Genomic DNA, 72,089 nt, shown 5'->3' with positions numbered 1-72,089 from the left:
CCAATTCGCAACCTTAGTACAATTCTCTTGCTTGATCTGCAGCTTGGGCTTGGGTTTTGGGCTTTGAATTTAGGTTGACAATTCTCTTCAGGTTTTGGAAATATGTCAAACGGGCTTGGGCCTCAGTGATAAGAGCAACCAACGCCCAGCTCGCTTGATCTGCGCCTCCGCATATCTCCTGCACCAGATCAGACTGTTCTGAGTCCTGCTCTTGACTTCAGTTCGGCTTTTGCTTCAGATTCAACGATGGCTAATGCTTCTGCTTGTCACGCCGAGGCCACTCTTGCCAGTCGAGCAAAGCCATCGATCAAGAAGCCGTAGCTGTCACAGCGGCGTACGCTAGCAATGGCTCCTTCCCCTGTTTCTCGTGCAATAAGATCCATGGACGTTTTTCTTGAGCACGTCGCGAGATGGGGGGCTTCTGACATTGGGGCAAGTGCATTCGCTGCTGTGACTTCGCCTACGTTTTTGGCTACCCATCTTTCTGAGATTATGATTCTTCGCCAGAGCCGAGTCGATGAGTTGCTTGGGGGGTTCAGACTTCGAGCTCCGAACACGAGGTTGTTCTGCGCTTTCTAGATCTGCCATAGCAACAGAGCAAGGAGCTCGAAAGTGACTGAGGTGTGGTTGAACTTCACGAGCCACGCTTCGATTCTGGTCACACCTTGATTATAGACCCTACTCGACTTTACTTCTTCCAAATTATGTCAACTTGTGGGGCTTAGGCCATTTCTTAATCCTTCAATTATACTTTTACCACTTCTGTCGATCGATGCCGCAGCACAATGGGAACGGAAATGGAAATGGAAACCAAGCCTCACTTTCCTACCTGACCATTGCTCGTCGACCCTGTTCCAAACGGAGTTCTTCCAACTTCCTCGAATTGCATAACTCTGTGTTTTCCATCATCCAAGTCTTGCAAAATTACTTTAAAATGCGGTGTTTATCGTAAAGCCGCAAAAACTCATTAAATTTTGAGCACAACTTTTTTTTGTCAAGGATTTTCACACATTTTAAGAGAAAACTACGTAGAAATTAATTTTTGAGTTTTTCTTAATTTTTAGAGAAAATAAAAAGAATTAGGAAAATTTTTAATTTAAAAGTATATATATATTTTTTTTTAAATAATTTTTTCCTGAGAATACAGACCCGGGCCGGATCTACGGATCTGGTCCTGTCGAGACCCGACTCGGGTCTCACCGAGATGGGCCGAAACGAAGGCCAGGCTCTTATACTAAGCCTTAAAGCCCAACTATCCAATATTAAACCAAAGCCTTGCCCCCACGCTAATTCTAAAATGAAGCCCAGCTAAAACCCTAATTCGTCTGACCCAACCCACGAAAGTCAAGAAAAGACTTAACTCAGCCCACTGCCCGACCCGATTGACCCTACTCTCCCGACGTCCTGCATCGTGCCGCGACGGAGACGGTTGACGTGAGCAGCGTCGATCGCCTTCAGCCCGGTCGAGGGCGCATACTGGCGTCGCCTCAGTCGACTCGGGTCGAGCGCTCGACCCTCGATTGGCCAGTGATGCCCCAACAACAGCCACGGCGGGACGACCGTCGAGCGCCCAATCCCCCGGAACCAATGGCCTACGCGGATGACCACAACGGCAGCCACGGACCGGCCACCTCGCGTCCACCCCACCAGCAACATCCCCGCCTAGGTCGTTGCCTACCGGCCGACTTCAATCCTTTCGGCCAAGAACCGCACTCCTCGGCCAGGCACGCAAGATGTCAAAAAGGAAGGGGGTCAAGGCGAAACAACACTGCGGAGGACCCCAAGTCCCCGGCAAAGGCCGACTCACAACTAAGAAAACCAGATAAACAACGCACGGAGCTGGGATTCGGCTACGAACAAATAGCGAGGCAACAAATCCCATACGAGCATTTTAACGAACATGTGGTGTACGACGCTTACCGAGGGATCTCCCGCTCAACCAGGACCCGAACCTACGCCTGGACTCTAGACGAACGACCAGCCAAAACAGACAACGACGAAACACGAGGCGGATGGGGATGGGATTCACGTGAGGCGGACGGCGACGAATCCCGGCTGGCGCGTTTGAAATGGGACCGAAACAGGAAAAAAAAAAAAACTCAAAGGGTAAAAAGAGGGGGTCGGCGATGGCGCTTCCTAACCAGCTCGACCGCGGCGAACAGGGGCAACCTCGATAAACTGGACTATGTCCAGTTGCCTCATGCCAACAAGTCGGAATCCTCAGGAAATCGACAGGATTGAACCAAGGAAAAAAAAAAAAAAAAGCTCACCAGAAAACTCGAAATCGTGGAAAAGGGAGTCGCGGGCTTGGTGGTGCCTGCCGGCTAGGGGTAGGTTTGTATCGAAGATAACCGAGCAACGCTCAGCCGAGGTGGATTTTAGCTCTCTCCCCTCTCGGTCAGTCTTGGCCACTCTCTCGATTTCTCCCACTCTCCCCTTTAACCTCCTAGCAGCCATGACTCTCTCTCTCTCTCTCTTCTCTCTCTCTTCCTCATTCTCTGTCACTGTCGACCTAATCCCGACCAAAAAGCCCTCTCCACGCTGCCCAGTCCTCTGCCCTGCATCCTGTGCTTCTTTTCCGAACGAGAGTGATTTGCTGCTTGCAGAAGGCGTGAGAGGAAGCGGGGATGAAGAAAGTGGAAGGGGCTGCGATGGAAGAGACAAAAAGAAATGGGCTGGGCTGGCCTAGCTGGAAGAGTAGGGAAAGAGGAAAGGAGGCCAAGCTGGCCCATCCCCGGCCCGATTTCGCTCTCTATTTTCTTGTAATATATATTACATTATTTTTTTCAACTTTTTGATAAATTCTATTATTATTAATACAAATGCCTTAATATCTATATACTATGTAATTTAATGAGAAATATTTTTTTTCTAGGAGTTGAGTCAATCCCTAATTTTTTATGTCATCAAATTTTAGGTGTTAATAATTAGCGATTAGCTTGGGCTCACAAGTTTAGTTTATAATGAATTAGGCCAGAAGTTAACAGACTTAGGAATTAATGCTAGACCTAACCAGAATAAGTCCAACTAGAAAATAAGAGGTTAACTTGGACTTAGCATCACTTCATCAATGAAATGGGTAGCATAGTCTAGTTTAAAAAATTCATTAAATAAAATGAGTAGAATATTATGCTCACCTTAATCTAGTTTAGATTAGTCTAATCTCTAGCCTCTTAGTTCATGGGGATCAGCTAATGTGTGGATTGAGTGATTGCATGAAACAAAAAGATGAGGTTGACGATGAGGACCGGTGGCCGAGAGATAGGAGTGGTGGTCCTTGGTGGCAATTTGCTTGGGCCTCGCTAGTATAGCTTAGAATCGATTAGTCTAGTTTAGTTAATAAATTTAGGAATTAATTCTAGACCTAACCAAAATAAGTTCAACTAGAAAATAAAAAAATTCAACTTGGACTTAGAAAACTTCATCAATGAAATGGGTAGCATGGTCTATTCTAGAACTTTCATCAAATAAAAGGAGTAGAATACTATTGTCGCCTTAATTTAGTTGATTAGTCTAGTCTCTAGCCTCAAGCTCATGGGATCATGTCCTAGGCTTAAGAACAAAGCCATGTATATTTTTGCTCGACTTGGTATCGGGTCAAGCTCATGGGAATCATATCTTGGAGCTTAGAACAAAGCCATGTATATTCTTTATCCAAAGTATCAGGATTTCTTTCTTGTACTTTACTTAAACTTTTCAATACTTGGGTCTTAATTCCCGTACTTTTATTACATTGGTTGTTCTCTGGCTTTTTAGAAGGTCAGGACAAACCTTAGGATCATAATAAACCCCTAAAAAACAATTTCATGAACACTTACTCCAAGTGTAAGCTGGTTTACCCGTGTAGGAACCCTAAGGACAACTTCATCTCGCTATGGCACTTCACCAAGAAAATGATGCTCAAAGAGAACGGCGGCCAGACTCCTCTCCTTGAGTACCTCGACAAGTTTTGCCAAGGGTTGAGCATGTACGGACCTTACTAGGACCATGTGCTGGGCTACCACAAGATGAGCTTGGAGATGCCCGAGAAGGTGTTCTTCATGAAGTATGAGGAGATGAAAGAGGACCCATGTGTTCATGTGAGGAGATTGGTTGATTTCGTGGGGTGTCCATTCAATGAAGAAGAGCTGAGAGGCGGGACTGTGGAGGGAATACTAAGGAGGTGTAGCTTCGACAATTTGAGCTCATTGGAGGTGAACAAGAGCGGGAGCCGTTGGACTGGAGTAGAGAACAAGTCGTTCTTCAGGAGAGATGAGGTCGGAGATTGGGTGAATTACATGATTGCAGAGATGGGGGAAAAAATAGACGGTGGGTGTCATGGAAGAGAAGTTGCACGGCTCTGGGTTGAAGTTCTAGCACGTTGAAAACACTCATTCAATAATTACTGTCTGTCGTGTTTTATCTTTGAAGATGTTCCGTCTAATGAAGGAGAAGAATAAGTACAAATTGCTAAAAAAGTAAAAATAAATGCATCGATTTTCAGTGGCATTGTCAATCGTTGCTTTGTCTCCATAGCGAGACGCTACAGGGTTGTGATTCCAGTCTTCCTTTATGTTGTACTATTGACATTTGCAGATGTTGTTTGGCCCAATATTTAGTTTGCCAATAAAAAGCTGCCTTCCTAAATCAAAGATTTACTTAGAGTTTTGCTCCAAATTTCTTTGCCATTTCCAAATCTCGTTTAACTTTACCTGCGCATCTACCCCTAACACTAGATAATTTCGGACAAAATATGTATCGACACATGATGTTAAGGAGATGGTGGAATAAACCCCTTTGTCTCCTTAATATGAAATACTGACCGACTAGGCTAAGTTTAGTTTGCTCTAATCTCGTTGACCTTACAAGTGAAATGATGATCATCTTTAACCATAAGTTTTAATTGGTCTCTTTCCCGTTGTGTCCTCTTCTACATTTAGAAGAAAAAAAGTACATTTTATGTACGATTAAATAGTCTCAAACTCAATCATATATAATATATCATTATGGGATATACAGATTGTTGGGAATGACTGATCCCCATAATACAGATTCGACACTAAATCGAACCCCTAAATCAGTGCGGAAGTGAAGCCCAAGAAAACGACACGTATCACCGATCGTAAAGCACACCACGGATTCGAGCGTACCTTTAGCCATTGCCACAGATTAAACACCGACGTTGATGAAACACCGACGTTGATGGAGGAAGAGAAATCGAGCAATTCGATCCGATGAAGCCTTGAAGGGAGGAAGAACAAGCCGTATGCTTACTGTCTTTTCCTTTGTCTTTTGAGAGAGAATACGCGGGAGAGACGACGTGAATTCTGATTTCAACCAACGCTTCTCTCTCTCTCTCTCTCCCTTTTATACCTCCTTCTTTCCACGGGCCCTATTCCCGTGGGCCGGGCTTTCGGGCCCAACTTTGGCGGATGGGCCTTAAGCCCAAATCAAATAAAGCCTTCATCTCCCACTCGCACATGGTGGTCCAAAACCAACATGGGCGGACAGCCCTACTCGGCCCATCGAGAATAATCCATCATAGACTCTCTTAACATGGTGGGCCAAACAGATTCTTTTACCTCTCTTCAACATTCATACCGGTGAATAATCCGTGCGACCAAGCATACTTTGAGAGCTCGTTATATACATCTGTTAGGAATATATAGCAGCTCATAATGGGCGTCACACTCCGAGTAGATTTAGTATGCGTACCCTAGATCGATCGTCACATTTATATCTCTCTTAATCTCTTTTAAACAATGATATATATTGTATTCACAATTATAATTATCACAAAGACAATTATAATTGGTCGACCAGTGAATACAAAACTATAATGTGATTCTCCAAAATCGATCTTCCTCTTTTCTTCAAACTCTCAATTTCAGTTCAGCTTGCTTTTCTAGAAATGTCCCATTAGATCGAATCAAACACATGACCATTGGCAACATCCTAAGATATTAAACACTAAATAGAAATCTTGAGAATAAGTAAGAGTCATGAGGGGACAAAAATTGAGGAACTCTTTTCCTCAAGAGTCTCACACGTCATAAAAGTTGAGATCAAACTTTTTGCCACTCTTATTGGTCGTCTTATGCATACGTAGTATGAAATACGTATTACGGTATTAACTCCTTTCCCATGGAGCGTATGTCTACACTTTTCATACCGTACAGATGATAGTTCGGACATACCCAATGTCTAACTTGAGTTCACGTATCTACTCATTCACAAAATTCATCAGAACTCACATCTGGCATTTTAGACAGATAAAGTAAAATATGTGGGTTATTTTACTTTCGAAGTTATTTTACTTTCGAACATAGTAAGTATTATGTCCCCATCTTAACACTCAGTTAAGGCGACATGCGTGTTTTAAGCTTGAGCTCTCGATTATCACCTAGATAATAAGCTTTAAAACAGTCTCATCTCTATTTATCACACAATAAATAGAGGCGATTACCCGTGTGAGTGGGCTAATCTTATATCTGTCCGACATACTTCTCAACTTAAAATAATGCACTGAGCATTAAGATGCATAAAGATCATACAAAGATTCATAGGCATTAACGATGAAAACACAAATTCATCAAATTGTGAATACTTAGGGAAATTACAATATTTAGTACATCAGTCTCTACGCAGTCCTAGAGATTTCACATGGCCACAAAGCACATCTCTAGGTATTGGCTTTGTTATAGGATCTGCAACCATTCTATGCGTAGTATGTACTCTAAGTTCACATCCTTTCGTGCAACCATATCCTTGACAAAATTATACTTGGTATCTATATGTTTGGTCTTGCCATGATATTTGGATCTTTAGTGTATACTTTTGCTGCTTGATTATCATAGTTAACTAATAACAAATCTGCAGCACTTCCAATAACACCTAAATGATCCAATAATCTCTTAAGCCAAACATCTTCTTATACTTCAAGCTGCTGATAATGCCACGAACTCGGTTTCCATCGTGGACAAGGCTATACACTTTTGTTTCTTACTGCTCCAACATATGGTGCCATTATTCGGTAAGAGAACAAACCCAGAGGTAGATTTCCTTTTATTTAAATCTCCTCCCCAATCAATATCATAATAGCCTTAGAGTCGCAGATCCTTTCCATAATAACTCAGCGTATAATCAGCAGTCCCCTTTAGATACCTTAGTATTCTTTTAACGGCTTTCCAATGTGCTTGACCTGGATTGGATTGGTAACTATTCATCATTCCAACTGCAAAGCATATGTCGGGTGTTGTACACATCATAGCATACATCAAGCTCCCAACAACACTAGCATAAGGAACATATTTTGTTTGTTCCTTCTCTTGTGAGTCCTTGGACACATCTATGGCTCAATCCTTCACCTTTTGCAATAGGAGTGTTTATGGGTTTACAATCCCATATCATTCATCTCAAAGTTGGAAGACAACTGTCTCTTGACAGTATTAACCAACTCCATATTGCTTCCGGCAATTAGTATATCATCAACATATAATGATATGATTACAAATTGATCCTTGGATCTTTTGATATATATACAATGATCCTCATCTATCATTGTAAGATCATATGCTATTATGGCATTATGAAAACGTATATATCATTGTCTTGATGACTGCTTAAGGCCATATATCGACCCCCAAAGTCGACATACCTTTTCTTCTTGGCCTTTCACTATGAAACCGATAGGTTGTTCCATATTTATTTATTCTTCTAATTCTCCATTGAGGAAAGCAGTCTTTACATCCATTTGATGTAACTCAAGATCCAGACTAGCCACTATTGCCAGAATTATGCGAATCGAGGTAAATCTCAATATAGGAGAAAATGTATCTTCATAATCAATATCTTCCTGTTGATTATACCCTTCGCCACAAGGTGAGCCTTATGCCTTTCTATCGAGCCATCAGCCTTTCGCTTTATTTTGAGAACCCACTTGTTCCCAATGGCTTTGCATCCTTTTGGAAGATCAACCGGTTCCCGACTTGGTTTGACTTCATTGACTCCATTTCCTCTTCCATTGCATTAATCCATTTTTCCTTACTAGGGCAATTAAGAGCCTCATTAATATTTCTCGGCTCATCCTCATCTTGGAGCAACCATAAAAGTTTCCCTTTCAATGTCAAAACATCGACGGGAATACTTTGGCGACTTGTTCACCGTATGGGAAATTGTACACTTAGCACATGATTCCCAATTATGCTCCCACTTGGATTAGGTAATGATGATGTCGTCACATCATGTGGTTGCAATTGAGAATAAATTGAATTCAATTCATCACATCTCATATTACTCCCACTTGGATGAACTCCACTAATATCATTATCTTGATCCAAGGTTTCAAATAGGAAGTAATCTTCCCTATTTCGCCCCTCTAAAAATTCATCCACTAAGAATGTGACATCCCATGATTCAAAATTCAGTTATTCTCCCACTTTCCTACTCACCTATGAACACATACCCTTTCGAGTGTTCGGAGTATCTCATTAAAATACTCTACTTTTATCATTTGGGACTCAATTTCCCAAACTTGTGAGAGGACATATGAGTATAGGTAGCATAACCCCATGGCTTAAGTAAACTTAAGTCCGGTTTCTACCTATCCATAACTTATATGGAGTGGAAATAACTAATTTGGAAGGCACCCGGTTAAGTATGAAGGCAATAGATTAGCAACGCATCACTCCAAAAAGTGATGAGTAAGTTAGCATGCGCCATCATGGACCTAACCTTTTCCAAAGAGGGTTCTGTTTCTTCTCTCCGCAACACCATTTTGTTGAGGAGTATATAGAATAGATAATTGTCTTTCTATTCCTTTTTCATCACATAATTTTCTGAACTCATCAGATAAATATTCTTGACCTCGATCGGATCTCAATACTTTTATTTTCTTGTCTAATTGATTCTCTACCAGGTTCATAAACTTTTTGAAACAACTTATGCTTCAGATTTATGAGAAATCAAATAGACATATCCAAATCAAGTAGAATCATCTATAAAAGTGATGAAACAAACAGCCCCTTGCCTTCCTCTCATATTCATTGAACCACGACATCGAAATAGATTAAATGCAGAGGAAATTCAGCTCTTTTACCTTTTCCAAATGGTTTCCTTGTCGTTTTCCCTTCTAGGCAATGCTTACATATAAGCAAATCGACTTTTTCAATATTGCCCAACAAGCCCTCTTTGGCTAGTCTTTTCATATGTTGTTGGCCCATATGACCAAGTCTAGCATGCCACCATATTCACATCATTATCATCTAAAGTAGAAGACGTGAAACAAGGGAATAACATATTGACATCACCACAGTCAACATTTAGTACAATAAAACCATCCAGAAAGTGACCAAAAAATCATAGTAGTTTGTATCCAAATACAAATCTACACATCTATTATGGAAGTTCATACTAAAAACCAAGCTTAACCAATGCATCAAAACAGACACTTAAATTTCGACGAATCTCCGGAGCATATAGAACATCATGTAGGAACAAGTTTCGTCCACCACGCATGTTCAATTGGCAGGTGCCAATCCCTTTAATTTCAGCTCGGAGCTGTTTCCCCACATAGATCCACTTAGTTCCGGTTGGTATCGTCGGAATTCTACGAAGGATCCTTTATCCTTCGCTACATCGTCTGTTGCTCATGAATCTACAGTCCACAAAGGATTGGATTCAGCTAATAATGCAGAACTTGACACATAATCAAAGTTCTCAAATGTACAAGAGGTGTTTACCTTTTTCGGCTCACAACAATTGCGAGCATAGTGACATTCTTGTTACAATTGTAACACCTCACCCTTGACATTTTCTTCACTTGAGGACGTTTTCCTCTCTTGTGTTGGTTAACTCTTGATCTCTTGCAATAAGGACTTGATCCTTTGCTTTCCCACATATTGAACGAATCAATACGTTTGCGCTTAGAGCTCAAAGCCCTTTCTGAGCTAGAATCAACATAGCCTATGTCTATTTTCGGCTCAAATGCCGATAGCCGATCCTCTACTAGCTCAAGGTGGCGCACAACATCCTCTAGATCTTCCATAATATGGTCAAGAGCTTCTAATGCTTCTTGCTTTTCTAGCACATATTGAATCTTCATATTCAATATTTCACAATTGTTGCCGTTCATATCAGCAATAACGTTCTTAGTTGCTGAAAATATCGATCTGAACACATCAGACATACATGCACAAATTATTAATGCCTATCATTTATGCATCCCTATTTACATAGACCCATCATATTAATAAATAATTTCAAGTAAGGTTTCAGAATCAAAAGGTCACTATGTTTCTAATCATCCTCCAAAATCCTAACTTAAAACTATCATCAATATAATTGTCTTATGCAAAGTCAATTCTATGAAGCTACAAAAACTTCTAAAACTACCCATAGCTAATTACCCACAAAGAACCAGCAATAACGAGAAAGCAATATATAATAGAACATCTAATAAAAACAATAATGCTTTCAATTAACACAATTAGGTAGTAATCATTACATAATATGTCCACAAATCACACTTAACATATATCACCAATACAACTAACACCAAGTCAAAGACACGAACGGGAAAGATCCTCTTTTGTTCAATTTCTTGATCTTTTCCCTCGAAACAATACAATAATATTCATTTACAAAATCCATCACAATTTTCTTATAGGAAGCACTCCGTTGACATCCCATATGCGATTCAACACATCTTGCCATTCGGGTGGAAGAGTGTTTATGAAAAATCGCACCATCTCTCGACTTGTGATATAGGACGACCATTCCATATGACCTGTTGAATTTTCCCGTTGACTTCAAGGACATGATCAATTAAGTCACCACTCTCCCATCGATGATCATCGCTCGCTATCAACTTAGATAGCCTATCCTTTTGTTCATCTGAATCGCGCGAATAGGTGTGCGCAACCTCGGGGAGGCATTGTTCCCAACAAATGCAGAACAAATAAGGGATCACATTATAATCCATATAGACTTAATTGAAAAAGAAACACATTCTTTTCCCTCTTTTTTTTTTTTTTTTTTTTTCGGGTCAACGGTCAACGGTCAAAGTCAACGGTCGTCGGTCAACCGAGGTCAACGGTCAACGGAGGTCAACGGTCGTCGGCGGTCAACGGTCGTCACCGGTCAACGGTCGTCGGTCGTCGGACCGGACGGACCGGTCGGACCAGACTGACGGACGGACGGCCGGTCGGACCGTTCGGGCGACCGGCCGCACGTGCGCCGCGCGTGCGCGGGATGACGTCACGCAGACGTCATCCGCACTCCACACGCGTGCCATCGTCGGCCCGGTTGGGTCGGGTCGGTTCGCGGGTCGGGTCGCCCCGGCCAACCAACGTCATCGGCGACGTCATCGATGACGTCATCCCAGCGGTTCGACCGTTGGGTGACGCATGCCGACGGCCGCGTCCGGTCCGTGGACCGGCGCGTGCCGGTTCGCCGGCCGGCGGCGCGCACGCGCCGATTCGCCGACCGGCGCGTGTGACGCACGCGCACAGGCGATCGAGCGCTTCCGGCGCGTCGCGCCCACGCGTAGCGCCTTCCGGCCGCGCGTGTGGGCGCGTGCGGCGCTGCTCCGGCGCGCTCGAGACATCTCCGCACTCGTCTCCACGTCGCCTTTCTCCCAAAAATGTGCTTTCAGAATTTGTTTTTGACATTCTAAAACTCATGAAAATGGCCGAAGAAGTCTCGGGTGTCGGGATTTTCGCCCGGTTCCGTACGGCCGAAAGTTTCTTCGCGAAAACTCAATCAAAACATCAAATTGATCGGGAAAACGTGAAACCTGGCTCGATACCAATGTTGGGAATGACCGATCCCCATAAATCATGATTCGACACTAAATCGAACCCCTAAATCAGTGCGGAAGTGAAGCCCAAGAAAACGACACGTATCACCGATCGTAAAGCACACCACGGATTCGAGCGTACCTTTTAGCCACAGATTAAACACCGACGTTGATGAAACACCGACGTTGATGGAGGAAGAGAAACTGAGCAATTCGATCCGATGAAGCCTTGAAGGGAGGAAGAACAAGCCGTATGCTTACTGTCTTTTTCCTTTGTCTTTTGAGAGAGAATACGCGCGGGAGAGAGACGACGTGAATTCTGATTTCAACCAACGTCTTCTCTCTCTCTCTCTCTCCCTTTTATACCCCCTTCTTTCCACGGGCCCTATTCCCGTGGGCCGGGCTTTCTGGGCCCAACTTTGGCGGATGGGCCTTAAGCCCAAATCAAATAAAGCCTTCACAGACAATTTAAACGTGCACAGATTCTTGTGTAAAAAGATGAGAAGAGAAGTTCCCGTTTTTCAGGATATTTGCTCTCTTCTCTCCCCAAGTACCCCCCAAGTACCTTAATGAAATCTTTGATGACAAGGAGGATACTCTTGTAATTTAAGAATTCTTTGTAATCATTGTAACATTTTTTTTTCTCAGGGAGATACTTTCCTCTCCTCTTCCCTATTAAGAAAATATAAATTGTTGCCAAAAGGTCGTTTTTACATATTTTTCAAAAAAAACTAGAGCTTGTTCTTGCAGTTTAGATTACTCGTATATTGTACATCTTCTAAAATGGGATTAGTTTCTAGAAATCTATTTTTCCCAAAAAAAAAAAAAAGTAAAGCAAAGGGGACATAAAATCGTGAAACCGCCCGAGTAAAACAGAGAGCAGAGCATGCTGCCAACAAAACAAATGAGACCTGCAGCAGAAGAGATATGGGGTCTTCAGCCGACAAAAGACGACATGACTAGAATTCAGCTGCAATGTCATGTGGTCGACTTTCCTCAGCTCCAAAATTTGACCCCCAGAATCATTACCAAGAACCTTAATCGAGCATCACATGGGATCTGCCATGTGGTTCGAACCGGAAGATTGGAAAGAAAAGCCATGTGGTATTCCCCTGAAGACATCGAAGTTGAAATTCTCCTGAGGCACAAAATCGAGAGTCAAAAGCAAAACATGGAGGAAGTGAAAAATTACGTGCAAGGGTGAGGTTGTGGGCAGAGAGTGAATGAACAAAGAGAGAATACGTTAGCTGCATGTGTTGTCAAGGAAGTGAAGGTGCTCTTGGTGTGTGTTTAAACCGACTACTAAGCATGTCCCCGTTACTCAGGCCGCCAATAATATCATCTGATCATACTATGAGGTATTTACTAAGTCCTACGATCTGAACATGAATATGGATATATTCTCAATACACCAACTCGAAGGTTGCGTGTTGAACTCAGAGTCTTCGTCATTTCATTATGGGAGGGGCTTATGTGCGGCAATCATCCTAGTTATGCATCATTAGCAGACTCTCAAATGGTGGGTTTTCACACTTTGGAATATTCAACATCTTTCAGTTCTTATAAATCTGTATTCCACTTGATCTTGAGCTGCCACAGATGAAGTACCAAGCCATTTTTAGAAAAGGGAACTGAGAAAATGAACTGGATACTGATTTGCAGTTGGATATGCGGCACCTGCCTTATCTGTCTTGTTGGCTGTGTGAACTCTGGAATTCATCGATTGCAAGCCGTAGCTTTCTCCTGCAAATTTGTGGCTGTGAATGTTCATGGCCACCCGCCCTTGAGACCGATTGATAGGTGTCCAAGTTGCTATTTTTGAGATGTTATATCTCTCACGTAAGTTTAAGTCAATTTCATGGAAGCAGTTACTCATGTCATGCCTCAGGCTAGACTTTCCTACATATCATTTTCGAAACATTTCAATGCACATAATCCACCTGTCAGAAATACTAGAAATTTCCATGCGTAAGGGTTCCGGTGCATATTTTGGATGCCTAGGTTACATATGCACTAACATGCCTCATTAGAATCATAAAATCGATTAATCGATAGGTGCTTCTTGCATTGTGGGATTTGTTTAGTTTATTATACGTCTCATCTCATCATGGATATTAAGAAGTTCCCATTTATTAGATTAACACACGTTTACTTTTCACAAACCGCTCGCGAGTCCCATCCCGAGGCATAATAACGTGGCATCATCTGATTTTTTGCTTAATATGATCCTCATATTTTACTTTAATTGCTTTAATTATTGGTTGTTTATGTTTCATTGTTTGAGCATCCATGTATGATCGCGATGTACATAGAGGATTTGGGGAAATCATGGAGATTAAGAAGTTCACATTTGTTAGAGTAATGCAGATTTACTTCTCACAAACCGCTCACAAGGGTCCCGTTCCAGGGCATAATAACAAGGCATTGTCTAATTTTTTACCTAATACGATCCTCGTACTTTACTTTAATTGCTTCGGTTATTGGTTATTTATGATTCATTGTATGAGCATCCATGTATGATCGGTATGTACATAGAGGATTTAGGGAAAATAAAATTGACAAAATCACTATAACTTGTTTTCAAGAAAGAGCAAACCGTGTCACACTGGGCATTTGATAGACATTTAGCGTAATCAAATTCTCCATATTCAAATCTTTGATTTGCATAAATAAAATGTTATCCGACATTTTTTTTGGCCTCTAATAAACTAGTAATGACTCTAAAAGTAAATTTAATTTTCATAATTAATTGCGGAAAGCAAATTGAAATCGGAAAGACTTGGTAGAACTGGATCTAAGAGCTAGCGCCAACCGTTAGCACTTGCTTGGCAATCCACTGAACTCCCTCGGGATTTCTTCTTGGGAAGATTGCGACACTAATTAGCAAGACTCAACCTAAAATAGCATGTAAGCAAAAAAAAAATATTAATAACCACATTAAGTGCGTGTAAAAGCCTTGAACTACACATAACTTAATAGATAGTCTTAAGTTAAATATCAATTAATGTAGTATGTAAGGAAGCTCTCGCTCCATTAGTTCAGTGACGAAATGTTAATTGGAAATTACAATCTTACTAGTTAGTTATACTATCAAACCTTCCAATAATATTTACTATTCCATATTTAAGTGAAGAATCATTTAGTACGCAGTCCAATACAAACGTACCATTTACATTTGTAAGCTATACATATTTGGTCAATGTTAATGAGTAAACTAATTCGTAAATGCTTAAAAATATGCTTCTCCTTTTAAGTTAGTCCATCTGCAGAACGTGCCGATGTTGGCATTATGACAATTCATTTTCTCATTGCAGACACTATTGCTAGAGATCCAAGTCTCAATGAGTTGAAAAATCGTCTTCCAAAAATTGGTGGTGAATTACCAGATCAGAATCTAGGGGTGCATTTGATTTGGCTTTTAGATAAGATGGGAAATTAACATTTTCATTAAACTTGGCTGAGAGCATGCAAAAAAGTGTTACTTTTCAAAGCTTGTGTTTACCAATGTGTCAAGCTAAAACCCTTTAGAGAACTTTATAGTAGAGCCGTTAAACGGGTGGGTTGGGTTGGGTTTGGGTCGGGTCATTAATGGTCCGACCCAAATTGACCCATTAACCCATTTATGACCCATTAATGTTTAATGTAAATTTTTCGACCCAAACCCGACCCAACCCATACCCAACCCATACCCGACCCGACCCAACTCATATTAATAAAATATTTTCATATTTAACAAATTTAGAAAAACTTATTCCCATGTTTTTTTTAAAAATTATATTATTAAAATACTTCCAAGCTTTTATATATATATTATTTTTTTAAAAATTGTATTGCTAAAATAGTTTTATACAATATAAATTTAATGGACAATTTTTATAAATTTTAAAATAATTATTTAAAAATCGAAATTTAATTATTTTTTAAAAAAATTAAATTTTTAATTATTTTTTAAAAAAATTAAAATTTTAATTATTTTTATTTTTAAAATATAATTTTCTTTTTCTTTTTCTTCTCCTTCTTCTTCTTCTTTGGCCGGCCGCCGGCCACGACGACGGCCGGCGACCGGCCACAGGCGAGCCTCGAGCTCGAGCTCGCTGACGCCGGCGAGCTCGAGGCTCGCCAGATCAGCGAGGCTCGAGCCTCGCCCGACGCCGAGAGCTCGAGTCTCGCGGATCGGCGAGGCTCGAGCCTCGCCCGACGCCGAGAGCTCGAGTCTCGCCAGATCGGCGAGGCTCGAGCCTCGCCCGACGCCGGCGAGCTCGAGTCTCGCAGATCTGGCGAGCCTCGAGCTCGCCGACGCCGGCGAGGCCTCCGCCTCGCCGATCCGGCGAGCTCGAGCTCGCCCCTCGCCGAACCGGCGAGGCTCTAGCCTCGCCCGATGCCGGCGAGCTCGAGGCTTCGCCAGACGGCGAGGCTCGAGCCTCGCCCGACGCCAGCCGAGCTCGAGGCTCGCCGGATCGGCGAGGCTCGAGCCTTGCCGACGCCAAGGCTCGAGTCTCGCCAGATCGGCGAGGCTCGAGCCTCGCCGAGCGCCCGATCCGGCGAGCAGCTCGCCCGACGCCGGCGAGCTCGAGGCCTGCCTCGGCCGGTCGCCGGCCGTCGCCGTGCCGGCGACCGGAAGGAAGGAGGAAGGAGAAAGAAAAAAAAAGAAGAAAGAAAAAAAGGAAGAAAAAGAAAAGAGAAAATAAAAATAAAAAAATTATAATTTAGATTTTTATAAAGTGGAAGAGAGAATGGAGGAATTATAATGTTTTTATTAAAGATGAGTTTTCAACCCAACCCATTTAAAAACCCACTTAAGACCCACCTATCTTAAACCTATAATTGTGAAACCCATTTAACTATCTTTTGTTATAAACAAGTGACCCATTTTAACACCTCTACTTTATAGGTACAATTGCATCTTCCCAAAACTTTTCAAAATATTTGCCAATCACAATTTGCATTTACCCAATAACCTTGAGAGATCCAAAGGACTTTGTAAACGTGTTGCCCGACACACCCTAAATGAGTCTTGATCAAGAACCTGAATCTCATAGAGAGAAACATCATGCACTAGCCGCAGCATCAGCTTCCAATCCCACACTCTGCCACTTCCATGCTCGAGCTAAGCAACAACCCTCTGCTCTTAAAGCCATGGCCTCAGCTGCTTCCACATCCACAGCGCCGCTACTCTGCCAACTAATTCATTTTCAAAAACCGCTTTTCATTAACACCAGCAGGGGAAGGAGGCCTCTCTGTCCAACTCCTTCGAAACCCTTTCCCTGTTTTGGTGCAAATAAGCTCCTTAGGAGCTGGGTGTGGCCCACAAGGGGCCCACCATAGGGAAAAAAAAGGGGGGGAAACCCTTTTTTTTTCAACTGTGCTGTTTCCTTGTTTCCTCCGAACCCACCCTTTCCGGTCTCCCACGGCTTCTCACGGTTCTGGGCAATGTAAGGGCGTTGGTAATTTTTTTTCTCTCAATAATAGAAAAAAAATAAAAATAAGTTTGGTAACATACTCGAGAATAGAAAATCCGTTAAGGAATAGATTTGAAATAGAAATAAGAAATAGAAAAAGGTAATTTCTTATTCCCGAAAACAATTTATAAAAATAAGTCATTTTTTTTTCTTTTTTTTTTCTTCCTCTTCTAATCGATCAATGGAGACTTGCTGGCCGCTACCATCGCCGGCTAGAGGAGGAGAAAGAAGAGAGGAAATAAAGAAAAAAATATTAAAAGAAATTCTAAGGCATAAAAAAAAATTGTAATTCATACCAAATGTATCTCTATTCTTTGTTTATTCCGAAAATAAAAATTTTGTATAGTTAGCAAACATGTTGTTTTACTCAAATTATTTAAGGGAATAGAAATAAAAAAATATTTCTGAAAAGAAATTATTCTTTAAAACAGAAATATTATCAAAAGCACTCTAAAATACTTGCATGATTTTTTTTTTCTTTCCAGTTGATATTTGCTATGTCTTGTCCTTTACAATGTCCATGTTTCTTGGATCTGATTTGGTTCCTTCCATACAATTATAGGCGTGACTCCAGTATAGGCAAAAGATGACAAGAATAAACTAATTCGCAAATTATTAAAAATACGTGTTTCTTTGTGGTTAAATTAACTCCGTAAATTGCAGAATGTGCTGATGTTGGCATTACCAGGTGACAACTCATTTTCTTTGCAAAAAAGTTTCGAAGTTTTATACATACAAAGAGTCAAGAATGTGCATTCTCGACGATTAAGATCACTTGCTACGCCCTCTACTCATTCGGCACATGGCACCACTTTGCCCTCTTACTTTAATGTTTTCATCTTCTCTTCCATTTCTCCATCTCGTGGTTTACTTGGATTGCGAACGCTTACTAGTCCCCTAATGACTATTATCATGTGTCTTGCTTGAGGACCAGATTCAGTTCTCAAATTTGGTACTTTTGTCTTCCCACTGAAATTGTCAATCATATATCATCACAGACCCTATTGCCAGAGACCAAAATCTCAGTAAAGTGAATAATTGTCTTCCGGAAACTGGTGGTGAATTACAAGAGAGAAGAACCTCAATGAATTTCCACCACCGGTGTGGATCCAAAAAGTATGCGTTCCAAGGGGTGGAAGATCCGAAAAGCTAGCTTATTAGGAGAGGGAGCCATATTCATTATAATCCTCAATATATTTCCTAAGTTGCTCGACATGGGACTGTTGCCAATAAAAAAACCTCAATCTCATGGGACTTTTGCCAATCAAAAAACCTCAATCTCATAGAGAGAAACATCATACACGACTGCAGCTTCAGTTTCCAATTCCATACTCTGCCACTTCCTTGCTTGAGCTACCAACAATCCTACTCTTAAAGTCATGGCCTCAGCAGCTTCAGCAACCACAACGGCAACGACTCTGCCAACAAATTAATTTCAATTTTTTTTTTTTTTTTTTTTATCGACAACACTAAAACTCTCTCTCTTACTCTCAGCCGCACTTCTTCATTGCCGATTTTGGCTGGCCGCCAGTGCCCCCACGGCGGACCACCACTGCTCCACACGCCTCAGACCCTCCCCCACCCAGTCGCAAGTCAAGCCGCACCAGCACACTGCTGGCCGACCTCAAGCTGGCTGGTTCTTCCTCTTGGGCCTAACAACAGCTCACACGCCGGTCCTGGTTCTAGTAGCTCCCGACGATGATTTGGTCGCCCGCTGGCAATTCCTCAGTGATCTGACTCTTGCGACGGCATTCCTCATCCTGTCCTCGAAGTGGTGGTGGTCGGAGCTCAACTCCACCGGGTCTCCTTCAACTTGATCATTTCCTTTGTTTGTTCACCCGGGCTCCTTAATCCGAATTTTCACGTAGTTTTTTGTGCTGTGATTTCAGTGAGTTTCTGAGAGTCCTTGGCCTTTCTGTGAAGTCCTAGAAGTATATACAGAGGCCGGATCGCTCGATCAAGCGTCAAGGCATAACGAACAAGGTTTGTAGATCAAAGGTTTTAGTTTAAGATTGTGGAGGAAATTAATGAAGCCAGATGCGCATATGGAGTTGTGATGGCTAAATGCTGCTGAAAGGTTGCTGTTTTGTAGAAATTGACTAACAATTGCTTGTTGATTGATTGATGATTGCTAGCATGCCTTGGAAAATCGTAGCTCGCTGAGTCAGTAGGCTTCACGTATGGATTTGAGTTTGAAAACATCAAAATTTCGAAAAGTGTTCAACTAGGGAACCAAAATAGACATCCTAAGCTTCAAAACAATAGATTGCAAGTTAAAACTGGAGTTCATTTTCTATGTCAAAATCAGCTCGTAATCTAAAGTCACAATCTGGAAAAACTGACTCGGGTTCTGTAATAGCAGTTCTTGACATAACCTTGCTCAGTTCTTTGATTTTTCTGATTTTTTGTGTTAGGAATCTCGGAAATATTCTGCATGAAAGTTGTAACTGAGATTTCAAGATTTCTTGTGATATCAATTTCATTGAAATTTGAGCTTGTTTCATCGCTCAAAGGTCTAATCTATTAGGGAAATCCCTTATGATGTTTTGAAGATGACAAAATAAATCAAATGCTACTAACGTATTTATTGGTTAAGTAATAGACCATACAGATGATAGAACATTTAAAGGATATTGTCAAAGTCTGAAGATGGCCAAAAGACTGAACATAACATATGTCCAAAGTAAAGTTTGAATATTGCCAAACTTTAGTGTCAAAGTCTATTCTACATCAGAAGTCTGCCAACTCTGATAAATTTCAGACTAAACGTGAATGAAGAACTAGAAGATAGACTTTATACTGAGGCTAAACTTATTCAGACTATATCCAGACCTTAAAGCTAAATCTGTTTAGAAGCAAAATATGTTCAGACTCAGATTGTAAAGTCTATCGCACTCAGACTCAGATTGTAAAGTCTATTGTTCTCAGACTTTACATTCAAATTCCACAGATCGTAATACAAGCCCAATCATATAATGGTTAGTGATCTAGTTGGATTTTAAATCAATAATTATTTGATTGACTCAATCTAATTGATTGACGATTGAATATTGAAGACAAGAACTTTTTATACGAATAAGCTTTACTTATGGAAACCAATATTCTGTTTGTATGGGCAATCGGAATCAATTTGGGATTCTACTTTTGTCACTCAACGGCTACCAAATTTTCTAAATACAAATTTGTCCAATGGGTAGATTGGAAGATGATCCTCAAGATACTATCCAACGGCTAATTTGGAAATGGAGGAGTATTTAAGGAGATGAAGGATCGATGAACAAGTAAGAGACGAAGCGTAGAATTTATAATTCCAAAGTCTTAGCGATCTTTGTTCATACACTTGTCTCTTGTGAGCTTAAACGTTTGTGATCATGAGAGAAATACCAAAAGAGTGACTTAGTGAGATAGTGTGATCTACTACTAAGTGTTTGCACTCAAAGTTGTAATCTCTTGTTGATTGTCTAATTGAATCCAGCCAAGGAGGCTGTTAGTGTGGGAGAGCGGATGTATGCTTGAATTAAGCCGAACCACTATAAACCTTGTGTTCTTATTCTCTTTCCTGAACTTCTTTATTTTGTTCGTAGTTCTATTTAACTGTTAAAGTCTGATCTCGCTCAAAGTCTGTTGCTCTCCAGATTCAGTTTCAAAAGTCTGTTGTTATTCAGATTCAGGTTAAAAGTAAAGATTTTCACTGCATTTTGCAAAATCTGTTTTCACACCTATTCACCCTCCCTCTAGGTGTTCATACTAGCACTTTCATGGTCAACGTGCAAAACTTTTCCACACTTAGATTTGGGAAATTGCTTCCCTAAACGCTGGACGTGTTTTGCGAGGTTAATGGACTTGGGGTCTTTTTTTTGCAAAAACTCAGAACTAGAAAGTTGTTCGTTAGAGTCTTAATTAGTAGACCACAAAATTTGAGGACTAAATAATTAAGTTTAGGCCCTTGCGTACAATAAATCGGACAAGGTTGGCACCAGCCAATAAAATTGTTTTCAGATGAGTCCCTGGGAGAGTTTGCCAATATCACATAGTTTAAGGCCAAAAAACCTTTTTTTTTCGCTTACTTGAGCGTCATAAATTTAAAAAATTGATCACTTGAGTATCATTGACAATTTGTCTCACCGGAAAATCCAATGGGACAGCCAGTCGACCTATGTGGCTTCATCAACACTAATGTAGATAAATTTTTAAAATTTTTATTCATTTATTATTACATTTTAATTTTGAAATTTTATTTTACTTTTTTTCCTTTGTCTTTTAGGGCTGGCAAGGGTCATTGGGGACTCTTGCCGATTGCAAAACCCTTGCCCTCGGTCACGAAGGCCTAACACCCGACCTCGCTAGTCACAAGTGGGGCCTTGATGGCCCTTGTCAAATTTAGGCGAGGCAACATCACCCAATCTGGCAAGGGCCTTCACGGCCTCGCCTTTGTCCAGCGAGGTCATGATGCCCTTGCCCAAGGCCTTCGTAGCCACACTGGGTGAGGGGTTTCGTGGCCAATAAAGGTCCCTAGCGACCCTTGTTAGCTCTAAGAAAAAAGCAAAAGAAAAACAAGAAAATTTTTCAAAAAAATCCACCTAGGATGATTTGCCAAGTGATCAATTTTGCTCCGATGTGGCATTTAAGTGAATAAAAATACAAAGTTATGGTATTCAAGTGAGCATTGTAAAAAAGTTATGACACTATTGATATTCTTCTCTCATTTAAGGAAAACAATAATTGGATATTTGGATCTTAAAAGAGATCAATGCATCGTTTTATTTAAAGAGGATAAATAGCTTATGCTAATGTATTCCCAAAAGGAAAAAATTTATCGAACCACTTTGAAATATAAAGATAGATCTTGTTAACAACTATACGAGAGAATTAGTTAATACGGCTTAAAAATAAAGATAACATATATTGATGCACTTTCAAAGTTAAATCCAAAACTTTTAGAAAATGTACCCTCTTCAAATAAAAATGATCATTGTTCCAAAGCACAATAAATAAGACTATAACAGTCTGAACTACCTCTATATAAAATTTGGCGGGATTGAAAGCTGTTTGATATTTTTCCTAAATTTTTCTAGAAAATCGGAAACAAAGCACTTGGTATAAACGGCCAAATAGGACCCGGATTAGGAAAAGCGGTCTTCATGACTTTTGAAGAACATTTCTCAAGCTTTCTAATGACGCCTGAATCATTCAAATTGAAGTTTGTGTGGTCATTTAATTGATTGCTAATCTAATCAACCTGAATTTCACTAATAATTGAATAAGTGACCCTATTTTGGTTCACTTCCCTTTGCTTGATTGTTTGTGAATCAAGATCAAATGACCTGAATGCTTGCCTTATTTAGTGCGTATGCATGTCTTTGTTGGATGAATGATAAGCGCGATGCATGATCGATTGGGTAGCCTATTGGGATTAAATAGAACAAAATTAGGGGGTCAATTGATATTGACCATCGTTTTGTGAATGCAAATTGTGACCAATTATCGTCAACTATTAGTCAATCAATCTTAGTCAATAGGGGGTCGGGATGGTTTTTTTTTGGTAAAGATAGGGGGTCGGGATGGTTGAAGTGCATGAAAGCAAAGGCCAATCCCGAGGCCAATACATTGTTTGGTGAATGGGTGATCTTGATTTGTCTTGATTGTTTCTTTGCATATCATTTGCTTGAAATGGATTGGTTAAGCACAAAACCGACAACTGTAAGGCGGTCCATGGAGGAGATGACAACCGCAAGTCACGATGTTGAAGGCCAAAGACCGATGTCCGATCCGGTCTCGTTTTTACTCGATTATGTCTCGAGTTTTTTATCCGAATTTGTAATAATTACTTGACAAGTTGCGGGCTTTTCATTATTGCACTTAGAATAGCTAGATCTTTTATTTCGTTGGGTGTTTACTTAAGACACTGCTTTTCAATATATCGTTTGTTAATTTCATTTTCTAGGCTAGATTTAAGATTAGCGTAGAAATTCTAAATGAACCTTCCTACAAAAGCATGTTGTATGATCGCTTGGCAGATTTTAGACCTCTTTGCCACGAAAATGGTAATAACAAATGCATGACCACTTAGATAACATCCCGACAAGTTAAGTACCGAAATGGCGCTGATAGAAATGTTAGCGTAATCTACGTTCCTGAATCCAAAATTTTTGGTTCATAGAAATCGAGATGACCCTCTCGCTTCTCCACGGGCTTTATAGACTCCTAGACAATATGTAGGATGTTTCAAGAACTTATAAAACAATATCTTGTCAAGCAAGGTATGGACTTGGAGTCCACATTCCCGATTGATGGACCTCATGGACGGTTCAAGTCACCTTTTTGTGATGCGCCATTTGGAACATCTCGTGAACAATTACCTCTACCGGTCTACACAAGGGTGATGGGGTCACGACAGCACCTAGTCCTAATTGAACTATAAATTGAACTAGACTTTGAGATGGCAAAACTTACCAGACTACTAGAATGAAACCAATTGAATACAAAGCTAATTTGGGGACTATTATGACTTGGCTACAACTGAGATGACTAGCAAGTATCACATAGAGGGGGTGAATATGTGATTCTCAAGAACTTGCCAAACAATGATAATTTCTACTCTTTTATTTCCGAGAGTGTATTTATAACAGAAATTCATTTAGTACAATTTTTGTTTCCAGGAACAAATTTCTATTTTTTTCTTCGAAATAGATTTGGAACAAAATTAAGAAGTAAAAAAAAAAATTGATTTTTTGTTTTCGAGAACAATTCTAGAATCAACCAACCTATTTTCTCTATTTTATTTTCTTTTTTCTTGATCTTCTTCTCTCTTTCTTCTTCTTCAACTACCACCCGCTGCTCATTGCCACCGATCGCCAACGATTGGCTGGGCGAGATCTGGTAAGCTCATTGGAGGCTTGCCAAGCCAAGATGAGGTTCGGTGAGCTCATCGAAGGCTCGCCCATTCACCAGCGAGGCGGCCCTCGCTTGGGCCTCCCCCGGCCACTGATGAGGTTCGGCCTAGATCTGGTGAGACCAAGCTCACCCGGGTGACGCTGACCTTACAGTGGCTAGGCGAGGTCGAGCCCCGCCGGCGGTTAGGCGAGCTCAGCCTTGCCAGATCTGGGTGAGGCTGCTCAGCCAGCTGCCAGTGAGGCTTAACCAACAAGGCACGGCCTCGCCAAGGGCTAGCGATGCTCCAGTGTGGTTGTCGGCCCTTGTCTGGCCGGTCGCCAATAACCTTGAAAAAGAATAATAAGAGAAAGAAAGGGAAAAAAAGAAGAAAAGAAGCAAAAATAAAAAAGTAATAAAATTATTTAAAAGTTAAAATAAAATTATTTGAAAGAGAAATTTTGAGGACGGTACGAAACACAATTTTATTCCGTGAATTAAAATTTTGGATAGTTACCAAACGGTTTTAAATACTTAAAAATTATTTTCGGGAACAGAATAAAAAAGAATAATTTATGATAAAAAATTATTCCCATGAATAGAAGTATTATCAAATACGCCATAATTGGCCGAAAGTTATAAATGGAAGAACTAAGAGGTACCAACGTGGAAAAAATTAATTCAATAGAGTAAATTCGGGGGATAAAGGCAATAACTTTGTAAAAAAAATATTTCGAAGGACATTGCAAGAATATCTTCGCAACCCCATCACGGCAAGATTCGTTCTACTTCAACGGCTGAGATCATTCTCATACCAATCGAGGTGCCTTTATCGGTGGGAACAGTACAAGATCGTTGCCATTTCCCTTCCCTTCCCTCCCCCAACCCAAAAAAGAAAAAAAAAATATTTAATACTTATAACTATGGACTCCTTCTCACGTTTGTCCTTCCCCCACAGTGAATTTCGAAGAACTTGTCCCCAAGACTCGATGAATTTTTTCAGGATTCGATCCGAGCTCCAACGTAGACGCCCAACTCGACGCTCGAGTCAAGGTAGGCACATCATCATAAACGCATTGCTGTCGTACGCGTTGAGGAAACGACAAAAGGAAAACAATAAATTACAAAGGAAAGGATAAAGAATATCTCAGATAAAGAATATCTCAAGCAATTTCTGGGAACTTTACGTGAGGTTCGAGATGTAAAGGAATCTTGAGACTAATATATGATTATTTCAAAACAAGAAAGGCGAGACTAACAGTTCACAAAAAAAAGTGAAAAAGGAAAAAAACACTGAATAAAATGACCACTGAGGAGGGATTGCTTGTGCTTCTTCGCCGGTGTGGTTTAATTTTTCGGCGTCGTTGCAGCTTTCGTCCGGCGGTCTCTGGTTTGCTTCCTCGTCGAAATTCTCGAGACCTTGTTTGCCGGTGTTGATCTCCAGCTCCTGTCCTTCTGCCAACGCAACCGCCGCGCCGTCCCTCACCAGTCACCCCGCTCGTTGCCGGCTTGTCCATCGTCGCGCCTCTACCACGCTCGCCGGCACTTTTCGTCGCGCTCAGCACGTCCTGCTGCAGCCGCGACAGCAGTTTTGCCGACTTATTCTGACGCCACAGCAGCAGTCCCTGGTGGTTTCCGGTGATTCCAGGCGGCATCCCGGCTCCACTTGACGCCACCGCTTGCTGTTTTGTTTCCTCTGCTACGTTTGATTTCCTTTCGCTGGTTGCATAGAGCAGACTAGCATTGACTGAATCCACACTGTCGCCGCCAAGGAGAGTCCGGGTGACCCCATAGGGCCATAACCAACAAACCTTCACCGTTGCATCTTTTATTCTAGCTAAACGGTCTGCAATTTGCTGCGTCCGTGCTGAATTGCCATCGCTGCTGCTTTGGTCCTGACGTTCCTCCTCACCCGTCGCTGTAAAGCTGCCCGTCGTCAGTCCCAATTCTTGGAAAGAAATACTTCAAACTAGGTAATTTCTTGAACCAGTTTGATAGGTAGCAATTATTGATTATCTAATATGATAGTATTCGATAATAATCTTGATTTGTTTGAGATTTTTAAGCATCTCCATCTTAGGAAATTTCTTATTTTAATAATTTGATCTGGGTTATGGATTGCATAAACAATTTTTAAAAAAAAATTAATAATAATTTTGATTTTCCTTATACGTAAATTTTAATTCAATAAAAGATTACATAAACAGACCATCCAACCTAAATGAATATAAGTTAATAAAGTTTCATAAAATTCTATTTTCCCAATCTTCTTTTAGAAATGAATGTATAATTAAAATTAAAAAGCACCTAAAATTGTCAACAATTCAGCTTTTTTATATTTATTTTTCTTGTTGCTTTTGACTAGTCATAGTACAATAAAGTAACTCCAAAAAAGCAGCATTTTGTTCGTGACCAAAACGATCAGGCCGCTCAAAGCATCCTTGAATAGTAGTAGGTTTGCTTCTGACGCTATTGCAATCGGGGGGCAATTTTTTGTCTCTCTTTTTAGTTTATTTTTTGGATTGTCATCTTATCAAGTAACTCTTTTCCTTTTTTTCTTTTAAATGAGAAATTTTAATCTCAAGCTAGTGCCAATTCTTGTTTTCTTTTTCTTTTTTAGATACATGTGCTTCATATTTACATTTTACTTAGACATCAAACTTCCACTTTTTGTTGATTTAACTCCGGTGGGCCCCAGGCCAACGGAAGTGCAAACCTGTGGCTTTGCTTCACCAACATGATATCTTACCCTTTTTCTGGTCACCTTTCTGGGGAAAAAAATGTAAGGAAAAAAGGAAAAAAGCGAAAAGACGACAAATTCCAATTAAAGGACAATGATATATATGGTCCACCGCCGATAGCAGATTTCCAGCTTTACCCTTTCACTAGCATAAGACGAAAAAAAAAACAAAAAACCTAGTTTCGAGCTTGCATCGCTGAGTTTTATGTTTTACAGGTTGTTTAATTAAATCTTTATTGCCAACACAATTATACATTTTTCCCTTGAAATATATATATATATATATATATATATATATATATTATATATATTTTCACAACACATAAGAATCGATAAGTAATTTACATATGATTTTCTTATAGTTGAATAAACATTTTAAATTTTAACAACAAAGTAACGGTTTTGCTTTTTTGTTTTTGTTTTTTTTTTTGGTCAGAACAGTTTTGCTTTCTAAAAAGCACAAAAAAAAAAAAAATAAGTCTTAAGAAAAACTACTCTATGATCGAGATTACCTCCTTACGTTCTATTTATTATATGTCATTTATGAAACCAGACTATGCAGATACTTACGCCTATCAATAATTCCCTTAACATTAACTAGACATATTACTTTACCATAAATTATCTAGAAAAGAAAACTTAATCATCACATTTGATTTAATATAACGTTTCTAGAGCAATACATTAACGCCAACTTCCTCTCCTAATTTTAGGTTTACTTAGACTTGAAGATGAAAAGAAAAAGTAGCTCTTCTCCAGAAACAGGATCCACAAGCCATGGCTCATCTGGAACTGAGTACGATGTGTTCTTGAGTTTTCGAGGACCGGATACTCGCGCTAACTTCACGGATTCCCTCTATCATGCCCTCGTGGATAAGTGTATCAATGTTTTCATAGACAAGCAAGGGATTGACGTTGGTGAAGAGATCGGTCCTGAGATTTTCCAAGCCATCGATAACTCGAAAATCTGCATTCCCATATTCTCCAGAGATTATGCCTCTAGTAGTTGGTGCTTGCGAGAGCTAGAGCACATGATGCGGCGTAGGAAAACCAACAAACTGGAGGTTATGCCCATTTTCTATGACGTGGAACCCTCTGAGGTTAAGCTTGAAACCAGAGTTTATGCGGATGCACTAACTCTACATAAAGAAAAACATGGGGCTGAGATTGTGAAACTCTAGGCGGAGGCGCTTAGGGAAGTTACTGGAATCAAGGGATGGGACACCAAGAACAGAGGGTATGTCAACTCACCCAATTCCATCTTCCCTTTTCTCTATGTTTCTTTTGCTTGAAGGCGGATTATAATTTGAAGAGGACAATTTTTTGTTAGTTGTAGACCAAAAAATGTGATGGATGTCGCACTGAATTCTACGCTCCATTGTCTCAAGACTCAAGGATTACCTATCGTCCTAGATTAAACAAAACTAGATTGAATCATGTATTTGTTCTTTTGTTTGCTGAGTTTAGCGTCAATTTCGTAACTTCATGTTATTGTTTGATCTTGCAAGTGTACAAGTTTGCCACTAATCTTATAATTCACTTGTTAATCATTGCTCGACATAAGCATTATAACCTGTCGTCCTAGATTGAACACAACTAGAGAATCATGTATTTATTCTTTTGTTCGCTGGGTCCAGCGTCAATTTCGTAACTTCATGTTATTGTTTGATCTTGTAAGTGTACAAGTTTGCTACCAATCTTATAATTAACGTGATAATGTTTTGTGTCCTAATACAGCCATGGAGAACTTGCACGTTTGATTGCTCAGAAAGTGTCAGTTAAGCTTAAGGTTTCTTGTGTTGATATATCTGATCATTTAGTTGGAATCGATAAATCAGTGAATGAAGTAGTAAATTTGCTGAATGTTGAATCTGAGGGTGTAAGGCTCATTGGTATTTGGGGAATGGGTGGAATAGGCAAGACAACTCTTGCCAAGGTTGTCTACAACAAACTATCTACTAATTTTGATGGTTGCAGCTTCATTCCAAATGTCCGAGAAGCGTCACAAGGTTCTCGTATGTTAGATTTGCTGAGGCAATTAATCTCTGATATTACTAGTGACACAGAAGTTAGAATTTCTAGCATTGATCATGGGAAGAATATGATCAAAAAACGATTCTGCAGAAAGAAATTTCTTATTTTCCTTGATGATGTAGATCATGCAAGCCAACTTAGGGCATTGGCAGAAAAGAAAGAATGGTTTGGTTCGGGAAGTAGAATAGTCGTTACAACAAGAGACAAAAGTGTTTTCGCTGAATTCGAAGATCAATTTGACTGTTGTTTGGTTTATGAAGTCAATGAACTCAACACTCGTGTTGCTCTTCAACTTTTTAGCAAGCATGCCTTTAGAAGCAACTCTCCTCCAAATGAATTCTTGAGTATATCTAAGGAAGTTATTGCAAATACTGGAGGGCTTCCTTTGGCAATTGAAGTGATTGGCTCATTTTTATGTGGAAAAAAAAAGAAATTAGTGTGGCAAGATACATTGAAAAAGATAAAATATTGTCAGCAAAGGGATGTTCAAAGGAACGTACAGGACAAGTTAATGTTGAGTTATAAGGCGTTAGATCATCCGCAACAACAAATGTTTCTTGACATTGCTTGCTTTCTATCAGGAGAAAATGAGAGCTATGCAACTTACATGTGGGATGATTGTGGATTTTTTCCAAATGAGGGGATTGAAGTTCTGCTTTTAATGTCCTTAGTGAAAATCAGAGGAAAAAATCGACTATGGATGCATGATCAACTTAAGGACTTAGGCAGGAGTATTGTGCAGCAAGAAAATTGCAAAGATCCAATCAAGGGTCCTCGAGTGTGGTGGAAACGGCAAGTGTGGTGGAATCGGCAAGGTGGTCTGGATATTGTCCAGCAAAAGAAGGTATAAGTCTAAGTGCACCCTCATATTCTTTTTTAATTGCAGAAAACTTCCTTGGTCTGTTTTGCCTTTATTTTGGGCTCAATTTGGAACTCCTCAATTTGAATCGACTCTTTCTCAATTTAGGGAACCGAAACTGTTGCAGCGTACTATGAGCAATCTGAGGTGCCTCTCCAAGACTCTGTTTTGACATCAAAAGACTTTATCGAAGTGCCAAATATTAGATTTCTCGAATTGGATGGTTGGACCCTCTTTGGAGACTTTGAGGATCTCTTTTCAGAATTGAGATGGCTTACTTGGTGTGGTTGTCCAAAAGAAATGCAGGCAACCAACTTTTGCCCAAAAAATCTAGTCATCCTTGACCTAGGGTGGAGCAGCTCAATAGATGAACATTGGGGTGGTTGGACTCAACTCAAGGTATGTAATTTGTAGGATTGTTAGATCATCTAATGGAATAAATGTCATAGCTTAATATCTATTGACTTTCATTACTTTTTGAACAACAATTTATAAACATTCACGTTGTTTTGAGTTCCCTAATCATGCAACTAGTTGTCATGAGTAATAAATGTTTATATTTAAATGAAATATAATTAGTGACTATCTATACTGTACAAGGATGCGATGCTGAAGAAAAGCCAAACGATAGAGAGAAATTAGCAAAATAATAAAAATTGGTGAGTAAAATTGAACATGCAAACTGATTTGTTTAGAACATCAATACTATTAAATAAATATTATACTCTTAGAAGGTTATGTGAAAGCTAAAGCGGCCCTTATTTTAATAATAAAAAACTAAAAAACAATAAAGTGCAATGCCTACTATAAGAAGACATAATCAATAGTCAGAAAATATGTAAATTATCTTCTATATTGAAATTTAGAAGATATATTTACATAGGAAAAGCCATTAAGTTTAGTGTCATAAGTATTAGTGGTGGGGACAAAATCGGTAATTCGATGATGAAGTTGGAAAGGGATGTTACAATTTATAGGAGAAGTTTTGGCTATATTTTGTCTTTTTATTATTTGATACGGAGGGTAATTTGAGAACAAATCTTTCTTTTTTCAATTTATTGTTGGGGACAATATTGGAAGAAAAAAAAAAGTGTGAAAGAGTGGTTTTGGCTTAAGTTAGGAATGCATATATAGAGTATTTATGAGGTTACTTTAGTGGAATGCTTTTTTAGTCGATATATTTGCTTATGTCCGGCAAAACTTCTATTAATTAAACTCATTGGATATACACAATCATTTGATAGGTGGCTACAAAATTGAAGGTCCTTAATTTGTTAGGTTGTCACATGTTGAAGGAAACTCCTAACCTCTCTGCATTTTTATCCTTAGAAATATTAATTCTAGGGCGGTGTAGAGCACTTACGAAACTTCCCAACTCAATTGGAATGCTGAAATGTTTAATTGAGTTGGATATCTCATACACAAGTATCATAGAGTTGCCAAATACCATTGTCAATCTAAAGAGCTTGAAAGTGTTGAAGATGAATCAAAGTTACATGCAAAAGTTACCCGAGGCTATTGGGATGATGGAGAAACTTGAGGAAATTTATGGAAAGCATTGCGAGCAGCTAAAGATGATTCCTAGTGATATTGTGAGACTACCATTCTTGAAGACTTTGAAATTAACAGGAACTCGTGTGGAGAATGTGCCAAAGCTTCCAGAGAGTTTGGTAAGTCTATATTTTTCCTCAAGTGCTGTAGAAAAGGTTCTGGAGATCTTCAACCCGGTAAACCTTCCGACTTTAAGAAATCTAGAATTATGTTTCGGCGAAGACGATGATGAAACCTTTGTCTACCATAAATCAGAGCAACAGCCCCATGCTTTTTACAGCTCAGTGCATATGAAACTTTTGAGTAGTACTAGCGTAAGCTCATATGGGGGTTGGCTTCATTGTATAGGAGAACTTGAACTCAACCAGTGCAAGAACTCGCGTCAGATTCAACAGCTTCCCTCAAGTTTGAGGAAACTCAAAATTAGTGATTGCAATCTTTCTGGAGTTGTTGACCTTTCCAACTTGGAGAATTTGTTGGAGCTTCGTCTAACCGATAATTGGATTTGTGCTATTCAAGGGCTTGAAAGACTGAAGAATCTACAACTCTTCAAGCTTTGGATGTGTCGCTTCCTTCAGACATTGCCCAACTTATGTAACTTAAAAAATCTCAAGGATTTTGAACTAGTGGATTGTTCGAGACTGGTTGAGATTGAAGGTCTCGACAGATTAGAATCACTAGAAAGGCTTGATATCCTATTCTGCGGATCCCTGCAAAGCCTACCTGATCTATCCCGCTTGAAGAAGCTGAAGATGAGTTGGTGGTGAGAAAAACCAGTAGCTCATGAGATGGTCTCCCACTTCACTTGAAAAGGCTCGAAGATCAGTAAATCTTGAAATTTGAGACTTGGAGGAATTTGTCATCAAAATGTCAGGAGATCAATTTACAATGATTGTCCACGCTTGATTTTCAATGGAAATTTCAAGCAAAATCGGCCATTAGGTAGTTTTTTATTTTATTTGATCAAAAGTAAGAAAAACAAAACCAAATAAAAATACACAAATAAAAAAAATAAGTTATAAAATAATGGGTCAATTCGGTCCCTGTCCAAATTGCAGAGGCCACAAGAAAAGCCTAGTCCAATTCTCCTTCAGCCCAAGTCATTTCTCACAGGGTTTTTTCTAAAAGTTTGGCTCTGACACGGTGGGTTCTGATCGCCAAAAAAAAGAAAAACAAAAAACAAAAAAGGAGACATTTCCTACCCCGTTGCCTTGAATTCCCCATCGTCAAGCTCGATAGCCGGTCACTTCGGGCTCAAAACCGTATCAGGAAACAGGGCATCATACATGTACAGTGGATTCGATCACAATTTTTGACGTCTTTTAGGGCGCGCATGTTTTTATTTCGGTTCTTTTTCTGTTCCCTAGAGAACGAAATAAAAAAAATGTTTCTTCCGAGGGAACAATTTTTGAATAAAAAAAACGCGTTTGATAAACTTGTTCCGAAATAAAAAATGAACAGAAACACGTTTGGAAAATTTTATTCTTTTTATGTTTCTTTTAATTTTTTAACATTTTTATTTTATTTTTCATTTTTCCTTTCTTTTTATTTTTCTTTTTCGGCCGGCGGCTTGGCTAGGCGAGCTCGGGCTCGCCCGGATCCGGCGAGGCCAAGGGCCGCGAGGCTCGCGAGGTCGCCGACCCTCGACGGCGTCGCGGTCGCCGGCCATGGCCGAGGCCGGCGACCGGCGAAAGAAAAAAGAAGAAAAAAAGAAGAAGAAAGAAGAAGAGAAGAAAAAGAGAGAGAAGAAGAAACGTTTATTCAAAAATGTTTCGAACAAGAAGTAAATTTTTTTGTGTTTCTTTTTTTTGTTCTTTTTGTGTTCGAACAAAAAGAACAAAAAAGAAAAGAAAACACAACCAAACGCGTTTGTTCTTTTTTTTTCTTAACAAAACAAAAAGTGTTCCTGGAACACTTTTTAAGAATAGAAACATGCAGGCCCTTAGCTTATTCCAATGGCTGTCGCTAATGCCGTTGGCCATTTCACCATCGCACTGAGTTTGTCCTGTTCGACTCTGTCTTCAGATCCAAGAATCCGAAAAGAATCTAATTTGTGTTCGATTCTCCACTACCAGCTCCGATCTTCACCGACAAAACATCCGGAAGTTCCTTGACGGATTTGATTCCCAGTTAGATTCGCTTCACCGATAAGGTAAAGTGCACGCTATGTTTCCTTCAAAATAGAGACCTTGAATTCGCGAATTTGATTATATTAGAACTGAACTTTGTTGGAGGCTTACTCAAATGATTGCATACGTGTTTCAAGTTTTATATGGTGCTTCTGGTGTTATTGTTCTTGTTTGACATTGGAACGGCCTTTGCATTTTTTACTTTTATCAGAAATCTTAACGCCAATCAAGTGAACGTTCTTCTTTCATACTCTCCTTTTTCATCCTATCAAATGCAGATTTGAGTTCCAATATTAACAAAACACAAAAAATTGAGGGGTTTACTTGAATTAAGACCGAACAAAGGTCCAACCGTTTTAATCAGCCAAGATCATCTTTACCAACCTATATATATCTACCTTTATTATATCTTTGAAGATTTCACACAACATACTTCAAATTTGATATACGGCACAACACAGTTTTTCTTTCCTCCTTTTTTTTTTTTTCTGTTTTGGAATTAGGATTGTGTATTAGTTGTTGTGTTTTAGTTGACATTCTCTTTTTCCAGAGTTCAAGAGAATCAATCCTCAAAGATTGGACCCAAAAAAAAGAAAAAAAGAAATCCTCAAAGAAGATAGCCGAAATAATAAAACTAAAAAATTGACTGGTTAATTTACTTAAATTAAGACCAAACGAAGGTCCAACTGTTTTAATAAGCCAAAATCATCTTTACCGACCTATCTGTATCTACCTTTATTATATTTCTTTGAAGATTTCATAAGCCATACTTCAAATTTGACATACGGCAATTTTTTTTTGGGAGTTAAGATTAAGTGTTATATAACTCTAATAGTTTAGAGGAGTCTAAGCTTATCAAACTACAAGTATCATGATTTAAAAAGTTGACCATAAATACAGATGCACTACTGTTACTTAGTGTTCAACTTATGAGAGAACGTGTTTTAAAACGGGAATAAAGAGTTATCTAGAAATATAACAATTTCATTTGCATGCCATATATAGTCAATATTAATGAATAAACTAATTCATAAATGTTTAAAAGTATACGTTTCTTTTTTGTTTAATTAATTCTGTCTAACCGCAATATGTGCTGCAGCACGTGTTGATGTTGGCATTACAAGAGGGCAAGTCAATTAATAAAGGTTGAATGGTTCAGATACTTGGATTAACTTTTGTTATCATCAAAATACTTTAGGTATTTTCCTACAGTTGTGATCTAGCTTCACCGGCCGCCAAGAATGTTCTCGCGCTAGAACACACATCTATGTGCGGGCTAATACAACTCCCATACAAATACATGCCAGAGCACATGGTCCCTGTTGTTTGGCACAAATCACCCTTCACTAGAAAGTCAAACGCTAGGAACCACAGCCTCATCCAATACTCGACGCACCTGCATAAGAAATGTCATAAATGATCCGATTGTCCCGATCTAGTTTCATACAACAACGACCTGCCTCACCTCGATTTATGTGCCTTTGTGCCACTAGCCAGTCTCTCATTGGACCATGGTTAGAGCCGCTGCGTTAGTGCTACCTTAGCTCCACATAATGCCACGTCCGTGGCTAGTCCAAAAATCCACTCCGCCAATGAGCCAGGCTAATCAGCGGACTAAACCGACCAGAGGCATTCATGGACGTAGTTGAATCCTATTCAGACCGTTACTCTTTCGGTTTAGTCCAATAATATATTTTGGACTTGCGTCCTTGCCAGTAATCTTACCTGCTCCAACAACAACTTACCTCAATGGAAGCAACTTGCTGTCTGAACAAAGCTGCAACTCCAGCCCCATTGCAGTAAAACTCCCACGATGCTCCCTCTTTTTTTACCCTTAGGCCATGACTCATGAGCATCCTTTAAGGGTGTACTAAAAAGAAAATAACATGAAGTTTTATGCCTCGCATGTTTTGTTTTGTTGCATGATTTGACCCCATCAAAAGTTAAAAGGCTTGTGCTCAAATGGACCGGGTGTGGTCTACGAATGTGATGTGCAGGTGGCATTTTCTGATTCAAGGTTTTCACTCTCAGTCTCTCTCCGTCCCTCTTTGCTTAATCAAAGCGAGCTGGTGGATAAGTCAACGATGAGGCTAGTCCCTTATGTACATAATCAAATCGCACTTTTAAAACTTCTAATTAATTTGATCGGATGTTGCATTTTTATAAACATACACATAATTAAGCCCTAAATATTTTAATCGGTTCGATTACATCCAAAATTTATGTTGAAAAGGTATAATTTAAGGACTTAACGTAGCAACAAGTTTTAGGTGACATTCGGATAATTTGAACTAAAGGTTCTAAGTGACACTCAGACAATTTAAGTGGCACTCGGACAATTTTTCCTTTCTTGTGGTTCCAATACGGCTTTTAGATGAACCATATTCTTTCGTTTTGCTCTTTTACTTCGCGCCCATCTCCCTTTAATTTTCTAAGGTGTTTTATAAATGGTTTACAAATTAGAGAATTTTATTAATTTAAAAAGAAATTCATAAATGGTCTTTGTGGTCCTTTATGCATTTTGATTTGGCTTTGTAATGAATCAAACGTATTCTATCTTCTACATGTATATTTCAGGTCCTACTCTCTTTTTTTCTTTTTGGATGTAACAACGTCATCTAATCAACAATTGAAATTAACTTCAATATGTGATGCAAGTGTTCGAATAGGAGAGAATTGAAGGGAGATGAAATATTAAAGTGTCAGATAAAAATGGCAATTATCGCCTTTTTGTTTGACCTTTTCGAGTTCCAATTTACGTCCACTTTGCCAAAATATATTTAGAAGCCAACAAAACACAGAACAAGTTTTCTACGTTCCTATCTAATAATTTCCATTTTTCTTGCCTATTAATTGTTGAAATTTTAGGGTAAAATTCTTCTGGCTTTACGATAAGTTTAAAATGACATTCACATTTTATCTTTTTTATTTATTTAACATTCATCAATTCATTTGAATTTCATTACTATTTGATAGTGATCTATGAATTATACAACTGAGACTGTATCCATATGGCATTTCAAAAGTATCTGAAAATGGACATATTGATGGGTGCAAATTGATTCAACCCATGGTTTTTAATCTAATAATTACATATATCCTTCTCCCAAGCTCCCATTATCTTAATTGCTTTTAGCAAAATGGAAATCAGAAAAAAAAAAAAAAAAAAAAAAAAAGGTAGGAAAAAAAAAATTGACACGTTATAAATAAGTCTGGAATTTGGGCAGCAACCCTAATTAGCTTGCTAATGACCCGATTCGGGTAATCATTGCAAGTTGGACGCCACACATGTCGGGCTCTGGTTTTGCATCTATTCAATTTCGCCTCATCCATTTCTGAAAATCATTTCGCATCTTATAATGGCAAAAATGCACGAGCAAAAGGACTACCTTACCCCTCACGCAGCAGATATAACGAGAATAAACTTCCTTCCCCAGCAAAACAAACCCACTTATCACCCTCCCTGCCGGTGTCCACTCCCCTGGCACCATCTTCGCCAGCACTACTACCTTCACCGTCTTCTCCTCCTCTAATGGAGTCGTCATTCAAATGCTAACTCTGGATGATAGCTTTAACAGTCACACATCGTGGAAAATGTCTAGATCGACGCTGCGTGACCTCGGTCTGGATTGTAGTGGAGGTCGTGATTCTCATTGATCTTTGTGTGAGACTTCAAAGATTTCTGTGACGGTGCCAAAGCTATGGTGGTCAAAGTGCTGAGCAAGGCTACCAGTGTAGTGCCAATTGAATACAAGCTGGGTGCGCACAAATTGATTTATTATTACGACGAACCGGGCCAGATGATTGCTCACATAATCAAATTAGACTTCTCTATTTTTCACTTGTCTATTAGTATCATTATTTTGTACTTTTTACTAAACTGTATGCGTAATTTGTCAGCAGAAATTCTGATGTCCATATGAACTATCGAACGTTAAGAAGCCCGAAACTGAACCCTTGTCTAGACTCGTCCATTAATTGCATACTAAAGGCGGGAAATAGCGCATATATCATTCAACAATATCTACTCTTTCCTCTAGAAATCCATATCTCGCATAACCTAAATTCCACTCATTATAAAATGCAAGTGATCTCGAACTCTGCAATACGATCATTACCTAATTCTTGCTAAGTATAATTAGGCTATCATCTAAAACTTTAGTTCAAGATCATAGGGAGGATAGGAAAGAAGGAAGAGACTCTCTTAATCAAATCACCACCTGGTAGGCCATTGAAATTATATTAAAAAATGTATTATTATATTTAGGTATTGCAATCCCTACATAAATAAGTATTAGCATCATGATTATTGACATAGTTAATTTGACGTACGTGATTTTCTTAACCTAATATCGTTTCATAATTGATTTAATATTTTTTGAATAACTTTCAATACCTTTTATTTTTTCTTTCTGTTAGAAAAACTACTTCAAATGGGGAAAAAAATATCGTACCGTTAATGTAAAGCAAAACAATGGCATGAGTAAGAGGGTCCAAACGTGGCGGGACCCTCAGCTCGCGTTCATCCGACAACCAAGCTAACGTCGTCCGTCCGATGCATTTGGAGACAGCGAGAGAGAGGGAGAGAGAGGGTTAAGGGTCAGAAGACGCCATGAAGATTTTCGGGAAGGACGTATCTCCTCGCGGCAAATCGTGCTCTTCAGTTCGTAGGCCATTCCTTGATGAAGTGCTTCGCAAAGAACCCGAAGAAGGTGTGGACCGTCCGTATGCTCTTGAAGCACCTCTTCCATGCCCTCGACTGCATCAACGACGAGGAGGTCGTAGGAGATTACGGAGTAGTCGAATTCGCGGATTCCTCTCCGAGGTGCCACTTCGATTTCCAAGACTGGGTTTTGATGCAATGTTCAAGAACGAGCTGGGAGTCGGGCTCGCTTTCGCCCTCCTCGGAGATGGATTCTGATCCGTCATTCATTAGAGAGGATGCTGCTGCGTTGGAGATCTCGTCGGATTCTTCATCGGTGATGGATCGGGAAGGTGAGTTGGCAAACCACGAGAGCCCTAATTGGGAACACTCCGACGGTTGGGTGACCGATCGATGATCGGAGTTCGTCCCAATTCCAAAAGCAGAGTCAGCATAGCTTGGAACAGAGCAGAGTTCTCTGATGATTGTTTTTGTTCAATACGAGGTTTTCTTCACCTTGCATCTTAAAGCGCACGTGTTAGTAGTGTTAAAAAAGTTCAATATCGAAAATTTAGCATAATCCGGAGCAATTAATATATAATAGTTGGCCCATACTTATTATCTTAAATTTTTTAGCAAAGGTGAATATGATTGGATATGTTAAAGAGTTTGGGCTTGAGCTTTCTTTTGGTAATCTTCTTATGAGAATGTATCTAGCATTTACTGTTCATCTCATGGTCAATGCAGTTTCACGTGGAAATGGCCATTATAGTTTATCTAAAAGAGGCAACTAGAGCAAAGCGGCATTGAGTTTGCCATTACCGTTGCTGCAATACATAGCAATAATGTGGAACTTCATGTTAAAATAAGATGTCATAAGCAAATATGGATTAGAGAAGCATGCTTAGGAGGATATTGTTAAAGAGCCAATGAGAAAAAGTGTTGGAGAAGTCCAACTTAATAAATTCAATATGAGATGGAGCAGCTTGCATATCTTAATTAGTTCATTAAATTAAAATTTAAGTTGCATAAATTTGAACTAGATATCACAAATGGGTTCAGACTTGAACTCTCTTTTGATAATCCCCTAACATACGACTATGTGGTAGCATCTCTTACTTTCTACTAGAAACATATCTCAAGATTTACCAAAGTCTTGTTTACTGAAAATATAGGCGTGTGGAAGTTTTGAGTAGACTAGCGCCAACTACACCTCGATCCCATACCTACCAAGATGCAGTTGATTTGCAAATCGATTCCATGCGTACACCTCAATAGATACAAATATAAGTACGGTGTTGAATATAAAGATGGCACCAATTAAAGTATATATGTGCAATCTTGTTGTGTGTTTATGCTAGGAGTATCTTTCCAAAGAATGGACACTAGCAAATGCTAAACATGGCCACCGTCAAGGTCCTTATTAAATCCCATTCAATTCATGAATGAATCATTACGGCTATTTTGTTTTGATTTTAGAGGGCATATAATTATTTTTGACATCATGAATGAGCTAAGCCACTCAACTGTCTTTCGAGGGACGAGACGCCTTTCTATTCGGCACAAACCCGAGAATTTTTCATGTCGTATTCCACGGGTGTCGTGGACTGTTCATCGGCTCTGATAATATATAGGCCTCTAATGAAACGAACCGGTCAATTTCCCGAAAGGCAACGAAATGGGAAGAGCACCACAGACGTGCAGCCAGTGGACATAGAGATGCCCACCAGCCTGATGCGATCAGCGCGAGGGCTCACCCCCGCCCCCTATTTGCAATTGCAATGAATGCAACCTTGGTGGGCCCCACCAGGAGGCCCCAATCGTATAGGATCGGTTTCTAGATCGAAGCGATGGCCCATCCACCGGGGGGAGTTATTGCGTGCAGCCGTGCGATTTGGCACGGTCTGTGCAATCCGGATCGTCGCTTTTCGATCTCGTGTGACGAGGTGGCGTGAATTTTTTGCCCGTAGCTCTCGACTGGTGCGGAGTTCGGCAACCGTCGCGTGTAGTGATCACGAGTTTCAACGGGGGAAAGGCCCCGCAGTACAAAAAGAGATGTGACAAGGATAATTCCATAGAGTAAAACTTTATTCGATGGCTCAATTACGTGCCACAATGAAAGAAGCTGAGTAATTATGGCCAAAAAATTTGTAATCTCTTGGAATAACCTTCGAGTATGAAAAAAGATACATTATATATAATAAAAAAATTCAAATAAATATCAAATTTCTCATCTAGATAGGAGCAATATGGAAAATATTCAAAATAAACTTGCAGATCAAGAAAATAAAAGGAGGTGATTCTTGAAATATTCAACTACTTTTTTGAATTATTGTCGATGTGACTCGATCACCTATGCGTTGACTTAATTTAAGTACTATCCTGTTACAAGTAACTCCCCTTATTTCGTATACGCTAGAGAAAAGAAATAAGTAAATAAATAAATAAATAAAATAAAGTAAAATAAAACCCACCCACCTCACAACTAGTCATTTCATTAAGCAATAATGTCAGAGCAGAGTTCACATGGGCTTAAAAATGTTTTTCTTTTCTTTTATAATATGTTTATACATGTTTACCGCAAATGAAATCATTTTACCATATTTGCAATATTTTTACGACGAAAATAAAATTTTTAGCATAATTCAACACAAATATACTACATGATGAGTCTTTTTATATCATATTTACTAGATGTTCTACACACATTTCAATCACGGGCGATGCATTTTTAAATCAGTAGACACCAGATTCTAATTCTAGACTCGATGTTCACCCCATTGGTCACTAGATATATAAAATTATGTCGTGTGTCTAAGCTTTTGCGTTAACGGTGCATCCGGAGGCAGTATGACCTATCTCGTTACAAAAATTAAAAAGCGTAATCTCAAATTAGCAAATTGTTAAGTTGTTTGACCTATGATGCCAAGGAAATAGTAAAATTCATCTCTTGCAAACTTCTTTTAAACTAGAAATAACAAAATTGAAGTTTTTCTAAAGTTGGGTTGCCGTTTCTAACCTCTTATATGAATTGATCGACTTTTGATTGCTTTTGCAACTGGAAATTGGGGGGAAAATAGAGAGAACTCAAAAGTAGAAAAGGTGCTCAAGCATTATTATATATCTATATAAATATATAGTAATACTGTCTTTCCTAAAGGTTGCTTCTAAGTTGAAAGGGATTAACCATTCTCCTTGCCCACATCATGCTACCCGTTTATTACATCCGTCCCTCTCACTCCGCTCCCTCTTCATATTTATTCTAATTGTATTCCTTTATCTTAAAGAAATTTTCCACCTTAATAGTAACATAATTATTTATATTAGTATACAAATATGTTTACTAAAAGAAACATGTATAAATTACGTTTACTTATACCATAATAAAGAGAGAGGTCAACCATCACGCTAGTTATTTCATAATTAAGTTGCTAAAAAAATTAATAATGCGATGTTAACATTACAATCTTATTATAAATACAATATCATGAAGGTTTCTTTTTACATGAAAGTTTATAGTTCACTCTCCATTTTAGATTTGTATGGCAATCCGTGCCGCCCGCACAATGCGGATGGTGTCGAGTATTTGAGTATTTCATGGTCTTCAAATGAATAGTATTATTACTTTCCTTTTTTTTTTCATTGAAAATGTAAGTATTATAAAACATAAGAAGTACAGCAACTTAGGGGCATCCCCCGGCATTGCAAATAGAGCTAATAATTCAAAAAGATGGAGTTAAGAAGTCTCTACATAATAGCCAATACAACATTTAACTGAGAGAGTTTAATTTTTTGATAAAGTGAAGCTCTACCTCCTATATTTTTATGCACCTTGGCCAAAATAATATGGATGCCAGTTGATTTGTTTTGAAACCGTCTATGGTTGCGCTCTATCTAAATGCAATATATGGCTGCTAGGAAAAATCTTTGAGGAGTCTTGCTACCAAATATTGACCCATGTTGCCCTAATCATCCATTGAAGTTCCACATTCCATTCTCCTTAAAAATCCCTAATCACATGTTTTGCAAGGACACTACACCAAATGCTGCTTGTCCATTCACACTAAAAGAATATATGAGTTTTGTCTTCTATATCGACCCTATAGAAGTTACAATAAATATCAACGGAGGTCATCCATCATGCTACGATCCCTGCTATCAATAGTTCATCTTTGCAAACTAGCTAGCTAATAAAATTGTATTTGTTAATACCATTACTCCAAATTAGGTTGCACCACTCCACAATCGGATCTCCGTGCCTGAGTTCATCATATATATCACAGCAACAGTACCCTAAGCTAGAAATAAGTGAGGTTAGAACATGTCATAACTCTAGAATCGAGTTAATTAGGAAATTGTGGTGATGGTTTTATCAATTTAGATGATTACTCTGCCAGCTTTATCATTTGAAGTCATGACAAAGTTCTAATAGCTTTATTAGTTTTGATGTGATTGGATGATGGAGTCATATGTGATCTAAAAGATGACATCTTATAGATGATTATGCAAGAGTCAAAACAAATACTGTAGGTTATGGATATTCTTTTGCATGAAGCGGGAAGTTCAAGATTTTAAACAATGTTAGATTCAGGCCTATTTGCAGAGTTCGGGGTGGTGTTGATTTGGGAGACTGGATTAGCAGTTGGCCTAATTTTGTGGCCTAGCAAGCTTGTTGGGACCATATTCATTTTTCTGGAGTCCCAAACGTTCACCTATATTCCCCTACTCCCAATGTCGTCACACCATGCTTTTGAGCTTACAAATCGAATCGGTGCATTTCCGAGCAAAAAATAACAAGTCTCTCTCTCCATCAGCAGTTCAACTTCAAGCTCGGTGATATCCCTTCTTTTAAGTATCCTCATTTGTTCCGATGCTCATAATGCACGAGCAGTGCTTGAACTTGCGGTAGTACTGACATCAATAGTACTTCGATTTATACCCTCCTATATAAGAGTTTTTGTTTTTCTGGGGAAGACCTTAGTACGATTGCAACCTGATGCTCTATTCATTTGCCACAAAATGTGGGCTTCAACTTCGTGAGTTGCTTGTGTCGATGACAAACATCGGGGTATCAAAAGCTTGTCCTATTGGCATGAGAGGGGGTGTTTTAAAATGAGAGAGAACAGAGAGAAATAAATGAGAAGAAGAGAGTGGCACAACGAAAAAGAGAAATGAGAAAAGCAACTGAAGAACGCTTTAAAATAATGAGACCCACAAAAGTTAATATTGTCAAAACATTGTGATAGGGAGTGTTTTAACTGTAGCGAGAGTGCAAAAAGCACGACCCAAGTGTTTATTCGACACTTTCCATATTTTGACATAGTGTTGGGAACAAGGTTTAAGAGTATTGTCTAAAGGATGGATTTACGGCCTATGATCTAGACGTGGGCTCTCTCAAACCCACACCTTGCACAACATCGAGTATTCAAATCAATGGTGTGAAAATTTTCTAAAAGGGAGGTGTCGCCACTAACTTGTCAAAGTCAGCTAGAAACTAAGTAAGGCATGAAAATATACATCACTTCCTATATAACCAAAGAGTTTAGAGTAGGTGACTTGATTATACTAATTAAGCAATTAGTGCTTTTTTGGTACTTAATTTTGTTCAATTCAAGAAAATTTTGTGAAGTAGTCCAGATTGATTTTAAGCTTATTCACTAATATATGAGGTGATCATGCGGTGCGCAATCATTAATGAAACACACAATGATCAAAGTAGTTAATAAATTGCAAGGAAAGAGAGGTGTACTTACCTTAAAGCAACGTAAACACCTAGAAGATTAATTAGAATAAACACATATTCAACTATATATGGTTAATAATCAACACACAATTTCAACCAACTGCTTTTGGGTTTCCTCTTGTTTAATGAAAACTATGCTTTATACAATGTAAGCTTATTTTGAATGCAATGACGCAAAGAAGTGACGATATTCGACCATGTGTCCTACTTCTAAGGATGGGAAATAATCAATATGCATTTTATCCTAGCATGACATGTGTTTTGATTTAATGACCCTAACATACAATCACTAAATGGCATGCGAATGATGACATGACAATGACATGTGGTAACATAGGCGATGATGGGGCACATGACATGGCATTGATGACGTGGTACAATGGTATACACGACAACACGGCGTAAGGACGTGGCATGATAACATGGCATAAGGATGATGCAGCTAACAACGTGCCCATGATATTTTTGGTTTTTTTTTTTTTTTTTGAATTCGTAATTTAAAAATGCCCTAATTTAAACATGCAATTTGAACTAAGAAAAAGAATCAAATCCATCCTAAGATGATTTTTTTTTTTTTTTGACTTTTTAAGAAAACGGCGTCGTCCGAATTAAGGATCTCACTTAATCCGCACTCGCTATTATTAGGAATTTCAAATTAAAAGATTGTGATAATCTGAAATGTAACGCATTGTTTTCACGGGTTAAATCTTTAGGTACAACAGTAATTCAATAATAAGTCAAATTAATTAAAAAAAGAAAAAAAGATCCGAAATATTTACGGATAACATTAGTAATTAAATTGACTATTACAAACAAGGCACAAGGCACTAACTGGATGATGCATAAAAACTCAAATATTGCAATTAGATAATGAAATCAACCTGAAATTAGCGATTAAAGTTTCAAATCAAATCGAACAAAATCATCACCTATCTTGGGCGCTCGTAATCTTCATAGGAATCGGACCGGATCACGGCTTGCCGAAGCAAGACATCTCTCGGAAGAGAAAGAAACACCGAAAGACAACATAAGAATTAACGGCATAGCAGGAGCTATCACCAACCAGAGACGAGAGCAAGTCTTCCAGGGGTCCAAGTGGCGGCGTGTAGGAGCAACACCACCGTGAACCTGCAAAACACAGAATTGATTTGGCTCAAGTACGCTTGCTGCCCTCCCCCTTTTTTTTTCGTATCTTTCTCCTCGGAAGTCTCGGGGTTGGACTCCAACTCGACTGAAGAAAACATGCAACAAGAAACATCCAGTTGTGGCGGCTAGTCAAGGACGATCTCACACGTCGAGGATCTCAGCGTGATGTGGAGGCTTGCGGCACGTTAGATATCCACCAGGATCACTAGGAATTCGCCAGACGACCTGCAAAACACAAAGAAAACTGGGCAAGCTCGAAATGCTGGTGCAGCAGCGTCGCCTCGCGGTGACACGTCTCAGCGTGTGGGTCGTGTTGCTGCTCGACTCTCGGCCACGGTGGTGGTTGTGCTTGCTCGGGGCGACGCTTGACAAGGTGGGACGCCGGGGTAACCGTCGATGAAACGCGACCACAGTGGTGGTGGAATACACGTGGTTGGCTCGCGTGGTGCGGCAGCAAGGCGCCAACGTCAGGGTCTCGGACAGGCAGCGACTTCGACCTGGTTGAGATGGTCACCGGGGGCTTGCGACGACCGGGATGCTCGCTTGCAAATCCGACGTCCGCGTTGGGTGGTCGACAAAAAACGAGTTGGAGCAAAGGCGAGTCACGGCGAGGTTGCTGGGATAAGCTTGGCGGCAGCTTGTTGCTGTGGCGGCTATGGCGTTAAGCCGGCAACTCGTCTGGTTTGCTGGAGCGGTGGCTATGGTGCTAAGCAGTCGGGCTCGGTGAACTCTGCTGTGGAGACGCCTTGATGGTGGAGATCTGAGGCGCGTCAAGGTCCTAACCAGCGTCGGAAAACCTGAAGCTCGCGCTCGCTGAGAGCGTCGCCGGAGATCACCGCATATGCTGACGGAGCACCGGTGCGCAAGGGGGAACCTCACGGTTGTGCAAGCGCGAGGACCGCGAATGACGAAAAGAGTGCTGAAGAAGATGAAGGAAGACGGTTGCCTATTTTCTCTGTTCTCCTCTTTCTCTTAGTGCCCTTCTCCATGTCTCTCTCGCGAGCTTTCTCTTTCGCACTCTGGTTCTTGCGCAGACGAACGCCTCTCAGAATCGAGCCAACCTTTTTCTCTCTCAGATCCCTCTCTTCCTCGAGACCTCTCTTCCCCGAGCTCTCTCTTCTCCTTCTTCCTCTAGCTCTCTGCCCTCTATTCTTTTCTTTCCAGTCCCAGAATAAGAAGACTCTGAATCCCCCCTACGAAGAAGCTGCCCTCTCCTTTTTCAGATATTCTCCCTCTGTTCCAGCGACGACAGCTGCCTTTCGTGTTGGAAGATATGATTCTGATCTGGTGTATATCTTAAAGATGCAGATCATTTATTTTAGCCAATTTAGGATTAGATCTGATACACATAGATTAAAGGAATATAATCTTTCTTGCTTTATTATTAGACAAATTGTATTATATAGAGATCGACTTTGTACATCAATTGATACAAAAAAGAATACACAGAAAATTTCCCACGTCTCCTTCTTATTCTTTGCATTCATCTTCTACCTCAGTTTCTGTCATGGTATCAGAGCTACCTTTTTCCGCTTCCGCTCCGATTACCTCGTAAGCCACTCCAAATTCCAGACAAAGTGTTGCCGAAGGAATCACAGTGTTGATTACCTAAAGTGAGGAACCTCATCTGCAAAAGGAGTTAACAGAGGAATCAGTTTTCTTTTCAACATGACAAAACCAGAAGATCTTACCTCGTTTTCAGCCGACCAGTCTGCAACAGAAGCACCGATGCAACCCATTGGAAATCAAGATTCATCTATTGTCATCTCTGCACCAGAACAACAAATTCAGCAACCGCACGTGCAATGGCAGCATCAGACTCAGGCTAATACAGGACAACCCTTCGCGGGCTATCCCTACCAATGGATGCCGTATCCATGGTATCATGGGTCAGTTCCCAATGCATCATCGCCTGGCTACCAAAGCAGTGTGCGAGCCGACGGAGATCTACCAACCAGTGATGGGGCAAATCCTGCCATCGGCCCGGAGCAGACGGGCGGTTCAATTGGACCGGGTATGGGAACAAATCCCTACCCGGGATTTCAAAATGCGAGTCACGTTTTTGGCTTGGGCGGTTCGGGTCAAGGCGCAAATCCCTACCCGATTCCTGCACCGAGTCCCTTTCCATATCAGATATTCGCCAACAGTGGCAAGCCGGAACCCGGCGATCCGCTTTACACCACAACGGCCGACGGGCCAGAGCTACGGCTCATCACCCAGCAACTCACCGGGGCTGACAACTATTCAAGCTGGTCGCGTGAATTCCGGCGTGCATTGGTGACCAAAGAAAAAGATGGGTTTATTGATGGAACGATTCCAATCCCATCCGACGAGCGGCAGGCACGACTATGGAGGAAGTGTAACCAGTTGGTCCAGACATGGATCGGAAACTGTGTTACTTCCGAAGTCGCGGCCGGATTACCGCCGACGGAAGACCCAAAACAGATGTGGGAAAATATAAAAGAAATGTACGGGAAATTGGATCGGGTTCGAGTTTTTTCACTAACCCAACAGCTTTCGGAATTGAAACAAGGAAACATGAGCGTAGCCACCATTTACAACAAGATCTCAGCGTTATGGAATGAATTAGATGCGGTGGAAGAAAAATTAGAAGGACCTGAGTCGACACTTCAACAATATCGAACCATCCGGGAACGAGAAAAAGTCACCAGATTTCTCCTTGCCCTAAATGAATCGTACCTCTCTTTCCGGACGCAGATACTCACCATGGATCCAACGCCAACCCTCGCTCGGATCTACCAACTTGCAACGCAGAGGAAAGCCAGCGTCTTGCTGTGCTCGACAATCCCAAAGAAGGAATCGCACTTGCTGTACACGGCAGTGCTCTGGAGAGAGGAGCAGCAAAAAGCGGGGAGAATCGGGCAAAACTTAGGGTTTGTTGAAGATTCTCGAACCCTAAGGAAAGGAGGAGCGGACGGCCACGATTCTTCAAGGCGATCTGACGGCTCACGTGGCTCACACCCACCGATCGGATCCGACGGTCACCGAGGATTCTTCTCGGCAGCATCGGACGGCTCGCATGCGATCTCGCTCTCCACAGGATCCGACGGCCCGCGCTCTTTCTTCGCATCCGACGGTCCACAAGAAGCAGCGAGCTCGCCCTATTTAAAAGGTCCAATTGGACCGCCATATGCTGCAACATTAAAGGGAAATTTCAAGGGCAAAGGTAAATTATACTGCGATTATTGCAAGCGCCCTCATCACACAATTGATAATTGCTGGAAACTACATTGCAAGCCTGGAGAAAAAGGAGAAAAGGATTTTTCAACTGTCTTTCAGGTTACAGGACAACATCAGCCAATTAACCAAGAGCAATATCAAGAACTTATGAAGGCTTTCAAAAAATTGGACACATCTGACAAGACTGGAAGCTTCACAGGTACTTCATATTGTTTGGCGAATTCAATTTCCAATGATAAGTGGATAATTGATTCTGGGGCCAGTGATCATATTGCCTGTGATAAAATTTTTTTCTCAAAAATCCATAAATTGCCTATTCCAGCTTCAGTACAGCTTCCCAATGGTAATTCCACACTTGTGATGATGATTGGCACCATAAATCTTAGCCCACTCATAACTCTCAAGAACGTATTATATGTTCCCGATTTCAATTTCAATCTAATATCGGTGTCTCGAGTTTGTGAAGAAAATTCGTGCCAAGTCCTATTTGATTCTCGATCAATGTATATTTCAAGCCCTTTCGACGCGGTGATGGGCTTGGGTAGTATCTCTCAAGGGCTATATTTTTGGATGAAATTTCCCTGCAGTTCACATTTATCATCTGTTGAATTGAATAATTTGTCATTGTGTAATTCTGCTACCAATGATAAAATTCTTGTTAGTCATCAAAGATTGGGCCATAGCGCCTCTATTCCTTGTTCTCATTGTCCCATTTGTCCATTGGCAAAGCAAACTCGTACACCCTTTCCAAATAGTGTCTCTCGTGCAAAAGATCTTTTTTCTCTAATCCATGCTGATATTTGGGGACCTTATCACACACCAAATCGTGATGGTTCCCGATTTTTCTGACAATTGTGGATGATTTTTCAAGAGCCACATGGGTATTTCGATGCAGTCCAAGGGCCAAGTTTTCATTATCTGAAAACTTTCTTCTCCCCGTCCAAGAATCAATTTGGGAAGTCTATTCAGCGCATTCGCACCGATAATGGAAGGAATTCTTCAGCAATGAATGTGAGATTTTTTCTCCTCAAATGGAATTCTGCATGAAAGCTCATGTATCTACACTCCACAACAAAATGGCATTGTTGAGCGCAAGCACCGGCATTTATTAGAGGTATCGCGTGCTTTGAAATTTCAAGCCTCAATTCTTGAAAATTTTTGGGGAGACTGCATAATTACAGCTGCTTATCTGATTAATCGTATGCCGAGTCGGATGCTTGCTGGTAAAACTCCATATGAGATGCTTTATAGAAAAAAACCGGAAACACATCATTTAAGAGTTTTTGGTTGTCTATGCTATGTAACAACGGTAGGACCTCGAGACAAGATGAGTCCTAGAGCCCGCCAGTGCATCGTTATGGGGTATGCCACCTTACAAAAGGGATATAGAGTCTTTGAGCCATCCACTAGAGAATTTTTTATAAGCAGGGACGTCGTCTTTCATGAGGAAATATTTCCCTTCCGTGATAAATCAGAACCGTCTGCAAATTCCGACAAGGACACCGATCATACTCGGTTTGTATCAGATGAAGAATCATCTCCTGGCCAAACATATATTCTCACAAGTCCGAACATACATCGGGCATTACAGCACCATCTCCAAATTCTGATGCACATTCCATGGATAACTCTATTGGAAACACAGAAGAAGTTGATATGACGTCCCCAGGACATGACAAAAATGAAGAAGTATCACACAATGAGGAGATATCTTCTAGTCCACAGCCCCAAATGCCCAGGGCGATCGGGGCGCAATACTCGTCCACCTACATGGACAAAGGATTATATTTGCACGGCTTCCAAATTATCAGGTACACATTATCCTATCTCCGCATATGTATCTTTACAAAGATTATCAACGAATCATATGTGTTGCATTAGTCGAGTATCTCGAGGAACAAGAACCATCTCATTACAATGAGGCTGTCAAAGACCCTCGTTGGCAAGAAGCCATGGAAAAAGAATTGCATGCCTTGTTAGAAAATAATACATGGGATATCGTCTCATTACCACCAAATCGCAAGCCAATTGGTTGCAAGTAGGTCTACAAGATCAAATATAGAGCCGACGGGTCCATCGAAAGATATAAGGCTCGATTAGTGGCTAAAGGGTTCACTCGAAAGCGAGGTTTTGACTATCACGAAACTTTCTCTCCAATAGCAAAGGATGTTACGGTTCGTACATTTTTATCCATTGCTGCATTTCGTGATTGGTCATTACATCAAATGGATGTTCATAATGCATTTCTTCATGGAGATTTAGATGAAGAAATTTATATGGATCTTCCACCGGGTTTACGGAGACGGGGGAGTCCAATGTGTGTCGACTCCATAAATCCCTTTATGGTCTCAAGCAGCCATGAGGTGGTATGCCAAGTTCACAAGTGCACTCACAGCTGTGGGCTTCCAACAATCCAAGCATGATTATGCACTTTTCTCATGGACAAAAGGTACGTCATCCGTCTACTTAATGATATACGTTGATGACATACTTATCACGGGCAATGATGAGCTTGCTGTGAAGAACCTTAAAGAAAATCTCAATTCCAAGTTTCATATCAAAGATTTGGGGTCACCGAAATATTTTCTTGGAATTGAGATAGCCCGTTCAGAGGAAGGTATCTCTCTTAGTCAGCGAAAATATGTACTGGAGATTATATCGAAGCGGGATTATCGGGATGCAAGCCGCAGTCATCCCTATCGAGCAAAATGTCAAGTTAACCACCGCAGAATATGATGCAGACTCCGAGTCCACGAAAATGATCCATTTGCTCAAGGACCCGTCAAGCTATCAAGGCTAGTTGGGAAACTCATCTATCTCACTATGACGAGACCCGACATTTGTTATGCTGTTCGTACACTCAAATCCAATTCATGCATAGCCCAAAACAGTCTCACATGAATGCTGCCTTGAAAGTGGTGAAATATTTGAAGAAATGTCCCGGACTAGGAATCCTCCTTTCCCGCAATTGCAACATGAAAATGACAGCTTATTGCGATGCGGATTATGCAACTTATCCTATGAGTCGAAGATCCATCACTGGTTTTTGCATCAAACTTGGGAATCCCTACTCTCATGGAAGACGAAGAAACAATCTAGTATCCTTGTCATCAACGTAAGCCGAGTATCGATCCATGGCGAAGGCTGTCGTGAAGTAGTTTGGCTACGGGGCTTGCTTCTAGACCTAGGAGTAAAGGTCGAGGGACCAACTTTGTTATTTTGTGACAATGATTCTGCACTTAAGCTTGCTGCAAATCCTGTTTTACACGAAAGGACAAAGCACATAGAAGTCGATTGTCACTTCACTCGAGAGAAGATTCAAGAAGGGATAATCGAACTAAGAGGAATCGAACCATTGAACAGCCTGCTGATATATTTACCAAGCCTTTATGTCAAAGACAACATTCATATCTTCTAGGCAAGCTTGGTGTCTTAGATATTTACAAGCCACCAGCTTGAGGGGGAGTGTTGGAAGATATGATTCTTAAGAGATGCAGATCATTTATTTTAGCCAATTTAGGATTAGATCTGATACACATAGATTAAAGGAATATAATCTTTCTTTCTTTATTATTAGACAAATTGTATTATATAGAGATCGACTTTGTACATCAATTGATACGAAAAGAATACACAGAAAATTTCCCACGTCTCCTTCTTATTCTTTGCATTCATCTTCTACCTCGGTTTTCTGTCATTTCGGAGACTGAATCGCACGACATTCTCATTCGAGCGTCGCGCGCAGCATCGCCTCCGTTCATCCTCGCCTCTGTCCTTCTGTCCTTTGTTTGTCGCCCCTCCCTTTCCGTCCCGCTTGTCGTCCGGCCAGCGTCTAAGGTGACAGAGAAGGAAGAGAAATGAGCGGGCCGGGCTGAGGAATAATAAAGATGGGCCACACGGGGCAAAATTAGGAAAAGAAGAAACTAGGAGTGGGCCGGGCTGGGAAGGAAGAGGCACTGGGCCGGTCTAGCGTGAAGAAGAAAAGGAGAGAAGAGAAGAGAGGGCCGGCAGGCTCAGCCCTGGACCGGCCCTTTTCGATTTTTTTTTTCTTTTACATTAACTACACTTTTACCCAAAGTGACTTCGCCACCCACTCTAGCAGCACCGTCCGCTAAAATTTGTACTTTTAAACAACCTAATCATTCAAATCCTTGTTGTGGCATCTATAAATTACACGCCTATTAATAATAATTTTTTTGAATTTTGTTTGAAGACTTTAATACTTAATAATACTATCGCAAGTATTGTTAGTGTTTATATCCAATGAAATTTAGCAAAAATTAATTTTACTCGGGGTTAAAATTAATCCCTAATTTTCTACATTAAATCCTAAGCGAAAATGCGAAATTTAGGTGTCAATATCGAGAAAGCATAGAGATCCTCTTCTTATTCGATTACCCAAAATAACAAAAAAGCAACACAATATTAAAGAATTTACTCAAAAAGCCTGAATCTAATATCTCTTTTTTTCAATTTACCTGCGCCACCATCATGCTCTTGTCAACCCCACACCACACCTCTGGCACTGCTCGTTATCTGTTGCCATCACACAAGGCCATTGTCGCCATTGCCGAAAGCATTCTCTCACTCTATCCCCTACTAGAAAAAGATAGCGAGGTCTAGTATGGTGGTTGCAGCCCCGGTTCTTGGATCACTTGGGTGGGCGACCGCGGTGGAGGGCAAGTCAAGAAATAAGAAAAGGAAAAAAATGAAAAGAATAAGATGGTTATATTTGGTTCAAAGATTCCTTATTTATTTGTCAACCTCTCGTTGCAATAAATGGGTAATGTTGTATACTTATAATTCAGGAGGAGGGCTTTTTTTTTTTTTTGGGGGGGGTGTCGAGTGACTAGGCGGGGTTGACAACCACAATGGAGGAGGAGCAAATTAAGAAATAAGAAAAGGGGAAAAAAAAGAGGAAAATAATAAAATTAGATATGATCTAGTCAAAGATGCCTTGTCTATGTGTCAATCTCTCATTGCAGTTAATTGCATGTTGACATCTAAAATTTGCCTTTCTACTTAGGATTTAATCGCGTAAAAAATAAGTAATTAATTTTTAAACCCTAGATAAAAAATAATTTTAACTAAATTGCATTGCATATTAGCATTAGGAATAGTTGCATTACTAATGGTAATTATTAAAATTTTCAAAAAAAGAAGAAAAAGAAAAGAAAAAAAGAATAAAATATCATTAATATAATAATAATAATAATAATAATATTATTATTATTATTATTATTATTATTATTATTATTATTATTAATACCTGGTTTTAAAGGTTTTTCCAGGTCCAATTCTACTCTAGCTCTCCCACCTTCTGAAAAGCCACTCCTTTTTTCTCCACTTTTGCTTCTTTTACACATCCTATTTTTTGGGCAACATGAGACACAATCTCTTCACTACACCATTCGATTGGTAGACCATGAACTTGAACCCAAAATTCACAGCTTGTAAACTTATAACATTGCGCAGGTTTGTTTGGCTCCCATGGTTTAAGTATCAGTAAATTACTCGCAAAGGACCATGGGCTGTTTACTAATATTCTGCTTTTGTCCATTTCAGACTCAAAGGTAAATGATAAGATATCTGATTCGCGTTGTGCAAAATTCAGAGAGTCTACCTTCCAAGCTTGCTTCATAGTGGTAAGAAATGCCTGATAATTGATATTTCCTCCCAAATACAGCTTATCGAACACCGTACGTTTACATTCATCTAGCATCTCCTCTGAAATGACTCTTTCTCGAGGCGGGGCATCCACCTCTGTTCGCAGATTCCCAAGCCTCTTGCACAATAAGGCTAGGCAACAGTCTTTTCCCCCGGATGCATCCATTTAAACTCCCCAATAAGCAACTATGATGAAACACCAGGAGAGACAGAGATCAGAACCAGAACTCGCCCACTTTCCACCTTCTCTCCGTTGTAGAAATCCCATCGAACGTAACCATCCAGACGTGTATAGAAGGAAAAAACCCCATTCAAAGGATACTCAAAGACAGTCCCGAAGAAATCACTCACAGGAAACTATTCAACAAAACCAAACCTATTGAATCTCACGCAGCGTGGAAGCGTCAACATCATCATCAATCCAAGGAAATGGAAGAGCAGAGCAGACCGAAGATTACACACTAGGTTTTGGGTGTTGGGTTTTCGAACAAAAAAAGCAAGGCAAAACTAGGGTTTGGGGGCAGCTACCATAGAAGGTAGGGAAGAGCTCTTGAGCGAGAGAGAGTTGTTAGATCACCGATTTCACAGCAAGGAAATTACCATTTCAGCCTGCATCGAATCGAGTTTCCTCGTCGCAATCAGGCATATACGTGAGTTGAACAACTATAAATGTTTATTGATAAGCGATGAGATTAATTCAATTATAACTTAATGATAATTGAGCTCGAGTTGAGATTTTTAATACAACATAAATTATCTATGCAAGAATATATTTGTGATTGGAACTTGTTCGCATACATCATACACATAGCATGATATTGTTAAGGTTGGGCCTCGCCCATGGTCGGCTAGGCTCAACCGTCATCGAATCTAGCAAGAGACCCTTGCTAGCCTAGTGCAAGGTTGCCATCACGGCCTTTGGTAGGGCTCGCCACCCTCACCTCTAGCTGTCTCTAAACCTCAGCGACCAACTAGTGGAAGAAGAAACCCCCTCCCCCCCCCAAAAAAAAGAGAGTATATAAATAAATGATTCAAAAATATTTAAAAAATAAATACATTCAAAAATATTAAAATATCATTAAAAGTTGTTAACGTCGGCATCGGTTATGTCATATAGGCTAACTAATGTATACATTAATAATATCTGGGCAAAATTAGCCGAAAGAGCTGAACTGGCATTATATCGAAAAGATTGAAGACTAAATTGACATAAATACGATAGGTTTAAGATTTTTTTGATACTTTTCCTCTCAAATGGGTGTTACGAGCTTACAAAAGAAATGGATGCAAAAAAATCTCTCAATTATGTTCGGTCTAACTTCTTTTGTCCTTCTCAACTATATGACCTTTGGCCGAGTTTTCTCCAATTTATAGAGCCCCAAATTCAGACGTTGTCCTTGAAGTCCATTTAATTCTTTGTAGGGAATTTTGGCAAAATATCTGTTGAAAAAGATGTATGGAACCTTCCCTTAGTATAGACTGCAATCACATGTTCTATTGATGGCTGGTTTTTCATCACGCCATCTCACCAAAATATTAAGCGAAAGTTATTCATTTTATTTTTTTGCATAAATTTTTTTGGAATATCATACTTTATTGATATGAGCTGGGTCTCAATTTAGGAATTCCAACAGTCATCAAATCTGGAAAATTATTCGAAAAGTCATAAACCTATTGCAATTTCAACGTTGTCAATTAAGTCATAAACCTTTCAATATTTCGCCAAATGAGTATATTTGGTCAAAATTGGTCGAAATTCGCTAATATGGATGCCAACCATGCTACGTGGCACGACGACACTAACATGAATAAAATTTATTATTTTTAAAAAATTTCTAATTTTTTAATTGTTTTTTATATTTTAAATTTCTTTTTTTCTTTTCCCTTTTCTTCCTCTAACCAATCGCCCAGCCTCCAGCAATTGGCCAAAGGCCACGGTCGGTGAGGATCGACCTCGCCGACCTCAAGCAAGGTCGCCCTCGTAGGGAACCGGCGGGGGCGACCTCGTTGTCCTCAATCAAGGCTCACCCTCACCGAGGCCAGCGAGGGTGAGCCTTGCTCGAGGTTGGCGAGGTTGCCCCTCGCCAGATCTCAACAAGGGTGACCTCGTGTGAGGGCGTCGAGACCGATCCCCGCCAGTCATGGCCTTTAGCCGGTCGTTGGAGAAAAAGGAAATAAATAATAATAAAGAAAAAGAGAGAGAGAGAAAAAAAGAAATTAAAACCATAAAAAAATTAATTTAAAAAATCAAAAAAATATTAAAAATTAAAAAAATTGTCTACATCGGCTGCGGCGTCCACGTTAGCAAATTTTGGCCAAAATTGGCCAAATAAACTTAATTGGCAAAAAGTGAAAATGTTTAGAATTCAATTGACAAAATTGAAAGGTTTATAACTAAATTAGTAAAAGTGCAATGAGTTTAGAACTTTTTAGACAATTTTCTGTCATCAAATCTATATAAGAAGAGTGTCTGATGATCATAAAACCAAGATTTTGGATATTTTCTAGAAGTGATTTTTTTATGAGATTTCTATCTTTCCTCAAAAGGATGAAGATTAAATAATTGATTGATGCAATATTATCGATTTTTCTGGAAACAATAATAATTATTTAGAGTATTCATGATTAGCTCATTTGGTTCAAACTTAACCGTTTCATTTTTTTTTTGTCCATCTTAATTTTCTTGTTGAACCTCATCAAAAGAAATATGATTAGTGTTTTGGTGCAAAACCCAGAGGCGTCGGTGAGGTCGATAGATGGCCTTCTTCTCAATTGACACATATCCCACTTTGATCTTTTATTGTTCTTTTCCTTATCATTTATCTTTGCCACATCTCATTGTATCCTTTGAAAGACAACATAGCCAACATAAACACATTGTATGCAGAAGATTCTTTTTCTTTTTTTTTTTTTCATTTTCGTGTAAATTTCAGTTCACTAAAACTTTATAGAAACATATCATCGAACCTAAATGAAGATAACTTAGCAAAGGTTCATTAACTTATGTTTCCCCACTCTTTTCTTGAAATGCATATCGAATCAAAATAAAAAGCACCTAAATTAGTCAGCAATCCAGCTTTTTAGACTTTATCTATCCCGTTGCCTTTTTATAATACTACAATAAAGCAACTCCAAAACAGCATCACTTTGTTTATGACTACAAAGATCAGGCAACCAAAGCATCCTGGGGAGAGTAAATGAGGTGCATCAAGGGTAACTTTCCCCATTTTTTGATAAAAAATCTTAATGTCAATCCAGAGCAAATTTTGCTTCTTCTTTTTTCATCCTATCAAATGCAGATTTGACATCTAAAAATGAATCCCCAAAATTGAGGGGTTTACTTTACTTGAATTAAGACCAAACGAAGGTATAACCTTTTTCATTAGTTAAAATTATCATTATCAACCTGTTTATATCTATCATTAACTCTCTTTTTTTCACATTTCATAAGCCTACTTCAAATTTGACATATTAAAACATACATTTATTCTTTTTTGTTGTTGTTTTTTTTTTTTTTTGGGGTGTCTTACTTTCTCTCTCTAACAAAGAAATCACTTTTCAGGATAAAACATTTCCTATGCAGCAGAAATGTAGAAAAGGTATATGAGGACGAAGCTTATAATAAAGGTTATCATAACTATAAAGCAAATAAAATTTATGAATTGATTAGTTAATGAAGAACTGAAAATTTTTATGGAAAATTTTATCTCAAAATGGTAGATTTAGGAAATATGATTGAGGATTAGTAAACAATCTATTTTGTCTAAGTTCAATAGTAGTACCATCACTAGGGAAAAAGTATCCAAAAAAATCATAAACCTACTATATTGATATTAATTTAGTCTTAAACATTTCAATTTGATCAATTTAGTTCTAAACCCTTTCGTATTGGCACTAATTCAATCCATCCAGCCCATTTAAGCTAAAAATTATTAATGTAGATGTTAGTGGTTCTATGACATGACCAACGCTAATGTTAACAAATTTTATAATTTTTTTATATTAGAATTTTATTTTTTTTCACTTTTATATTCATTATTTTTCTTTACACTCTTGGCCAATGAGGTCATTGGCCGTCACTAGCCACAAGCTGGTCTAGGCAAGGGCCTTAATGCGTCGATAGCCATAGTTGAGGGCGTGAAGGCCCTCACCTAGATCTAGCAAGGGCCTAACGCCTTGATGCCTTCACCAAGTCTAGGTGAGGGCATCGTAGCCCTCATTCGCCACGAGTGAGGGCTTTGTACCTTTGCCTGTGGCCATTAAGGGCATGGGGCCCTCACCAACCAACAAGCAAGAGTTTTGGCCCTCGCTTGGACCGGGGAAGGGTTGCCAGTCCTTGCCTATGGTTGGCAATGGTTGACCCGTAACCTTGTAGGGCAACAGTGTAAAGAAAAAGAAAAGAAAAAAGTTCTCAAAAAATAATAAAAAATTATAAAATTTGTGCATATCAGCATTAGCTATGCTATGATCGCCAACGTCCACGTTAGCAATTTCTTGCCTAAATTAATCAAATTGACTGAATTGGTACCAATGCGAATATGTTTAGAGCTAAATCGGTTAAATTAAAAGATTTATAACCGAATTGATACTAATATGATAAATTTATGACTTTTTTGATACTTTTCTCCATTACTAAGTTCAACTCATAAAGAATACATATAGAATTTTTTCCTAGATCTACTAAATCCCTAGGAAGAAGACCTGTATATATCACCTTAATCATAAATGCTCCTTTACATAACCATGGTAGACCTTGTGTTCCAAACAGTGCTACTAATCGACAATCGCTCTCTCTAAGGCATTAAACATCGATTTGATTTCTTCCACGACAAGCTTTAGATAAATCAATCTAATACATATGGTCATTTAACAAACTAGTAAAAGAGTGTAGGAAGAATAACTATTAACCCATAAATTTGATGTATTTATTTAGAACTTAATCGCATAGAAATTTATGGATTAATTTTTAATGTCTTGCGGCTCATGTGCATTTTGTCCATTCATCATCCCTTGAAATTTCTCTATCAAATTGGCTGGTGCTGACCAACGAAGTCGCTGTTCAAAGGTCCAAAATGTGCAATCGGGAAAGAGATGAGCCTTGAAAATCTAATAAACCCTTAAAATTGTTGGACCTCAAAATAAGAATTTTTAGCTTATAGCTTTTTCCAGCCATGCTGGGAACTTATCCTCTATCTTATTGTTGCCACAATCCAGAACTTCCAGCCTTGTACAATTGACAAGGGATTGTGTAATGTTCTTCAAATTGATTTTCACTCAAGTCAAGAGTTCTCAAGCTGCTTCTCTGCCGAGAAATGTTCGAGGGATTGTGCCTCAAAGGCTATTCCTTTGCAAGTTCAAAACCGATAAACCAATGCTCAAGTTTGATAAGCACTCGGGTAGGCTACCATCTAAGCTATTAGACAAGATGAGGAAGTTGAGGTTAGTGGCCTTGCATATTGATGAAGAGATCTTCCCTGCTATTTTATTATTTGCAATATTATAGTAATTTGTGGATGGTGATGGAATTGGAAGTGGACCTTCAAATTTGTTGTTGGACAAACCCGATTATTGACAAAGAGGTTTTTGAGAAACCTCCTATTGGCCACCGTCCTAAAAGTTGATTTGCGGTGGAGGATTAAGGTGACTAATCTCGTGCAATTTCTCAAACTTTTGGGAATGAAACCCGTGAGGTTGTTCCAACCCAAGGAGAGATTACGAAGTGATCCACCTCGGCACAAGTTATCCTATGAAGCCAAAGGAACCAGTTCATATCTAATTGTAGCACCACCAAGTTCATCAAATCCCCGGAATCTAGGAATGAAACCGGAAAGTTGGTTCTTATGGAGTAATAAAAATTTCCAAGTTAGTCATGTTGCCTGAGAAGAAGGAATCAGGGCTGCCGAGCTGATTCTTACTCGGCTCCAAATCGATCATAGCTCAAGGTTTCCCAACTCATCGGAATGTTATCGAAAAGCATGTTGCCATACGGATAAAGAAGGGTAAGCTCACAAATTGCCTAATGTCGAGGGAATTGAACCGGTAAGATTATTGTAGTGTAGGGCGAGTCGACGAAGAAGTTTCAAGTTCCCCAGCTCCGGTGGGATAGAACCAATAAGTTCATTATCATATACATGGAGTTGGGTTAGTTTCGTCAATTTCCCGAATGTGGGAGGAATTGGCCCCGTTAGGAAGTTGGTCTCCATGTAAATCTCCTCCAAGTTTGTCAAATTCCCAATTTCAAGAGGAATAGAACCAGAAAATGAATTGTTGTAGATGTATAGTCTAGCGAGGCTGCTCAAGTTGCCCAAGGAAGAAGGAAGAGATCCATCGGTTTGAGTACGGGGCAAGCTCGTTCAACAAACGCACCGACCTATTTCATCGTGATAGAGCCATTCAACTCGTTAGGGAGAGCAGATGTAGCATCTCAAGCTTCATGAGATTGCCAATCTCCTCGTGGTATTTTCCGGATAATTGATTAAAGGAGAGGTCAAGGTAGGTGAGATTGGTCAAAAGACCGACTTGAGGCGTATTCCGCCAAAGAGTTCATTTATGGACATGTCTATATAGGTAAGATACTGCAAAGACGAGAATGGGAACTCATTGAGTGTACCTTTGATGTTTGAACCGGTGAGATTGATTCCAATCACACTTCGGCTGGGTTTACACAAGATGCCGTGTACAAGGCTGACCTGCTCGACACCGTTGCATTGGAGCTGGTAGCATTTTGAGGAGGGAGAGTCCATGAAGATAGAGAAGAGGTGGATAGGTTTTGGTTTTAGAAGGCTGAGTTTCCATTTGAGAAGGGCTTGTGCTTCTAGTGTGGAGGCATAAGCAGGAATTGCACATTGGAATGATGACCAAAAGCACTGTGAAAAGGGCAAGGGAGGCTAGAAGATTCACTGGTGTCTCTAATCCTGGTGAGCCCATGGTTTCTTTTGTTTGTTCAGGAGGTTGATGATCAACCACGAGGCATATTTGCAAAGCTTGGTTACTCTGTGTCTGTCATTCTCCAATTCTATTCACAGAAGGCCAATTTTCAAAGATCTTAAATTTCCTGCTTGCTTAACAGTGCTGATTGTGATGGTTCAGATGTTAACAATCTGGCCAATGTGTGAAAAACGAGAAATAGTCTAACCGCATGTAGAGTTTCATGTGGTTGGAACAATGGATTTGACTTTGCCTCAAAGCTTTCCTTAACTCTGTTCTCTTTGCTTGGTGCTATCTCTGGTTTTCCTTGACGTGGGAGTGCCGACAGCCAGATACTGCTATTTTAAAGATGATCATGCGTTCGTCAGCTATCATCAATAGGGAAGAAAATGAAGCCAGTCATTGTCGTCTTGCTCAGACTTTGTGACAGAAGAACACGAAATTTGACTGAGAGCATTTACTCGATAAATTAAATAAATCTTTTTAATACCAAGTGGATCTGAACTTCGGATGTTGTATATGGCCTAATTCTTCCTTTCTGAAGCACTTATGACGGAATTGCCTTCAAGCAATCGACTGGGAGAGGTTGAAGATGAAGAGTGGGACATAGAATAAAGGGCCTTCACGTTTAGTTTCTTTTAGCCTTTTTTATGGTTTTAACCCATTGCTCTTTCCTTCCTGAGGAACGACGATGTTTCTTTGTAGCTTCTTGCTGAACCTGATTGGTTATTTGAATAGGTTGGGTCCTCTTTTACCATGTGAATTTCGACTAGATATGCTCTAAAAGAAAAGCCGGAGAAAATGTACCTGTGTGAACCTTTGACTGTACTTTGTTCAGGCAATACCTAAACAGACTCACATCAAAGGATAAAAAAAACAGTAGGAAGAAACTCGTGTTATTTCGGCTTTAAGATGTGTTCTTAAGATTGAAAATCGAGGTTCTGGTCTCTATATGTCAAACCGCTATTTATATAAGTGGGAAATTTGTTGGAAATTTTCTATAATATGGGCTTACATTAATTAATTGATTTTCTATTTTAAATAATTGGATTAATGGATATTTCAATATTTGTTGAACTTACAAAGGATCCGATTAAATTGGGTATTAGCATCTATTGATAACGGGCCTAGTTGAGCAGCAAAGTGTAGGCAATTGTGTTTAACTGAAGCCCGTAATAGAAAGGACCCAGTTGACACGCTATTGATTAGGGGTTTGCTAGGTCCCCTCTCTAGCCTATAAAAATGTAGGTTATACCTATCGGTGCTTTAATCCCATTGAAAGTTGCTATACTGAAATAGGTCATAGAGAGGAAGATTTGGCATTCCGATAGATCACTGATTATCGATTGATCTACTTTTTCATCAAGTGAGCCATTCTACTTTCATCAAGTGAAGCAATGACTCAAACATGTACGCTTTAATTCCGCTGTATTTATCGATATCGGTGTTTACAATCATATATAGATCCGTTTTTTCTGATTGATTAGTTGTTTATATGAATAATTTTCTATATGTGATATCGTAGCTTATCATATATGATTGTAGAACCTAATTTTTTTTTTTCATGTAAAAATTCCGAAATTTTCCTTTTTAAGCCAAATATGGGCATTATTTTTCATGTGTGAATTTTTGCTTGATTGATCCTGAAACCATAGGCTTTTGTTCTACATGTTGAGATCTTTTCAACCATATATAATTTGCATAATTTCGTTGAGAATTGAGAAAGAATTTTAAATTTGAAATTCTAGGGTTTATACATTAAAAAAAGGTCCTAGAATTTTAAGTGGTACCTTTGTTTTTCTCTTCAATTCAACGGTAGCAATGGTTGGTTTGGAGATTATTGTAGCTGATTGTTTTTTTTTTTTATGGGAAAATTCTCGTACGGTGTTTGTTTGCTCCCGAGTCTTATCCGCGCTTTTCCGTTTTGTTATTTGCTCGTGTTCACGTTTGTTGTTTTGGGGCTCGTCTGTTAAAATTAGTTTTGGGTTACGTGGATTAGAAATATTGTCATCAGTATCCGAAATATTCGTTACATGTTGGGTAGCCATAGTAAATATTGCAGACATTGCTCCATGCATGGGAGATTTTCTTGTTCTTGCGTTCCTTTACGCTTGATCTTGTTTGATGGTTCCTTGTGGTGTTCTGATTCTGTCACATTGCTGACATCATGGGTTCTTTTATTTTTGTCATGTGATGGCTTGGCCCTTCTGTTCGACTTTTGAGTTATAATGGAGTAGGGAAATTTGGCAATTCGGTGGAATTTATTTGATTGAGAAATATGATTGACGGTTGTGTTGTTTAGTAGCCCGCTTGATCATTCTGCACTGCCGACATAACTGGGAAATCTTCCAAGAAAAGATTTGGATTGCATTAATTGCTTTTATAGCGTTTACCCAAATCATGTGACCTGTGTCCACTGACCACATATATGTGTTTCGCATTGATTAAGCAATATTAAGTAGTCCTCTCGAGTCTCATGTGCTTCATCTATGCAGATTTTCGCTGGGATTTATTTGATAGAGAAAAAGTTCTAAAATTTTCAAATTACTTGCGATTGATTGATGTTCGTTGTAAATCGTTGCATGAGTATTGTTATATATGTTTTAGAATCCTTTTTGTTGTATCAAAGTAAGTTTTTTAGGGCTTAAACTTAAGAAATTCGAAATTCGGCCATGGGAGATTAAGATCCGAAACTTTGAAGCTTGTATGTGGTAGATTTACTCGATTTTTCTTCGTTTAATTCATTCTAGTCAATTATATTGATGTTATATGCAAGTATCCGTTTCACAAACTTTTTGGCTTGAAATTATCAAGCAATTTTTTGTGTTATTTGCTTGTGCTATTGCTATTATATTGTTTGTTCCCCTTTGGACGAGCGGTTAGGGTTTTTGCCTTCTCTTCCTCCCGCCTCGTGCTTCGGTGCGATTGTGCGTATGGGGTTTTTGTGCGTTCGCATTAGGTTCTTGCGCCTCTTTCCTTTTCCTTGATTGCCGCTTTGCCGTTTTACTCGGTGGACCGAGATTACACGTCCATTGATCCACGTACGCAATGGGTGACGTTTATGGGGTGCTTTTCGAGGTTTTTGCTGTTATAGAGTCAAGATTTGTGCCCTATTTTTCGTTGATTCTAGTTATTTCTATATTAAGTAGTTAGTGAGTCGCTGAAGCTTTGGGGCTATCGTGCCCACTTGTAGAATTGAGTGTCTCGTTTCGATGCATACATGGAGGAGGCTCCGTAGGATGAATTGCGGACTCGTATTTTTTTTTAATTCAGAATTGGATTTTGGAGCTATTTTGAGATGATAATTTTAGATCCTTGGTGATGATCTGCTCTGCTTGTGATGCGGCAGAGCAGGGCCGTGATCTGTTCGCTCCAATTGTCTTGTCTTTTATCGGAGTCTCCTCTGTTGAGCTGTCAAACCCTAAAACTTTGTGACAGATATCAAGCAAGCAAAGTATCCGTATGTTTCGGGCAAAGAAGCATCAATCCTCATGTCCTGATTTTGACTCTTGATTTTGGTTCCTTGGACCTTAGATAGCAGCAATATTTTGACCTTCTCGTGGATGAGCACTGTCGCTCACAATCCCTTTTGCTGATTTAAGGCCGCACATAAATGATGGTTAGAATCCCCAATTTCAGATGTTTATTGGAAGGAATCTTCCAAATAAGATACCTTCTTGCCTATCAAAGCTCACTGCTTGAGCACCCTAAATTAGAAAATTGCAAAGGGTCTTGATTTTGAGTCTTAAAAGATATGAAACCTGCTCCCCTTTGTTATTGTTTTTGGAGTGTGACAGTTATTGAATTTTGTGGGTCAAGCAGATGTTGGACCTTCAATTTGATCAAATAGGATTACGCCTTGAATTGTTTGGTGGAAGGCATTAATGGAGGTAACGATGGGATTGGCTTTAAAAGAGGAGAGCGTCAAGCAATCACTGACAATGGCGACTCGCCAGCTGTCCCTGTAAAGTTAGGGGTTTGCACGTTGCTCCACTGTTTTGAAATAATGAAGCATTTGTTACGAAAATTGCCAACATAATTTAGTCTTCATAAATACTAAAAGTGACATCAAAGAAAGTTGAATATTACTGCTGCAAAATTAGTCATCAGAAACAGAGATTTTGTAGTATGATAGCGCTTGCTAGGTAAATTTAATGCTCGGAGAATAGAATGGGTCACAAGGATGAAGTAGCAGCCTTGATGCTTAAATCTGAAAGGTTCTGCTCAAGAGCAGGTGTTTCTGGCTAACTGGTGGTGTTGGTTTGGTTATTAGTTAATCGAGTAAGACGTACGAGCTGATACTAGTACTCGTGGCTGGGTAATTTTTTAAAAAAAAAAAAAAAAAAGGTTACGGATTCTAACCAATTTGGAGTTGGATTAGTTCCCGACTCAATTGTTCTTCACTGTTACAGTCGTGCTTACTAAGGGTTGCTGTGCCAGCAGCCCTATCCTACCCTTCTTCATTTGGTGGATAAGTTGCAGCCTTTGTGGCATGGGTTCAAACTTCACTGGCATTGGGAGCTTGCTCCTGTATCGGTGCTTATTTTACTGATGGCACTTGAGGTGAGATTGATACAGTATCTAGACTGGTGAAGTGTCATGATTAATTTGGAAGACAGTGGTAGAGTATAACCAAGCAGTATATTCTATTTGATTAATGTTTTTAACTGCAGAGTGCCTTTAGCTCTACTTTGACACACAGGCACAGTATGCTAATTTGGATGTAGTTTGAATTCGAGTGATGAACTGAAATGCCATATTCAACTTGGATACAATTGCTTATGTGTAGATTGCAGGACCTCACTGCATGCGATGTTAAATTTTAAGAAAGCCTAGCTCCTGTTATCAGCTTTCCTCTTTTAATTATCACGTGTCTTCAACATGTTTTTTTTTTCTTTTTATGTAGCTAAGAAGGAGCAAAGGTCTCTATGCTTAAGCTTTGAATGTTTAGGGGCTTCACTATATTATAGGACATTGGGTTTTTCACAACGAAGCTAGAAAATTAAAATAAATAAATAAAATAAAATAAAATTTGTGTGAAAAATTGTTGTTTGATAAATACAATATGATCTTGGGAAGCACATGTTGTAAAGTGCTTCATATTATATGATGAATTTTGGGCATAAATTATTGGAGTTCCCTATTGATAAAAAATTAATATATACAATTACTCGCCCAAAGGGGGTTATTGTGTATATTAATTTACAAAATAGCATGAAGTTTAATTCCCATATTTAAAAGATGGGGATGTATAATTGAAAAATATTTATCTGCCCAAAGGGGATAAATGTTTTGAATATTATATATAATTCCCCTCTATATTGATATTATGGAGATATATGATTTAAAGGATTTGTCTGCCTAAAGGGGATGGATCATTGATGGATCCTTGACAATTATATGTAATTCCCTTTGTTGTTGCTTTATAAACTTCATGCTGTGAAAAATAATGGTGCATTATACACTCTGCCCAAAGGGGAGTTTATAATGTACTAATTATTTTTGTTGAAATACTTATTGCTCATAATTGATCTTATTGCATTATGTGTGACAAACAGTTACTTTTGCTATAAATAACAATAATGCCACAGTTGAAATGTTAATTGGATCAAATATTATACTGTTAAGGACTTGGTCAAAAAGGGAGACATTGTGATTGAGAATATTATAACTGAATCCATGTTGGCTGATCCTCTAACAAAAATGCTTACGACCCATTTTGTTTAAAGAACATGTAAAGAATATGGGTGTCTTAGATTCTTTTGATTTCTTTTGTTAGTGGGAGTTATATAATTTGTATTTCTGGATATTATAGTTATATGCAGACTGATAATGCTTTTATGATGTCTATTAAAACATTTATTTTCAATGATTATTGTTATCGATTCTATTGTTATCATTTCTCCTGTTGACTGAGAAATGGAAGTATAAAACAGTATCTTTAAACAAATTTTAGTTTAAAGATGACTGGATGTCACTGATTACGAGATCTCATGTTGGACTGTGACATAGTTGTGCAATTTCATGTTGTTTAGAAATTGCGTTAATGTAGTTTCATGTTGTTGAGAAATTGCATTAAGGACCGATAAGAAATAGTGTATATTTTGATCACATGTTGGCACTATTTCTTACTACACTACTAGGTCCATGATCCATGAAAATATAATACTTATTATATGTAATTATGGAAGGTCATGTGTTGTGGTATTTTCTTAACACATTGATCCCATAGTCCTATACCGAGGTTATATGATTGGATTGGTTTTGAGATGCCGTTATTGGAATATTATTTTTTTTTAAAGTTGTGGCCACATAAAACAAAATTTTCAGTTATTAACCCGATAATAGTGTCGTTTTCGATAAAATCTTTTCAAAATAAAATAAGTTAATTAATGTAGCCCAAGTGGGAGAATGTTGGAAATTTCCTATAATATGGGTTTACATTAATTAATTGATTTTCTATTTTAACTAATTGGGTTAATGGATATTCCAATATTTGTTGAACCCTACAAAGGATCTCGATTAAATTGGGTATTGGCATTTATTGATAACGGGCCTAGTTGAGCAGCAAAGTGTAGGCAATTGTGTTTAACTGAAGCTTGTAATGGGAAGGGTCCAAATTGACACGCCTGTTGATTAGGTTTCTTCAAGACCCCTCTCTAGCCTATAAAAGGGTAGGTTATACCTATCGTTGCTTTTAATCCCATTGAAAGTCAAAGCTCATCGAATAGGTCATAGAGAGGAAGATCTGGCATTTCAATAGATCACTAATTATCAGATTGATCTACTTTTCATCAAGTGAAGTAATGGCTCAAACTGGTACGTTTTAATTCCGCTGTGTTTATCAATCTCGGTATTTTACAATCATATATGGATCCGTTTCTTCTTGATTGATTAGTTGTCTATGTGAATAATTTTCTACAAAACTACCATGGAATACATGAATTCTAAGCCTTAAAACACCCTAAACTTTTATTTCCATATAAATCCACGCTTAATAACTCCTCTACTTAATCTTGCAATTCAAAATTTACATTACTCCCAATTTATGGCCTAATTCCTAAAATTACTCTGATTAGATGAACAACAAGTTCGATTACTTACCGAATGTTGTAAAACGAAACTAAATCTGCTTGGCGAGATTCCCTAGCGTGTAGATGCAAGCTTTTCTCTCCTCTCTTCCTTCCTTTTATTTTCACTGTTTGTGTTTATTTTCGCTTTTATGCTTCACATGCATCTAATGAAGGAGAAAAGAGTGTGGATTACATCTACCAACGCATGGTAAGGTAATGTAGGTTGAGCTTTTACTAGTTTATTCACTTCTCTTATATTTCGTTGGTGTACAAATTGATGTTACCAATCCTTGATTGATTTCATCAATAATATTCAAAAAGGTAAGTGAGATATCCATCCAGAAAGCCATATATATATATTGTTCGTACTGAGTCCTTGAAGGAAGAACAATAATCCCGAGTCCGATTATTTCTTCGTTCTTCGAGTTCGCCTTGGGTCTTTGTCAGAGTGGGGCGGATTTCTACTGTAAGTTAGACTTTTGATAAAATTACATCTGGTACATGTCAATTGTTGGGACAAATGCCGGCATCTTGGTTCTCGAGGAAGCAAAGTACTGTGGCACTATCTATAGCAGAAGCAGAATATGTTGCTCTTGGAAGTTGCTGCTCACAAATTCTGTGGATTAGACAACAATTAAGAGACTTCGGAATTGCAGAATTCTACATAGAAATTAGATGTGACAACACAAGTGCTATCAACCTAATCAGAAATCCTATTCTTCACTTAAGAGAAAAGCACATCGAGATTCGTCATCATTTTATAAGAGATCATGTTCAGAATGGCGAGATTAATGTTCAATTTATTGATTCAAAGAATCAGTTGGCAAATATCTTTACAAAACCACTGGAGAAAAGCTCATTTGAATCAATTCGCAGTAAGCTGAATATTATCCTTCCTATCGACTAAAGTCTATGGTTGATTAGACTCAACACCTCAACTTAAGGAAGTTACTTCAGTTTGGAAATTTCTCAATCCAGGTATTTTATTTTTGGCATATAAAAACTGAACAGGTATGATTATCTCCGAATCATTGCTTGCCTTTTTAATTTTTGGTAATTACAATTTTATTGCTGATTTTTCGGAATATATTTCAAATTTTTGGCAGTTACTTTTTTAAATTGTTTTGTGAAAATGCATTTTTCTTCTTTGTGTTGATTCATCTACCCTGTTTCGATTTTTTAAAATTCTTTGGATTATTTCTTTTGAGCACAGTGCTTTCAAACCCTAACTCTCTCTCTCTCTCTCTCTCTCTCTCTCTCTCTCTCTCTCTCTCTCGCTCTCTCTCAATTTCTCTCACGAAAACACTCTGCAAATGGGTGAATTGACATTCTTTCTGGGATTGCAAGTCAAACAATCAAAGAAAGGAACATTCATTCACTAGGAGAAATATGCCAAAGATATTATCAAGAAGTTTAGAATGGAGAACTGCAAGAAAACAAAAAATCCCATGTCTAGCTCATCAAAACTCGACAAGGATGAAGGAGGAAAGAAGGTGGATCAAAATCTATACAGAAGCATGATTGGTTCTCTTCTACTCCATTCTACACCCAAAATGTCAGCCAAGAGATCCACATCTACATCAAACACTCTATCACATACAGTAAACTAAATATGAGTTTGATCTAGAAAAGACAGATTCGAGTAAAAATATGCCATTAATTTAGGATATGCTTCAGATGTCTCTACACAAAACTTCTCAAATTGAAGTTTGGCTAACTTTTCCCTCAGTTTAACCTTTATAGCATCCAGAAAGTCAAAGTCTACTGTTCGCGGGTTTATAACCCCTCTGTTCAACATTTGAGCATAAACCTTTTTATGTTCTTTTGAACGAAAAAGTTTCGTTCTTTCTCCAGTAATCTCAACCACCACACCTATCTTTGTTGGAAATTTGTAATGATTCTCTCATCGTCATCTTTATTCTCAGGCTAATTCTTTGACCTAAAGCGAGGATCGGAAGGAAAATTCAAAAATTCCTTCTCTGCTATTCCTTTTGGCGCCAGTCCTAACCTTTCCATTGTTCTCAAAAATAGAGTTTCATTTCCATACCCATTGTCTTTCACAAAATCAGTTATAAAGGTCATAGGACTTCCACCTTGTTTCAGAAACGTATAATGTTTGAAAAGTACCTCAGGTCTCTTAACAGAAATGGGTGTTGCCTCCTATGTAATTTCCTCATCTGCAGAGTGACAAGAAGAACTCCATGAAGAATCTTCTCCAGTCAGATCAAAATGTGTTGGTCCTTGAAGTGTGAAAGATTAGAGAGTGTTCGTACCCAAACAAATCATAAAGCTCTTTATTTTACGTCAAACTCTTCATCCATAACCTCTCTATTAGAGAAAACTCCTTTGCTGTTTTGAAGTTGACAAAACCTTTCCAAAGTCTAGTCTGAAGACTCCAGACTCAGGTGTCATAGTCTGAAGAACTCTAGATTCTAGTGCCAAAGTCTGAAGACCACCAGACTTTAGTTTCAAAGTCTACCCTCACTGACAATTTCCAAACCGAAGAATGAAGACTTATCCAAATGCGGAATTATCTTCAAGGATTTGATTCGTATGGTTTATGGATGACCTTATGGCTGGATATAGCACCCACTTGATTTATTATCTTTATTGGAATCAATTCTGATAATCAAATCTTTTGAAAGACGAAGCAAACTTGAAAAGTTTTACTTATGGAAACCAAAGATCCTGATTGTATGGGCGAACATGATTGACGGGCTTTCATCACACTCATCTAATGACTCGAGATCACCTTGATTAATTCTGTCCAACGGGTAGATTGGAAAAATTCATTTGGAAAGTGCTAACGGTTGTGAAGGCATGAAGGAGTATATAAGGATGACTCGCTAGTTGTTCGAAAAGTGAGAGAAAAAGAAAAATTCCAAAGTCTAAAGCTTTCCAGTTCCTTGTTTTTTCTTTCATTGAGCTCAAAGTTGTAAACAAAAGAGAGAAACTCACTTTGTGAGAGACCAGTAGAGACTCCTCACTGTGAAGTCGAGATCACACTGCTGTAAAATCTCTTTTGATTCATAGTGGAATCCAACCAATAGGCTGTCAGCGCAGGAGAGTGGACGTAGGCTTGGTCTTAGCCGAACCACTATAAACCTTGTGTTCTAATTCTCTTTCCTTGAACTCCTTACTTTTATTTGTGGATTTATATAATTGTTTAAAACTGATTAAGTCCTTAGTCTATTATCTTCTAAAGGCAAAGTACTTGCGAAAATTTTTATTTATACCTATTCACCCCCCTCTAGGTGTTTGCACTAACCCTTTCAATTAGTATCAGAGCTTGTGTGCTTATTTATTAAAGTGTTTTTACTTCTTAAGCTAAAGATCTATGTCTAGTATTTTGGCTCCAGGTTTGGTTGAAGGCCAAAGCAACACCAGACCTCCTTACTTTCATGGAAATGAGTATAATGTGGTAGAAAAATGGGTCATTCCTAAAGTTACATCAACCTCAGAAAGAGAAAATGAAGTTGTAGATGCTGGTGAAATGACACAAGTAAAAATAACCAAGAGACAAGCTCTTTATGCTAAATCCATCTATTCATTATACTGTGCTTTATCTCCTACTAAGTATAATATAATTTCATCTTGTGAAACAACGAAAGAAGTCTGGGACATATTGCATGTTACCTATGAAGGAACTGATCGAGTCAAAGAAACAAAAATCAATATCCTACTCAGACAGTATGAAGCCTTCAAGATGAAGCCAGGAGAATCCATCACTGACATGTTCAGTCGTTTCACAGAAATTGTAAACGGTCTAGCATATCAAGGACAGCCAATCTCAAGACCAATGAAGGTCAATAAATTGTTGCGTGGACTCTCCAAAAACTAGAATCACGTGAAGACTTTAATAAGAGAAACCCAGAGGATCATGCCTCTTGTAGTAGACGAATTAGTTGGCACACTTCAATCATATGAAGTGGAGCAAATCAATGAGGAAGAGGATCCCAAAGATAAGAAGTCAATTGCCTTAAAATCTAACGATGATTCTGATGATACAGATTCAGAAGATGACTTGGACGATGAAGAGCTAGCACTCATGATAAGGAAGTTCAGGAAGTTGAACAGAAAAGGAAGAAGGTTTAACTGGAAGAAGTAGAGCACTCAAAGATTTCAGAAGAAATCAACTGAGGACGATGAGACAAACAAAGATGTAATTTTCTTCAAATGCAATAAAAATGAGCACATCAGACCCAATTGCCCTCTGTTGAAGAAAAAGAAAGGAAAAATAGAGAAATTCAAAAAGCCTATCAAAGTAGAGAT

General features: G+C 39.1%; 2 protein-coding genes and 1 pseudogene across 3 annotated transcripts; all 3 read left to right on the top strand.

Moving 5' to 3' along the window:
* Positions 1–3,806: 3,806 nt before the first annotated feature.
* Positions 3,807–4,356, top strand: LOC120291787 (annotated as a pseudogene).
* A 21,062-nt stretch (positions 4,357–25,418) lies between these two features.
* LOC104437142 (disease resistance protein TAO1-like) lies at positions 25,419–32,158 on the top strand. 2 transcript variants are annotated; one of them, XM_039308457.1, is made up of 4 exons: positions 25,419–26,078; positions 27,559–28,082; positions 29,551–29,723; positions 29,847–32,158. In XM_039308457.1, exon 4 carries the CDS (start codon positions 31,025–31,027, stop codon positions 32,054–32,056), a length of 1,032 nt encoding a protein of 343 aa, XP_039164391.1. In that variant the 5' UTR covers positions 25,419–26,078; positions 27,559–28,082; positions 29,551–29,723; positions 29,847–31,024; the 3' UTR covers positions 32,057–32,158. The 2 variants fall into 2 exon arrangements, with proteins under 2 accessions (XP_039164391.1, XP_039164390.1); XM_039308456.1 differs by having other exon boundaries at positions 28,583–29,723; positions 29,847–30,821.
* LOC120286375 (toll/interleukin-1 receptor-like protein) lies at positions 27,577–28,026 on the top strand. The gene has a single exon (XM_039309520.1). It carries the CDS (start codon positions 27,577–27,579, stop codon positions 28,024–28,026), a length of 450 nt encoding a protein of 149 aa, XP_039165454.1.
* Positions 32,159–72,089: the final 39,931 nt, after the last annotated feature.

The sequence above is a fragment of the Eucalyptus grandis genome, chromosome 3 (assembly GCF_016545825.1).
Source record: "Eucalyptus grandis isolate ANBG69807.140 chromosome 3, ASM1654582v1, whole genome shotgun sequence".
NCBI classification, from domain to species: Eukaryota; Viridiplantae; Streptophyta; class Magnoliopsida; order Myrtales; family Myrtaceae; genus Eucalyptus; species Eucalyptus grandis.
This window is presented reverse-complemented; position numbering and strand designations above follow the sequence as displayed.

Coding starts and splice junctions, on each gene's coding strand:
- LOC120286375 (XM_039309520.1), top strand. CDS start 27,577: ATGAAAAGAAAAAGTAGCTCTTCTCCAGAAACAGGATCCACAAGCCAT.
- LOC104437142 (XM_039308456.1), top strand. CDS start 28,749: ATGGGTGGAATAGGCAAGACAACTCTTGCCAAGGTTGTCTACAACAAA. Junction 29,724..29,846: donor ATATTGTCCAGCAAAAGAAG/GTATAAGTCTAA, acceptor TTCTCAATTTAG/GGAACCGAAACTGTTGCAGC.